Below are 72089 nucleotides of genomic sequence, written 5' to 3'. Positions count from 1 at the left end.
CGGCAAGTGGATGGCCTCCTCCATCATGGAGGAGCACATGAAAGAAATCCGGGAGGCGGTGTATTAAGCCAAGGAAATTTCCCATCGGCTCCCTGACAAAAAGCAGATCATTCCCACACCAGAGCCCAGTGAGAGGGTAGTATTCATTCCCCACTTCCTTCGCGGGCTAGGGTTTCCCTTCCACCCTTTCGTCCATGGACTCATGTACTATTACGGGCTAGATTTCCATGATCTAGCCCCAAATTCATTCCTCAACATCTCAACATTTATCGTCGTGTGCGAGGCATTCCTCCGCATCCCCCCACTTCGGCCTATGGCTCAAGGTGTTCAACGTGAAGCCAAAGGTGGTCGAGGGTCAACACGCGAAGTGCGGCGGCGCCATGGTGATCAAGCTCCCTAACGTCACCTGGGCCAAGGGGAGCTTTATAGAGACCATGAAGGGGTGGAAACAGGAGTAGTTCTATGTTATGGAACCTTGTGATGCCACATGGGCCGCCACTCCTGAGTTCAAAACTGGTCCACCAATGCGGCTGACATCATGGCTCAAGAAGGGCCTAGATTGGGCATCATCCGACGAGGTGATGACGCTGCAAAAGCGCATTAAGAGCATGGTGGAGAAGAACACCAACCTTGCCAGCGTAATCCAAGTGATTTTTTTTCGCCGGATTCTCCCCTGCCAACGCCGGACTCTCCATATGTGGGAGTTTGATCCGGCAAGTCCCCGGACCTTGCAGCGGTTCTTCGGCATGGAGCACGAAGATATATGGAAGCTGCTTTTTAAGACCCAAAAGACGTGGCCGCCAACGACCGAAGACCTCGGCCACGACTACACTCATCCAGCCACTCCAGTAAGTTTTTCAGATTTCTAATCATATCTTTGATTTGTGGATCCGAAGAGTAAGTGTAAAACTTCCCCTTGTCCCCCAGGGATGGACGAAGAAGGCAGAGCGGATCAAGTGTCCGGCTCCCCTGCCCAAAGACCCAGCTATTCCTCTTTTGACGATGATGCTGGTTCCGGCGCCATACCAGGCGCCGGAAAAGAAAGCCAAGAAGAAGAGGAAGGAGGCCCGAAGTGGACTTCGCCGCAAAGGTACTTAGGACATATCATCTGAAGATAGCGGAGCTCTCTCCTCCCACGATGAAGACAAGGATGAAGTGGAGGAGAACAATTCTCCCCTGAAGGGGGGAAAGAAGAAATGTGAGCTTCCACAGATCTAGAGGTGGAAGCGCCCAAGAAGGGTAAACTCTCCCTTTCAGACGATCCGGAATCGGACGCCAAAGCCGTCCCCGAATGGAACCCCAGGCCAAAGCCTTCGGCCGAATCATAAGTATTTAAGGATAATGTATGTATCCGGCTTTATGCCTTGTGATCCTAGCACACAGAATCACGTATTGTAGTATGTCCCGTGATCTCCCCCGGCAATCATCGTCTTTTAGGAATTCGCTGGGCTCACACATGATGGAGAGCGAGTCGCCTCCGCCGGCGTCCCCACCCACTGCTACGGACAACACTGAAGTGTTGTCCCAAGGGACCTTTCCAGGCCATGGATAAGTGCGGGAAGCCATCAAGGTGGCACCAGAGGGTAATACCTCTGCTGTCGAAAACATGCGGGAACCGACCACCATGGAGGCCGGTGACGGGGGCCATGCCCAATTAGGCCCCCAACTGAATATCATTCCGGAGACCGATACGGCTTCGGAATCAGGCGAGCAGCCTCCTTTGAAAGAAGGGGGTGTGTCGACTCCACCGACGACCTCTGTCAATCCGGAGGCGTCGGACACTCTGATGGAAGCACTTCAGAGCACCTCCATTGTTGAGGAACATCGTACCCTTATGGGTACGGTGGTTGAAAAGGTTCGGTCCGCTAAAAGCGGATTGAATGAGGCCTACACTAGCCTTCTGATAGGCTTTGAGGTACGTGATGTAATATTTTTTAACTATAAAAAGAATGCATGTGTATAGTCATTAGCCCCTGAGACTCTATTTGGCGTTCATTTAAGAAATGCCAAATAGAGGATCAAATAGTCTTCGCAGGAGATTAACATACATGTGTATTTGAACAAATAGGCATCAAAGTTAGCGGAAGCCGCCCATGCCGATGAAGTTTCCGAACTAAAGCGGCGGCTGGAGCAGGCTGATGAAGAGCTCATCCGCACCAACAAACTATTGGCGGAGAAGCAAGGTATGCGATTCAAATCTGACATGATATGGCTTATTGTTGTGCTATCTTGCTGAGTTTTGTAATTATGCTCACAGTTGATGCGTCTGAGGTCGAGACCCTCAAGAACGCGCTGGCCAAGGCCAAGAAGGAGGCGGAGGGGGAATGAGCCGCCCGCCAAAAGCATGAATCATGGGTGGAGGAAGTCCAGCAAGAGCTCCGGGATGCCATAGGCAAATGTGAGTCCTTGGAGCGCAAGATTACGGATCAAGATGCCGAATTTGCTAAGGCCCTCCAAAGCACGCAGGAGGCCCGGGTTGAAGCCCAAGGCTCCTGCCGGGAAATTCAAGAGGCCAAGAAGATTGTGGCGGGTAAGGCCTTTATTATGCAGAGCAAATTTGTGAGGAGAAGGTACCTCTTACTGACCCGGGTTTGGAGTTCTCCAGGAGTGTTTGCAGATCTGCCCCGAAGTATTGCTGATGCTGTGGAGTTCTTCCGAGCCGAAGAGGGGAGCTCAATGGAGAAGTTGTTCTGGTCGCAGTACCTTGCGCCAGAGCATCCGGTGCCCCTCAGCGACCAGCTAAAATAGTTGATCGAACTTCATAGGGTGGCCGAGTTAGCCATGAGGGATATTATAATCCGTCTCTGGCCCACCGAGCCCCTACCCGGCAGCTACTTCGGGCTCGTGAAGCGGCTAGTCAGTGCTTGCCCCTGGCTGGATGCCATAAAGCGGTCGGTCTGTATCGAAGGTGCCTGGATGGTCTGTATCAAGGTACAGTGCGCGAAGATGGACGCCGTCAAGCTGGTAACCGAGGGACTGCCCGTAGGCAAGGAGCACCGCACGCCGGAGTGGTATTTTGATGAAGTCTTGGAAGGTTCCCGCATTGTAGAGGGCCAGTGTTCGAAGGCAATTATCTTTGAATGAATGTATCCGAGCTGCTCGAACTTTGTATTATAAAACAAAGCTTATGTATAATATGTTGCTTGTTTTACTTCTAATACTTTTCCTCTTGTGCGGCCATTTACAATATCTAAGAGTTGGGCAGTCGTCGGCTTTAGCCCCCATGTAGGTAGTACGAGGGTGTTCGGAATGGCACCTGGACACACTTGACCCAATGGCTTGGTCCTTGAAGAAGGTGTTAGTGCGGCGAACCAGGCAATCAGACTATGTGGCTTTATCGCTCTCACTTAGCCATAGGAGTTTGACAATGAGATTGTAGGCGCAGCCCCTGGTATTATTCGATTATCCGAACTTGGGTGTTGTAGACGCCTACCCGGGTGGAGACCGGTCCTTCGCATAATGCGGAAAAAATCGTGAGAGATTTATACTTAGTCACCGAATAGCTGACCAGCTCTCGCCGCATTATGACAGTCAATTTTCGGCTTTCTCTACTGAGGTGTTTATCCGGATGTACCTGAAACACAATCGCAGTAGTTCTCCCTTTACTACCATAGCCAAATGAGTGGAACATATGGTAGTAACCACAGGAGCCGGGCAACCCAACTATTAACCAAAGACATGATTCGGAGCTGATGCATATAATGCTATATTCGAGATGTCGAACTGTATTATAGAAGTGTTTGGACTTATTTTATTAATTGTTAAGAAATGTACGTGGCCGAATGGAGCCCCTGGCGATTTAAGTCATACTGAGGTGTACGTGGCGATCGGACGAAAAAAGAGGGAATACGGATTAGGAAATAAGCCAGTACCGAATATGTTGGGCAAAAAATGGTTTTCGTTATAGTCTGATTCATACGTCAAAACATATTTTTACAGACGATGCGATAAGCATCGAGGCTATTTTACATCTCGGGCACCATGGAAAGTTGTGTGCGGGTCCTAAAAAGGAAGAGGTGATCTTTAAAGATCCTTTAGATATTTTGCCACACGTCTGTGTTGTTTTTCCTCCTTGGCGTATTATCCTTCGAAAGGATCAACGAGCGGGTTCTCATGAGGGACCTGGAAAAGAAAAAATAAGAGAGAAGAAACATGAGGGTCCAGATAGGGTCGAGCCGTATTGTGGACTTTGTCTGTACTATGCCCCCGTCTTGGCCCATGGTATCTTTAGTGCGTAATTATGTACGCGTGGCACATATGCCGCAATTCGGTTGGGGCTGAGACAGAGGCCGAATTGCTACTCGAGCTCCGGACGAGCTAGACCGTTGCTCTGCCAAGTGGTCTGGACGCGTTTAACAGTGTCCAGGTGCTTGACTACCGATGTAGTGTTTGGCTTGATAAGGACGTCCTGGACTTCCGCTGCAAGGGCCACAGTGTGCTCCTCAGTACGGAGGGAGCGCTCTGTGTTTCCATTGACTGTTATAACACCGCGTGGTCCGGGCATCTTCAGTTTGAGGTATGCGTAATGCGGGATCGCATTGAAGCGTGCGAATGCGGTTCGTCCGAGCAGTGCATGATAGCCGCTACGGAAGGAGACGACGTCGAAGATCAAGTCCTCACTTCGGAAGTTGTCCGGCAAACCTAAGACGACTCCCAAAGTGATTGAGCCTGTGCAACGGGCCTCTACACCAGGTATTACTCCTTTAAAGGTAGTTTTGGTGGGTTTAATTCTTGACGAATCAATACCCATTTTGCGGATCGTGTCCTGATAGAGCAGGTTAAGGCTGCTGCCGCTGTCCATGAGGACCCGTGTAAGGTGGAATCCATTGATAATTGGGTCGAGTACCAACGCGGCCGAGCCTCCGTGATGGATACTAGTCGGATGGTCTCTGCGATCAAAAGTGATCGGACAGGCTGACCATGGATTGAATTTTGGGGCTACTGGCTCTACCGCATAGACGTCCCTTAGAGCATGCTTGCATTCCTAATACGTCTCCATCATATCTACTTTTCCAAACACTTTTGCCCTTGTTTTGGACTCTAACTTGCATGATATGAATGGAACTAACCCGGACTGACGCTGTTTTCAGCAGAATTGCCATGGTGTTATTTTTGTGTAGAAATAAAAGTTCTTGGAATGACCTGAAAATCAACGGAGATTATTTTTGGAATATACAAAAAAATACTGGCGAAAGAATCAAGGCCAGGGGCCGACACCCTATCCATGAGGGTGGGGGCGCGCCCCCTGCCTCGTGGGCCCCTTGGTGCTCCTCCGACCTCAACTCCAACTCTATATATTTGTGTTCGGGGAGAAAAAAATCAGAGAGAAGGATCCATCGCGTTTTACGATATGGAGCCGCCGTCAAGCCCTAATCTCTCTCGGGAGGGTTGATCTGGAGTCCGTTCGGGGCTCCGAAGAGGGGAATCCATCGCCATCATCATCATCAACCTTCCTCCATCACCAATTGCATGATGCTCACCGTCGTGCATGAGTAATTCCATCGTAGGCTTGCTGGACGGTGATGGGTTGGATGAGATTTATCATGTAATCGAGTTAGTTTTGTTAGGGTTTGATCCCTAGTATCCATTATGTTCTGAGATTGATGTTGCTATGACTTTGCTATGCTTAATGCTTGTCACTAGGGCCCGAGTGCCATGATTTCATATCTGAACCTACTATGTTTTCATGAATATATGTGAGTTCTTGATCCTATCTTGCAAGTCTATAGTCACCTATTATGTGTTATGATCCGTTAACCCCGAAGTGACAATAATCGGGATACTTACCGGTGATGACCGTAGTTTGAGGAGTTCATGTATTCACTAATTGTTAATGCTTTGGTTCGGCACTCTATTAAAAGGAGGCCTTAATTTCCCTTAGTTTCCAATAGGACCCGCTGCCACGGGAGGGTAGGACAGAAGATGCCATGCAAGTTCTTTTCCATAAGCATGTATGACTACATTCGGAATACATGCCTACATTACATTGATGAATTGGAGCTAGTTCTGTGTCACCCTATGTTATAACTATTGCATGAGGAATCGCATCCGACATAATTATCCATCACTGATCCATTGCCTACGAGCTTTCCATATATTGTTCTTCGCTTATTTACTTTTTCGTTGCTGCTGTTACAATCACTATCAGTGTCAAAACCGGCGGATCTCGGGTAGGGGGTCCCGAACTGTGCATCTAGGCAGATGGTAACAGGAGACAAGGGACACGATGTTTTTTACCCAGGTTCGGGCCCTCTCGATGGAGGTAAAACCCTACTCCTGCTTGATTAATATTGATGATATGGGTAGTACAAGAGTAGATCTACCACGAGATCAAGGAGGCTAAACCCTAGAAGCTAGCCTATGGTATGATTGTTGTTCTCCCTACGGACTAAAACCCTCCGGTTTATATAGGCACCGGAGAGGGCTAGGGTTACACAGAGTCGGTTACAATGGTAGGAGATCTACATATCCGTATCGCCAAGCTTGCCTTCCACGCCAAGGAAAGTCCCTTCCGGACACGGGACGAAGTCTTCAATCTTGTACTTCATAGTCTAGGAGTCCGGCCGAAGGTATAGTCCGGCTATCCGGACACCCCCTAATCCAGGACTCCCTCAGCAGCCCCTGAACCAGGCTTCAATGACGACGAGTCCGCGCGCAGATTGTCTTCAGCATTGCAAGGCGGGTTCCTCCTCCAAGTACTTCATAGAAGATTTTGAACACAAAGGTAGTGTCCGGCTCTGCAAAATAAGTTTCCACATATTGCCATAGAGAGAATAATATTTACACAAATCTAATCTGCTGACATATTCCGTAGCGCGACATCACACCACGGCCAAGTCTTTATTCGAATCATTTTACTGTCCCACCTTAGCGCGTTTAGTGAGGCGGTTTCCTTGGCACGTCTTGTCAAAGCAGAGATCATGTCCCCTTATTCCGGGATTCTCATCAATACGGGTGTGGGTAACCCAACCGCGCCATTGATTACAGCGCTCGGGAGATAAGCGAGTTTTACCAGGTTGGTGGGGACGCATAGTCGCGTCCGCCCATATAAGGGGATAAGGATCCACCTTTTCATCCACGCCTTCTTCCTCCTTTGCCTATCCATTTCCGCGCACTCGAGCTCCAGAGCCCAAGTCCGCACACCCCACCTCAACCTTCTCCAGCCATGTCCGGAGTGGGAGGCAAGTGGATGGTCTCCTCCGTCACGGAGGGACACATCAAAAAACTGAGGAACGCCGGATACTTGTCTAACGACATTGCGCACTGGCTTCCCGAAGAGGGGCAGCTCATCCCCACCCCTAGGCCCCATGAGAGGGTGGTGTTCCTCCCCCATTTCCGCTGCAGACTGGGCTTCCCTCTCCACCCATTTGTCCGGGGGCTCATGTTCTACTATGTCCTGGATTTCCACGATCTGGCCCCGAACTTTGTCCTCAACATCTCGGCGTTTATCGTCGTGTGCGAGGCTTTCCTCTGCATCCGCCCCCATTTTGGCCTATGGCTCAAGACTTTCAATGTCAAGCCGAAGGTGGTGCGCGGCACCCAGGCGGGGTGCGGAGGTGCCATGGTGGGAAAGATGCCCAACGTCCTATGGCTCGAGGGCTCCTTCATGGAGACCCTAAAGGGGTGGCAATCAGGGTGGTTTTACATCACCGAGCCGCGCGACCCTGAATGGGTCGTAGCCCCCGAGTCCGATCCGGACCCCCTACGCGGCTCACCTCCTGGAAAGAGACAGGCCTGTCGTGGGGTAAAAAAGGAGAGCTGACTGGACTCCAAAAATGCGTCCAAACCCTGGTGGACAAGAAGCTCAAACTTGTCAACGTAGTCCAGGTTATGCTCATCCGCCGGATCCTCCCATGTCAACAACGGGCTTTCAACTTGTGGGAGTTCGACCCGGCGCAGCACTGAACTCTGAGAAGGCTCTTCGACACGACGTACGAAGATGCCTGGAAGGTGCTTTTCAAGGGCGCCGAGGCCCCCGCATCCGCTACCGAGGATCACGGATTCAGCACGCAACGTCACGCTAGTGTGGTAAGCTGTTTTTACCTTTTACGGGGTATTAGTTTTTCATAGTTTGACTCCATGCGGGATCTAAGCTCCCTTACCTTTGATAGGATTGGCAGGAGACGTCTGGATAGATCAACTGTCCGGCTCCTTTGCCCGAAGGCCCAGCGGACGCTCGCTTGGCGAAGCTGCTGGTTCCGGCACCCTATGTGGTGCCGGAGAAGAAGGCCAAGAAGACGGCCATGGGGACTCGAAATAGTGCCCGGCACCTGGAGGTGTCGGATTCATCATCCGACGACTCCGAGGCGCACTCCTCCCGTGAGGATGAGGAGGAGGAAGAAGAGACCTCTCCCCCTCCCGCGGGGGGAGGGAAGAAAAGGAAGGCCACCCCAACTGGGGAGGCTGAAGGGTCCAAGAAGGGGAAACCCCTTCCTCCGGACTACTCCACCAACGCCGACGACGGAGAAGAGGAGTGGCCGCTCAAGGCCAAGCCCCTGGCGAAATCGTAAGTATCCGGATACCAGAGTGATTCATAGTATTCCTCCATTGCACAGCTTTTCCTTACACCGAACATGTTTATGCAGTCCACCCAAAGGCCGGCTCGACGTGTCGTCGAGCGGTTCCCTGGATTCGTCGAATGTGAATTCGCTTCTGACGGCTACCTCCCCCCACCCTACGGACGACGCCGAGGTGCTGTCCCAACAGGTTCCAAGCCAGGAGGAGGCGGTCATGGAGGCACCGCAAGGCGACCTCCCGGAGTCCAGGCGCAAAGGGGATAAAACCCCCAAGGGCTCCGAGTTCGGCCTTGAGCCGGACACCGCGCCGGAACCTTCAACGGTTCCGGACTCCGGTAGGCAGCCTCCTTCCAAGAGGAGCAAGCCTACTGAGCTGGTGACCTCCGTCCAACCGGAGGCACCAGACAATTTGCTGGAGCTGCTTAACGGCGCCTACATCGACGAGGAGCACCGCACTATTATGAGTGCAGTGATCCAGAAGGTTCAGTCCGCCAAGAGCGGACTGACTGAAGCCTGTGCCAACCTTCTAACAGGCTTTGAGGTAAGTAAAGAATATGTAAAAATATTACGGCATAGACAGTAGCCCCTGATGCTCTGTTCGGCATTCGGAAAGAAAAGCCGAATAGAGGATCTAATAACATTCGCAGGAGTCTAACATAATCAAGTCAATATGCGTATGCAGGCTTCGCCGCTGGCCTCCGCCGCACTGACTGCGCAGGTGGATACGCTGAAGCAAAACCTCGCGCGGTCCGAGAACGAGCTCGGCCATGCCAAGAGGCAACTCGAGGAGAAGGAAGGTAAGTAATACCTTGCGCAAGTATATAGAGAAGATGTGGTTGCAAAAAATGACAGGATCAACGTGCTATTATAGGGGCCACGACCGAGGTGGAAACCCTTAAGAAAGCGCTGTCCGAGGCCGAAAGCAGAGCGGCCACGGAGTGCACAGAGAGAGGGAAGCAGGAGGCGCGGGTGGAGGAGGTGTAGAAAGAGCTCGAGGCTCTCGTGAAAAAACACGAGAGTTTGGAGCTTGACTCAAAGATGCAAGCATCCGAGCTTGCGGCAGCCCTTGAAAGCGCGAAGTCTGCCAAGGCCGAAGCCCAGAAAGCCCTCCAAGAAATTGAAGCGATTAAGAAGATAGCGACGGGTAAGGCATTCATTATGCAAAGCAAGCACATGAAAGTGAATTACTTGTTACTTACCCGAGTCCGAAGCTCTCCAGGAGCATTCGCAGATTTGCCCCGCAGTGCGTCTGATGCCGCCGCCTACTACCGAGCTGAGGAGGGGAGCTCGACGGAGAAGTTGTTCTGGTCTCAGTATGCTGAGGCCGGACACCTGGTGCCTTTGAGCGACCAGCTGAAGCAAATGGTCGAGCTCCACAAGGTGGCCGAACAGGCCATAAAGGGCCTCATAGCTCGGCTTTGGCTTGGAGAGGCTCTGCCTGGGAGCTACTTCAGGCTGGTGAGGCGGCTGGTGGATGCCCGTCCACGGCATGAAGTAATCAAGCGCTCCATCTGCATCGAAGGTGCCCGTAGGGCGCTTGCCCGTGCTAAAGTGCACTGGGGCAAGATGGATGCGGAGAAGCTGGTGAAGGACGGGCCACCGCCGGGCAAGGAGCATCGCGTCCCGGAAGCGTATTATGAGGGCGTCCTGAAGGGTGCCCGCCTTATAGCGGATGAATGCTCCAAAGATGTAATTTTTGAGTAAACTCGCATTTTTGATCCTGTACGCTGAAAACTTGTTCATATGCGCTAAGCAACGCTTTTGAATTTAAAATATTACCTTTTGTGCGGCCGTTTATCAAATTTGAGAGATGGCGAGTCGTCGGCTTCTGCCCCCATGCCACGAGTGCTGGGGTGTTCGGGATAAACATGAGTGCTCTTTTTCCCATTCTTGGGTCCTTCGAGGGAGGCGCTCAACACGACGAACAAGGCAATCGGACTATAATGCTTGAACACTCTCACTTAGCCATAGAATTCTATAATTTTAAATTTCGGCGAAGCCCCTAGTGTTCGGAAGACCGAGTTCGGGGCGCTATCCACGCCTAGGCCGGATAAAGCCGACTCCTCGCTCTAAGCGGCATAAGTCTTTAGGGACTCGAAAACCTCTCGAACAGCGACCAGCTCTCGCCTCATCATGACGGTCAGTTTTAGCTTTCTCTACTGAGGTGCTTAGCCCAGCTCAACTGGGGCACAATCACAGTAGTTCTCCTAGTGCTACCTTAGCCGATATAATGTAACGTAAGGTACCAAAACATAGGAGCCAGGCAAACCCAACTATTGACCCAAGACATGATTCGGAGCCGATGCATATAATGCTATAAGTTCGGGGTGCCGCACTTGTGAAAGTGTTCGGACTTCGCACACCGTATTGTGGGGTACTTAAGCCCCTGGCGTATTGGCCGTACCAAAGTGTATGGGTGCAACATGTCATTAATGAACGTATATTCGTAAAAAAGAGTAATGCAATAATAGACGGAAGCTATGCATTGTTTATTTAAAAAAGTTGTGATCAAAGCAGAACGATACAAATAGTGCAATAAGCAAAAGATGGGACTATTTAACATGTCCTTTCCAGGGGCGAGCTGCGGAATGGTATGTGAAACAGGTATACTACTCGTTATAGAGACCACCTTAGATTTCCATAGTGCGGTGTAGCTTTCTGCTCCCCTGGTTGTTGTATCGTTTGTGCGGCAATTGTACTGCCGGACATGCCTTCCGAAGAGTGGAGTCCTGAAAGTAAGAGAAAATGAAGAAGTCAGCAGCCCCTAGTGCGGTTTAAGCCATGTTTTGGGCATGCCATGATGGTGCCCCTCCCCCTTTACCCATGGTATTTCCAGAGTGTAGTTATGTACGCGCAACACTGGTTTTGCAAGTTCGCGAGGGCTGTGGTTGGGGCCGCATTGCTACGCTTGCTCAGAACGTGCCAGGCGGTCTTGTTGTAGGTTACTCCGGGCGCGCTTGACGGTGTCCAGACGTTTAATGGCCGGACTGGAGAATTGCCTTGGGAGGCTGCTTTGTACTTCCGCTGCGATAGCCGCTGTATGCTCCTCTGTTTGGAGAGAGCGTTCGGTGTTTCCATTGATCGTGATGACTCCTCGAGGGCCTGGCATCTTGAGCTTGAGGTATGCGTAGTGCGGCACTGCATTGAACTTGGCAAATGCGGTTCGCCCGAGCAGTGCGTGATAGCCACTGCGGAAGGGACTATGTCGAAGATTAACTCCTCGCTTCAGAAATTATCCGGAGATCCGAAGACCACTTCAAGTGTAACTGAGCCTGTACAGTTGGCCTCTACACCTGGTATGACGCCTTTAAAGGTCGTTTTAGTGGGTTTAATCCTCGAGGGATCGATGCCCATTTTTTGCAATGTATCCTGGTAAAGCAGGTTCAAGCTACTGCCGCCGTCCATAAGGACTCTAGTGAGGTGAAATCCATGAATAATTGGGTCTAGAACCAATGCGGCGAATCCGCCATGACGGAGCTAGTGGGGTGGTCCCTTCGATCAAAAGTGATCGGGCAGGAAGACCATGGGTTGAACTTTGGGGCGACTGGCTCCATCGTGTATACATCCCTTAGCGCACGTTTCCGCTCCCTCTTGGGGACGTGGGTTGCGTATATCATGTTCATCGTCCGCACTTGTGGGGGAAAACCTTTCTGTCCATTGTTGTTCGGTGGCCGGGGCTCCTCCTCGTCATCGCTATGCAGCCCCTTGTCTCTGCTTTCGGCATTTAACTTGCCTGCCTGCTTGAACACCCAACAATCCCTGTTGGTGTGATTGGCTGGTTTTTCGGGGGTGCCATGTATCTGGCATGAGCGGTCGAGTATTCGGTCCAAACTCGACGGGCCCGGAGTATTTCTTTTGAATGGCTTTTTCCACTGACCGGGTTTAGAGCCTATGAATCCGGCATTAACTGCCGTATCCTCAGTATTGTCGCCGTTAATGTGGCGCTTTTGCTTGTTGCGACGCGACCTGCCACTGCTGTCCTTGGTATCCGAATTACCAGGGCTCTTAGTCATGTTATTGCTGCGAGCTAGCCAGATGTCTTCTCCTGTGCAAAAGCGGGTCATAAGTGTGGTGAGGGCTGCCATTGATTTCGGCTTTTCCTGTCCTAGGTGCCGTGCAAGCCACTCGTCGCGGATGTTATGCTTGAAGGCTGCTAGGGCCTGTGCGTCCGAACAGTCGCCGATTTGATTTTTCTTGGTTAGGAACCGTGTCCAGAATTTTCTGGCCGATTCCTCTAGCTGCTGAATTATGTGGCTTAGGTCATCGGCGTCTGGTGGTCGCACATAAGTTCCCTGGAAATTGTCGAGGAATGCGGCTTCCAGGTCCTCCCAACAACCAATTGATTCTGCTAGCAAGTTGTTAAGCCAATGCCGAGCTGCTCCTTTAAGCTTGAGTGGGAGGTATTTGATGGCGTGTAGGTCATCACCGTGGGCCATGTGGATATGAAGGAGATAGTCCTCGATCCATACCGCAGGATCTGTTGTGCCATCGTATGATTCGATGTTCACGGGTTTGAAACCCTCGGGGATTTGACGATCCATTACTTCATCTGTGAAGCATAGTGGGTGTGCGGCGCCTCTGTATTAGGCTATATCATGACGCAGCTCAAACGAGCTTTGTCTACTGTGTTCGGCCCGGCCGGATTTACTGTATCTGGAGGGACGATTACCGTCTCGTGCCGTGGGGCGCCCATGCAATCCGTAGATCGATCTTGTTTGCCTTGCCTTGTCCTCCAATATAACTCGCAGGTCTGGCGCATTTTCCGGTGCCTTGGTATTTTTTGAGCGGCGCCGGGGTGCGGATTGAGTGGAGGGCCAAGAAGCCTCTCTATCGCGGCCACGGGGTGGCCGGTCGGCCGCATCATGCGCTGGTGATGTAGGTTTAGGTGCTTCCTCCTCTAATCGGGGTAGCAACCTGCGCTTTGGGTAGCTCTTGGAGGGGCGTTCGAGTTCATACTCTTTGGCCGCAAGGACTTCAGTCCATCTGTCGGCTAGCAAATCTTGATCAGCTCTAAGTTGTTGCTGTTTTTTCTTGAGGCTGCTCGCCGTGGCCATAAGCCTGCGTTTGAAACTCTCTTGTTCGACGAGATCCTCTGGCACGACAAATTCGTCGTCATCGAGGCTTGCCTCGTCTTCGGAGGGAGGCATATAATTATCGTCCTCGACCTCTCTGACTGCCGCTCTCTCATGAGGGTTGGCTTCTCCATCCTCCTGTGCTGAATCTTGCTGGAGGTGGTTGTCTTCGGCACTGTCCGGGGTGTTATTATCTCCCGTGCCGGAATCACCATTTTTGCTTTGGCGGGATTTAGAGCGGCGCCGCTGACGCCGGCGCTTAGGCTGCTTCTTGGAGGGGTCATCCTCCACTGTTCCATCGCCATTGCCTTCTTTTGGGGTATCCACCATGTACATATCATACGACGAGGTGGCTTTCCAGTGCCCTATAGGCACTGGTTCTTGATCGTCTCCTGCATCGGCGTCCATACCGTCGATGTCTTCGGAGTCGAAGTCGAGCATGTCGGTTAAATCATCGACATTGGCTATGAAGTGGGTGGTGGGTGGGCTTTGAATTTCTTCATCATCCGCATCCCAACCTTGTTGACCATAGTCCGGCCTGGGCTCTCCTGATAAAGAGAGAGACTTTAGTGAATTCAGAATATCGCCGAAGTGTGAGTGCTGAAAGATGTCCGCGGTGGTGAACTCCATGATCGGCGCCCAATCGGGTTCGATCGGTAGGGGCGCGGAGGGCTCGGAGTCTGGAGAGGAGTCCGGCTCCTTGGAGTCACAGGCTTCGCAGAGAATAGGGCTGGTTTTTGGCTCAATCGCCGTAGAGATTGCAGCCCCCGAGGCGGTGTCCAACCACCCATCCTCGATTGGCGCAGTTGGCTCCGAATTAAGGGTCGGAGCTGATGCGGGTGCGGCCTCCAGGGCACTGTTCGGTGGCAGAGCTAGATCATGCCCATCGTGACAGTGCGGCGCGCTCGGCTGCGGCTCGAATTCGTCGAAGATCAAGTATCCGCGGAGGTCGGCCGTGTAGCTCAAACTTCCAAATCTGACCTGATGGCCAGGGCATAGCTTTTGATCTGCTCCAGATGACCAAGCAAATTGGCCCGCAGTGCAAAGCCGCCGAATACGAAGATTTGTCCGGGGAGAAAGGTCTCACCCTGGATCGCATCGCTGTTGATGATCGGGGAAGCCATCGGGCCTAAAAGTGACGACACAGAGGAACTCTCAATGAAAGAACCAATGTCGGTGTAAAAACCGGCGGATCTCGGGTAGGAGGTCCCGAACTGTGCGTCTAGGCGGATGGTAACAGGAGACAAGGGACACGATGTTTTTACCCAGGTTCGGGCCCTCTCGATGGAGGTAAAACCCTACTCCTGCTTGATTAATATTGATGATATGAGTAGTACAGGAGTAGATCTACCACGAGATCAAGGAGGCTAAACCCTAGAAGCTAGCCTATGGTATGACTGTTGTTCTCCCTACGGACTAAAACCCTCCGGTTTATATAGGCACCGAAGAGGGCTAGGGTTACACAGAGTCGGTTACAATGGTAGGAGATCTACATATCCGTATCACCAAGCTTGCCTTCCACGCCAAGAAAGTCCCTTCCGGACACGGGACGAAGTCTTCAATCTTGTATCTTCATAGTCCAGGAGTCCGGCCGAAGGTATAGTCCGGCTATTTGGACACCCCCTAATCCAGGACTCCCTCAATCACTATAAAACCAAAACTATTACTTTTGCCACCGTTACCACTACTATCATATTACTTTGCTACTAAATACCTTGCTGCAAATATTAAGTTTCTAGGTGTGGTTGAATTGACAACTCAGCTGCTAATACTTGAGAATATTCTTTGGCTCCCCTTGTGTCGAATCAATAAATTTGGGTTGAATAATCTATCCCCGAAAACAGTTGCAATCCCCTATACTTATGGGTTATCAAGACTATTTTCTGGCGCCGTTGCCGGGGAGCATAGCCCTATTCTTCGAGTCACTTGGGATTTATATCTGCTAGTCACTATGAAGAACTTGAAAGATCAAAGAACCAAGATTTTTCCCTCAACTACGAGGGGAGGTAAGGAACTGCCATCTAGCTCTGCACTTGATTCACCTTCTGTTTTAAGCAAACTTGTGACACCTACACATGCTATTGATTCTGATAGGTCGCATGTTATTGATGATGCCACTTCTTCTTTGCATGATACTTATGAAGAAACTACTTCCATTCTTGATAATACTATGCCACTAGGTGAATTTCTTGATGAACAACTTGCTAGGGTTAGAGAGAATGAAATTATCGAAACTGATAATATTCATGAAAGTGATGATGAAGATTCTCCCCCTAGATATGAATTGCCTGTTGTGCCTGAGGGTTATGTTATGGATGAAGAAACTGCTAGAGACTTCTTAGCTTGCAATGATAGATCTGATCTTAAGAAATTATTAGCTAAGCTTAAAGAAAAGTCTTTGAACGCTAGAATGAAATATGACCCTGCTTTTGCTACTTCACCTATCTTTATTACTGATAAGGATTATGATTTATCTGTCGATCCTGAGTTAATTACTTTGGTTGAATCTGATCCTTCCTATGGCTATGAATCTGAAACTATTGTGGCACATCTTAGTAAATTAAATGATATAGCCACCCTGTTTACTCATGATGAGAAAACTCGCTGTTACTTTATCCTTAAGTTATTCCCGTTCTCATTAAAGGGTGATGCTAAAACATGGTTTAATTCTCTTGATCCTGGTTGTGTGCGTAATCCCCAGGATATGATTTATTACATCTCTACTAAATATTTCCCAGCTCATAAGAAACAAGCTGCTTTAAGGGAAATATATAATTTTGTGCAAATTGAAGAAGAGAGTCTCCCACAAGCTTGGGGGAGGCTTCTCCGATTACTTAATGCTTTGCCTGATCATCCTCTCAAGAAAAATGAAATACTTGATATCTTTTATAATGGACTAACTGATGCTTCCAGAGACTACCTGGATTGTTGTGCTGGTTGTGTTTTCAGGGAAAGAACTGTTGATCAAGCTGAATTGCTATTGAATAATATGTTGACTAATGAAAATAATTGGACACTTCCTGAACCAACTCCTAAGCCAACTCCAAAGAAAAAGGGTATTCTATTTCTCAGTCCTAAAGATATGCAAGAGGCAAAGAAATCTATGAAAGAAAAAGGTATTAAAGCTGAAGATGTTAAGAATTTACCACCTATTGAAGAAATACATGGTATTGATAACCCGACACAGGTAGTAAAGGTAAATTCTCTCTATATATTTGATGAAGGTGATATTCCTCGTTATAAGTCTGCTCGCCAATGCTTAGATGAGTTTAATAATTTTATTGTTAAACAAGAAAACTTCAATGCTTATGTTGGTAGACAATTGAAACACAATGCTGATATGCTTGAACACTTGAGTGATTATATGTCTAGATTTAAATGTGAACTTAAACTTATTAGTAAACATGCTTCTATGGTTACCACTCAAGTAGAACAAGTGCTTAAAGCTCAGAATGATTTGCTCAATGAATTAAATAATAAGAAGAATGATAATGTTGTTAGAGTTATGACTAGAGGAGGTAAAATGACTCAGGAACCTTTGTATCCTGAGGGCCACCCTAAGAGAATTGAGCAAGATTCTCAGAGAACTAATGTTGATACACCTAGTCCTTCTAAGAGGAAGAAAAAGAAAAATGATAGGACTTTGCATGCTTCTAGTGAACCTGTTGTTGACACACCTGAGAATCCCAATGATATTTCTATTTCTGATGCTGAAACACAATCCGGTAATGAACATGAACCTAGTGATAATGTTAATGATGATGTCCATGTTGGTGCTCAACCTAGAAATAATAATGATGTAGAGATTGAACCTGCTATTGATCTTGAGAACCCACAATCAAAGAATCAACGTTATGATAAGAGAGACTTTGTTGCTAGGAAGCACAGTAAAGAAAGAGAACCATGGGTTCAGAAACCCATGCCTTTTCCTCCTAAACCATCCAAGAAAAAGGATGATGAGGATTTCGAGCGCTTTGATGAAATGATTAGACCTATCTTTTTGCGTATGCGTTTGACTGATATGCTTAAAATGAACCCTTATGCTAAGTACATGAAAGATATTGTTACAAATAAAAGAAAGATACCAGAGGCTGAAATTTCCACCATGCTTGCTAATTACACTTTTAAGGGTGGAATACCTAAGAAACTAGGAGATCCAGGGGTACCAACTATACCATGCTCCATTAAAAGAAACTATGTTAAAATTGCTTTATGTGATCTTGGAGCCAGTGTTAGTGTTATGCCTCTCTATTTATATCGTAGACTTGGTTTGAATAAGTTGACACCTACTGAAATATCTTTGCAAATGGCCGATAAATCAACTGGTATACCTATCGGTATTTGTGAGGCTGTGCTTGTTGTGGTTGCAAACGTTACTATTTTAACGGACTTTGTTATTCTTGATATTCCCGAGGACGGTAGTATGTGGATTATCCTTGGTAGACCCTTTTTGAATACTGCAGTGGCTGTTATTGAATGCAACAAGGGCAATGTCACTTTTCATGTTAATGGCAATGAGCATACGGTACACTTTCCGAGGAAACAACCTCAAGTCCACATTATCAATTCTATTGGAAAAATTCCAACTATTACTATTGGAGGTTTTGAATTTCCTCTTCCTACTGTCAAGAAGAAATATGATATTCTTATTGTTGGGGACATGCATATCCCCGTTGAGGTAACCTAGTGTTATTCGAAAATTCTCCGGTTTCATGTTATTCGAAAAGAGTTTGTTAACAAGACTTGATCAACCTTGTTAGTGGATTCCTTTTGATGAGCATGAGATGGATGAATTTAGAAAACACAACTCTCTGTACCCTCTTTTTACTTTCTGTTATTTACATTAAATAAAGCAAAAATAGTATTTTCTTTCTGTTTTCTGAATTATCCATGCAATAAAAAATACCCCGAAAATAAAGTTCTCCAAATGCCCTGAAAATTTAATATGATTTTTTCTAGAATAATTGAGAATATCTGGCACTGAGAACACACCAAGGAGACCCACCACGTGCCCATGAGGGTGGAGGGCGCACCCCCTACCTCGTGGACCCCATGTGAGTTCACTCCACTTATCCTTGCACCCAAACACTTCGTCTTGCTTCAGAAAAAATCATCCACCAGCTCAAACCCGAGTTCTTGCTCATCTTGCTGCCATTTTCGATCTCCTTGCTCAAAGCTCCATTCACAAAATTGCTTTGGGGGATTGTTCTTCGGTATGTGACTCCTCCAATGATCCAATTAGTTTTTATTCTAGTGCTTTATTTATTGCAAATTTTTGCTGCTTAGGTGACCCTGTTCTTGAGCTTGCATGTCAAATTTATGTGGTCAAAAGTAGTTTTAATGCTTGATATAGCTTCTAGACACTTGTAGGAGTAGTTGCTATCAATTTTGTTGAGTTTGGTTCACTTTTATTTTGAGTCACAAAAAATTTCAGAAATTTTTCAAAGGAAGAAATATGTTTAGGGAAATGTACCAAGGTGGTTCCTCAAGGAAGCAAGGCCCAAGGGCTGCAATACGCGAGCCGGACAATGAACTACCAAGGGAGGCTCAAGTGCGGCCTTGTGAATGGCCGTTAGAGGATTTCATGATCCAGGCAGGCATCAAGGAAGAATTTGACGCATATGTGCGTAACACTGATCTTGGGAGCTTCGAGTCAAATAAGTGCCGGCAATACCTCTATTTAACTGATTCATTTCTGAGAAGGTTTAAATTTACATCATCACGCAATTCTCACACTGTCCTATTTGATCTCTATGATAAATCTTATACCATGGACCTAGAAGATTTTAATACTGCTTGTAAACTCCCGCAGTGGGGTAGTGCTAGTGAACCTCACAAATCTGAATTTAAAGAATTTCTTGCTAGTATCATTGTGGGGGAATCTAGGGAAATAACACAAGCTACCGTACGGAGCAATCATTTTCCTACCATACATTATTTTGCTCTCTTCGTGAGTAGATGCATTAACAGTAAGGAGGAGGCATATCACATGTGTGTCCCCGATCTTAGTGTTCTCAGGAGTGCTATATTAGGAGATAAACAATACAACTTGGGGGTTTTGGTTGCACGTAGGTTGCATCTTAATGGTTTAACTGGAGATTAGTTTGGTGGAATTTATGCAACTCGTGTAGCTAACTTTCTTGGTATACCCATACGTGGGGATGATATTGAGTTGCCTCCTGCTTGTCTAGATTATAATGCTATGGTTCGTCATCAGTTTGTTGAGAGGAACGATCAGTTCCTCCAGTACCGACTAATCTTTGATAGACGGCACACCGTCCATGTTGCTCTCCCTACTCCTACTTTCTTTGATTTTCAGACAAAAGGGAGATATGTTATAACCAGGGAGGAGGCGAACAAGTACGAGAGGAGGACGGAGGCAGCTCGCCTCCAAGCTGCAACTCATGAGGCAATTGTCGCTGCATCTCAGTAAGACCCTTGCTACAGTTTTGATCCATGGGCATAGACCAACTTAGGCCAAAAGCCTAAGCTTGGGGGAGTACGTATTTCTCACCGACATTACATTCATGTTCACACACTCATGCCACTTGTCGGTGCTCATACTTTTTCATTGTATAATCCATGCTAGTTTATTTTCTTTTTGAGCTTTCTTCTTGTGTGTTTGAAAAACCTTCAGAAAAAACAAAAAAAATAGTTGTAGCTTTTAGCTAGTTTACTTTTCATGCCTATAGTAGTAGTAATTAAAAAGAAAACCCCAAAAGATTTCTTGTTCTTCTTTTGCTTATTGGGAGCTTTCTCGTGTAAACAGTTTTGTTTCTTTTATTTTTTCTTTGGGGGTCGAGAGGAGAAGACCAAAATGAAAATGTTAAGTGGCTCTCATATGCATTATTGTTGATCTAACAGAGAGCCCATATTACCTTGTCTTATCTCTTGAATTGAATGCTTGCAGATTCCAGCTTAGTCCAATGCACGTGCACTATTATTATCCACACTATTCGGTTGTGTAAGTGAAAGGCAATAATGACGATATATGGTGGATTGATTGAGATGAAAAAAAGCTGGTATGAACTCAACCTCTCTTGTTTTTGTAAATATGATTAGTTCATCGTTCCTGATTCAGCCTATTATGAATGAAACATGTTTGCAATGAAAATTAGAGATTATAGTTGCTTATGCCATGCTTAATTTGCTAGGAGTTTATAATGGTTTACCTTGCATGCCAACATGCTATTAAAATGGTTGTGATGTGGTATGATAGGGTGGTATCCTCCTTTGAACGATTCGAGTGGCTTGACTTGGCACATGTTCACGCATGTAGTTGAAACAAAATCAACATAGCCTCCACGATATTTATGTTCATGGTGAATTATATCCTACTCATGCTTGCATTCGATGTTGATTTGTAGCGACCCGACCTCAGACGGTCAAGTCTCTGTGCTTAAGTGTCATCCCTGGATCGGTATGCTGACACACACAGTACTTGAGGATTTATAGCAGAGGTAAATCACATGTATAAAGTAACGTAAATACTATTAACTCAATCCAAATAGCGGAAGTAACAACAAGGTTGTGGATTCCCATCAACACCAATGGCAAAGTTGAGTGCAGAAATCGTAACCCTAACGTATCACTTACTCGTCGTAAGAATCTTGCAACATGAGATGTTGCAGCCACAAAGGGTCAGTACATTGAATGTACTGGCAAATTCACACCATAGGATAATGGTGAATAAAGGCTATCACTACATGCATATTTGGCTAGTGGAAAAGCTCTATGGTTATAATGTTTTTGCGAAAAGCCAATTTTTCCCTACTGCAAAGGAATATATTTTATTTAACTACAAAGTTGGTTTGATAAATATTGAGAAGGCTCCTCCAACTCAATCCCAAAATAATAATCATTAACCCAATCAAATTAATTGAATAAAGTGTTGAGATCAACATGATAATTCAAGAACCAGATACTCAAGATGTCCATAACTGGGGACACGGCTAATCATGATTAGTTTGTAGACTCTGCAGAGGTATGCGCACTTTTCCCCATAAGACTCTATCTCCTCCGTTGGATTTCTCGCACTACAGGGTGTTTGAGAAACGGATGACCGAGACACAATCTTTCAGAGGCATTTACTCTCTACTCCGGGAAGACCGGTACACCTACATTTCCCCTGCATCTGCTAGTCCACCTCTTCAATAGCTCACGCAACTTACTCAACTATGCTAGAGCCCATAGTGGCTTGTGGCTGCACATGGAAGTTTCTAGCATGAATAATCTTATGATCCCTTTGAGCCTAGGTGGCATTCCATAGGGTGATCACACGGGTCCTCCGGGATCCCCTTGGGCAAGCACTGGGTTCTCTAGGTGCCCGGGAAAACCACTGGGTGCTCCAGGGTGCCCCTACCATTCCACCCAGATGTATATTAAAGTAGCCACCTTAAGTTAACCATTAAATAATAATCTCACATCTGTCTTGGATACAGTCAAACCCAAACCACGTCTACGAGCATAGCATGGCAATATAAGTGTAACGTAGAAGTAACTCCCAGGGGTTTGATAATAAAATAGATAATAGGTTCTACCTCATCATCTACTTCCCAATACCCACATGTTAAACACTTCCTAATCATGCAATGTTTGAGGATGGGAACTAATGCATAAAAACTGGGCAATGAAAAGTATGATCAATTCATGAAGATGATTCGCGCTCATAACTCCTGATACTTCTACTCGTCACAATCCGGTCAATCTATTGTAAGCAAGCAATAGTAACCACACATAAGCAATCACTCAAAAGATCAGAAAGAACGAAGAAGACAATTCAGAAAACATCAAAACCAAGCAAATAACTCTTGCAACATAAAACAATTTCTAAAAATACCAAAATTATGTGAATTTGGCCTTATCATAAAGTTTAGGTCAAGAGTTTCGATTTGCAAAAAGAATCAATTAAATCGGAGCTATAAAACTCAAGTTATGATCAAAAGAGGTTTGAATATGAATCTGAACAAATTTTGAAAGTTGAAAATTTCAAAAAGTTGATGTGACAGGTTCACTAGATAGGTGAAAACAAGACAAAACTATAGGCGCTGGTTTCATCTAATTTGGATGAACAAGTAAAAAGTTATGGCTATTTGAAAAATTAGCCAAGCTGTTTTACGGAAGAAAAAATAGTTACGGCTAAAAGAATTCTATGTCTAACGTATAAATACATAGACTAATTGATAATCTAATTATTCTACCGTACTAGTCTAGAAATAATAAACTATGGAAGTATAAAAAGAAAAAAACAAAGAAAGATACCTTTATAAGGTAGAGAAAAGACGACTTCGGAGAGAAAAGACAATTTCCAGAAGTCGCACCGGAGAGGAGAAAAATATTTTTCATAAATGAATCTAGTCAAACCAAAATATTGATTTAACCCGAATCGGAGGATTTTTGGAGGCTCTATGGGTCTATATTTATAGGTGGAAAGAGGTTTAAGGGTCGAAGGATAGACAATGTGGGACTAAACGTAGATGAACAAATAAAATAAATGGGGAATCGCATGGGCTAAAAAAAATCACCATGGACCGGCCAGGCTCGCGTACACAGTGTTGCAGTTTTTTTTTCATTTTGGCTAAAGAAGAAAAGAAAGAAAAGACTGGAAATGATTATGGCTGGCTGGGCCTGACCCATTTAGGAGAAAGCAAAAAAATAAGATGAGGCGCCCGCTGCCACTATGCTACGTGTGTGGGCGACAAATAATTATGGGTCGTACATTCAGTTTTCTTTTAAATAGAAATAGAAGGAAAACCAAATAACAAAAATAAACTGAAATTTTATATAGGCATATTATATATCAAAATTTTCAGAAAAGATTTTTTACGACATGAACATTTTACTAACGTCAAATAAAATCAACAAAATTTCAAATAAAGCAAAGAGTGCTACTGATGTAATAAAATCCAATAAAAATCATTTTAAAAATACCAAAATGATTTCAAATTTATTTCTCTCCAATTTTTTGATGTAGGGAATCATCTAACCCTAATTTCCATATATTTTAGTTTTGGAGAGAAATAATTTGAATAAAATCCAAATAACTCCAAATTGAAAATAATTTCAAAAGGACTTTGAATTTAATTCTCTTAAAACTTCCAACTCATATTTCATATGTTTTGAAGAAGTCATTTTATCTTCTCTCATGAAAATCATTGAGTTGCTTAAAGTTTCTAAATTTGAAAATAGTTCCAAATGAAATTCAAATATTTTCAAATGCCCTTTTCATTTAATTAAATAGAAGAAGTCATATCATCTTCACTCAAGGGTTTTGTATTTGAAAAGAATTCGAATTCATGGAGAACATAAATGAAAAATGAAAGTTTGGGAAAGTCCTTTTATTCCCTCTCATTTAACTTTCAAAAGTTTCAAATTTCACTCAACTTCACACAATCAATCTTAACTATCTATTTATTATAACATTCCAAAATTTAGAATTTTGGGATGTTACAAACCTACCACCCTTAAAATGAATCTTGTCCTCGAGATTCGGAGAGGCTAGAAAGAAATAGGTTAGGTTTGGGGGTCTTCTCAAAATCCATCGATCATCATAGGGGTTCTGGGGTGCTACCACCCTTAGAAACATGGTTACGGTTCCATCAAAACTTATATACTCCATCCTTTTTGTTGACAGGGACGGTCTTCTCAGATTCTCAGGAAAATTCCTTCTCTGTGCTCTTCCGGTAGTGGCATAACCTTTACCGCAATCCTTCTGTCATTTCATCTTGATAAGGTTCTTCTGTGACTGGGTCTTCTTAGCTGACAGGTCTGGCGCCATTACTAATTAACTATCGATATCTCATGGTGGTCATCAATTTATGGTTTCTCCTGCAGGGAATGGGTCTAGGTTGAACCTCACCCTATAACCTACGGTTGGCAACAGTGTCGTGTACAAGGGCAAAACTTGCTATACCATTCTACGGTTTAAACAAGGTTTTGATCGTCGTCTCTCTACTATAGGCAAGTCACTCAGATTTACCATCCCATATAGCAAGGCGAATAATAAGAGTAAGTCGGTATGGTGATCAGTCCATCCCGCACCCACATCATTACCTGGTATACGGTTTAGCGAATCTCGCATTCTAACACTCGGCCATCCTCACAAGCATTGCAGAATTCCTCTTGTCGATGAACCAAGTTCGGAAAAATCGATTGATTCTGCAAGCCAAACAAACATCTATCGTTCCTTCACAACTCTCAGGTTTTGTGTTACTCCTATAAGATCGTCGGTGGGTAAGGTCGTAATATCTTCTAGGATTTTTCCTTCAGCAAGAGTGTGCTTGCTTCTTGGCAGGTCCCAGGGCCTGTGGGTTATGGTCCATCTCATCAATTGCAAACCTTGAACTCATCATCGGGGCAACTAGTCATTATTCCAACATCCAGCTTCTTGGCATACTTAAAATCCATCCAATTGTATTGTCTTTCTTCCTTCTATTGGTACCAAACTAAGACATGATTACTCAGACTCATCACGGGTTTACTATTGCTCCATATTACCAACATTCAACCTCCTGTATATCCAATAGTACTTCACCCCTTCATACTCGTGGGGTATCCCACATATCGAGACAAAACTCATACTTATTTTGTCTGAAATCCACTCTATGGTATATCATTATCTTTTTCCAGGGTTCAAGGGTCCTCCCAGTTACTACCACCCTTGAAATGCACAAACTCATCCATAGACCATATTTCTCATATCCCTAAAAATGGTCGAAATCTTTCTTCATAGAGTAACACTCATAAATTCCAAATCAGTACCCACGATACTAACTTTATTGATTCTCAAATTATTACCATCTCCTGCATTTCCATTACATGCCTTAACTCAACACCTCAATAATAAAAGTTGTTCCCACTTCTACTACTATATTTCTTCTGTTGCAAACTCAACTAATTATCACAAGTCTCCTTCTCCTTGGGGCATTCTCTGGCATAGTTCCCTATTCCATTACAACGAAAACATATTACTTCTGACAAGTCTCGAGGTTTCCTTTTTGGGCAACCATTGAATTAGTGCCCTGACTCCTTGCACCTGAAACAGGTGATATGACGCAGGTCCTTCCTGGAATCCAATCTATTTCTCTTCCTGGATTTTTCCATTCCAATCAGGGCTTCTATTTCATGTGGGTCATACTCTACTTCCTCTGTCGGGAATTCTACTAGATCCCCATCCAGACAATTCTGGGAGATGTGTCCTTCTTCTCCACATGAATAGCATGACTTAGTGCATGGTTTAATTGGGTCTTCTTTGGGTGTGTCCTTCACCTCTTCCTTCATCACTGGTTCTTCTAAAATTTCCATGAGGGATCCTATCATTACTTCTTTCTTCTGTTGGCTGGTTCCTTGAACCACGGGGTAAATGTGACACTGAGCAGGGTAGTGGGTAGTCCCTTCACATAAGAAACAAGTAGTCTGCCTAGTTGGGCATTCTTCAGTTGGGTGACTTTCTTCACAATTAGGGCATTCATCTTTGTGTTCTTTATGGTTGTGCCCTATTTCTCCACAGAGCTTGCATGCACAAGCTTTCTTCATATCATTTCCATAAGGCTTCACTTCTAGGACACAAGCCGAGACTTTGGTGAAGTCAACTTAAATTCTTTCCAAGTGGTTACTCCTTGCCATCCATTGTTGGTTTGATACATCTTCCACCAGGTAGCAGCACCTCTTTTAAAGCACTGAAGAGCATGCTGGGCCATATCCTTTCCGGCTATAGTGTTATTTTTCATATGATCTTCCATGTTCTGAATCCATCGGTCTGTCTCCAATTGAGTCATCGGTCCAGAAAATATGAGTTCATCTCCATTCATCCTCTATTGGGTCCATGTGGGTTTGGGGTGAGATAAGAGAGATAGAGAGGGATGCACACAATACAAACAATAGTTTTGAAAAGACATATTTTTATTTGTGGCTGTTAGAAAAACATCAAACAAATGACAGCTCACAAACGTCGCATCTAACATCGGTATAAAACAGGGGTTTGGTCTTCTAAAGGTCAATAAATCTTTAACGTCGCCAAACTCTCCAAGTCTTGCTCATGTCTCCGATGACTTCTTCTGATCATGCTTGTCCTTCTCAAGTTCTTTTGCCAGATCATCTCTGTTGAATCGAAGTTTATCGTGACGTCCTTTAATATTCCTGGAGTTGCATTCCAAACTTCTAGGTTTCAACATCCTTGGCATTAACCATGGTCCTACTGTCCTCCAGTTCCTAACGAATCTCCGGTATCTCGAGGTTTTGCTCCTCCAGCTTGGCTACTTTCAGCTTCTGGGTCCCGAGTTTTTCACGAAACACTTCTTTGTCAAAATACAGCTTCCTGAAGGTCCATAAAAAAATTCTTCATGTAATACTCCAGATCCTGGCGATACACCAGCTAAGGTTAAAACTGCATCCTTTGCTGACAGATGCCCCATCAGCCTTCTTGTCATCCAATCCATCTAAAGAAATGCATGATTAACTCAGCACGGTGGCAATAGCATAAGGGGGCGATAACATCATGGATAGCCGTGTTTCTGCCCTAGTCATTGACATGAACTATCATTCCATAGTTGATATCTCCTTCCTTAGGATTTTCTTGCCAAAACTTTGAATTTTTAACTCTCCATGTTCTGGTCTTTCTCCAATACACCTTGATCTCGGGTATCGACAAATTCCATAGTCTGCCAAGTTCCATAAGGGTAACTTTCCTAGGTCATACCAATCTAGGAATTCTTCATAGACTTCAAATTCTCCTAGTCTTCGGATTCTTCAATCGTTGCAGTTTCCATTATTATAATGCATGGTAAAGTCATCTTCATTCCGAACTGGTCTTGGTTGTCTGATATCTTGTCCTTGGAGTGGTCTCATCAGTCGAATCTTCATGGTCAAATGGGGAAAGGGGTATAGTCTCACTAAAAAGGGAATTTTTTGAATAAGCTCAGAAGAGAAGAGAGGAAAAAGATCCTTTTGAAAATGAAGTTGTAGATAAAAATCTTTCCTATGGGCTTGCCATTTTCTAGGGGTCACGTCCTATAGTCAACATGTGCTCCGATACCATCTTGTAGCGACCCGACCTCAGACGGTCAAGTCTCTGTGCTTAAGTGTCATCCCTGGATCGGTATGCTGACACACACAGTACTCAAGGATTTATAGCAGAGGTCAATCACATGTATAAAGTAACGTAAATACTATTACCTCAATCCAAATAGCGGAAGTAACAACAAGGTTGTGGATTCCCATCAACACCAACGCTAAAGTTGAGTGTAGAAATCGTAACCCTAACGTATCACTTACTCGTCGTAAGAATCCTGCAACATGAGACGTTGCAGCCACAAAGGGTCAGTACATTGAATGTACTGGCAAATTCACACCATAGGATAATGATGAATAAAGGCTATCACTACATGCATATTTGGCTAGTGGAAAAGCTCTATGGTTATAATGTTTTTTGCGAAAAGCCAATTTTTTCCTATTGTAAAGGAATATATTTTATTTAACTACAAAGTTGGTTTGATAAATATTGATAAGGTTCCTCCAACTCAATCCAAAAATAATAATCATTAACCCAATCAAATTAATTAAAGAAAGTGTTGAGATCAACATGATAATTCAAGAACCAGATACTCAAGATGTCCATAACCGGGGACACGGCTAATCATGATTAGTTTGTACACTCTGTAGAGGTTTGCGCACTTTTCCCCACAAGACTCGATCTCCTCCGTTAGATTTCTCGCACTACAGGGTGTTTGAGAAACGGATGACCGAGACACAATCTTTCAGAGGCATTTACTCTCTACTCCGGGTAGACCGGTACACCTACATTTCCCCTACACCTGCTAGTCCACCTCTTCAAGAGATCACGCAACTTACTCAACTATGCCAGAGCCCATAATGGCTTCTGGCTGCACATGGAAGTTTCTAGCATGAATAATCTTATGATCCCTTTGAGCCTGGGTGGCATTCCATAGGGTGATCACACGGGTCCTCCGGGGTCCCCTTGGGCAAGCACTGGGTTCTCCAGGTGCCCGGGCAAACCACTGGGTGCTCCAGGGTGCCCCTACCATTCCACCCAGATGTGTATTAAAGTAGCCACCTTAAGTTAACCATTAAATAATAATCTCACATCTGTCATGGATACACTCAAACCCAAACCACGTCTATGAGCATAGCATGGCAATATAAGCGTAATGTAGAAGTAACTCCCAGGGGTTTGATAATAAAACAGGTAATAGGTTCTACCTCATCATCGAATTCACGATACCTTAAACACTTCCTAATAATGCAATGTTTGAGGATGGGAACTAATGCATAAAAACTGGGTAATGAAAAGTATGATCAAAGTGTGAACTTGCCTTGTAAGGTTGATGAATATGATTCGCGCTCATAACTCATGATATTTCTACTCGCCACACTCCGGTCAATCTATCGTAAGCAAGCAATAGTAACCACACATAAGCAATCACTCAAAAGATCAGAAAGAACGAATAAGACAATTCAGAAAACATCAAAACCAAGAAAATAACTCTTGCAACATAAAACAATTTCTAACAGTACCAAAATTATGTGAATTTGGCCTTATCAGAAAGTTTAGGTCAAGAGTTTCGATATGCAAAAAGAATCAATTAAATCGGAGTTATAAAACTCAAGTTATGATCAAAAGAAGTTTGAATATGAATCTGAACAAATTTCGAAATTTGAAATTTTCAAAAATTTGATGTGACAGGTTCACTATATAGGTGAAAACAAGACAAAACTATAGGCACTGGTTTTATCTAATTTGGATGAACGAGTAAAAAGTTATGGCTATTTGAAAAATTAGGGCCAAGCAGTTTTACGGAAGAAAAAATAGCTACGGCTAAAAGAATTCTAAGTCTAATGTATAAATACATAGACTAATTGATAATCTAATTATTCTATCGTACTAGTCTAGAAATAATAAAGTACGGAAGTATAAAAAGAAAAAAAATGAAGAAAGATACCTTTATAAGGTAGAGAAAAGATGACTTCGGAGAGAAAAGACAATTTCCAAAAGTCGCGCCGGAGAGGAGAAAAATATTTTTCTTAAATGAATCTAGTCAAACCAAAATATTGATTTAACCCGAATCGGATGATTTTTGGAGGCTCTATGGGTCTATATTTATAGGTGGAAAAGAGATTTAAGGGTCAAAGGCTAGGCAATGTGGGACTAAACATAGACGAACAAATAAAATAAACGGGGAACCACATGGGCTAAAAAAATCACCACTGGTCCGCGCGTACACGGCGCTGCAGTTTTTTTAAAAAAATTTGGCTAAAGAATAAAAGAAAGAAAAGATTGGAAAGGATTATGGCTGGCTGGGCCTGGCCCATTTGGGAGAAAGAAAAAAAATAAGATGAGGCACCCGCTGCCACTATGCTACGCGTGTGAGCGACAAATAATTATGGGTCGTGCATTCAGTTTTCTTTTAAATAGAAACAGAAGGAAAACCAAAAAACAAAAATAAATGAAAATTTTATATAGGAATATTATATATATCATAATTTTCAGAAAAAGATTTTCTACGACATGAACATTTTACTAACATCAAATAAAATCTACAAAATTTCAAATAAAGCAAAGAGTGTTACTGATGCAATAAAATCCAATAAAAATCATTTTAAAAATACCAAAATGATTTCAAATTTATTTCTCTCCAATTTTTTTGATGTAGGGAATCATTTTATCCTAATTTCCATATATTTTATTTTTGGAGGAAAATAATTTGAATAAAACCCAAATAACTCCAAATTGAAAATAATTTCAAAAGGACTTTGAATTTAATTATCTTAAAACTTCCAACTCATACTTCATATGTTTTGAAGAAGTCATTTTATCTTCTCTAATGAAAATCATTGGGTTGCTTAAAGTTTCTGAATTTGAAAATAGTTCCAAATAAAATTCAAATATTTTCAAATACCCTTTTCATTTAATTAAATGGAAGAAGTCATATCATCTTCACTCAAGGGTTTTGTATTTGAAAAGAATTCGAATTCACGGAGAACATAAATGAAAAATGAAAGTTTGGGAAAGTTCTTTTATTCCCTCTCATTTAACTTTCAAAAGTTTCAAATTTCAGTCAACTTCACACAATCAATCAAACAATTAATCATAACTATCTATTTATTATAACATTCCAAAATTTAGAATTTTGGGATGTTACATGATTAATTTTAATGCATGTTCATGACTGCTGTCGCTCTCTAGCTGGTCGCTTCCCAGTCTCTTTGTAGCCTTCACTTGTACTATGCGGGAATACTACTTATGCATCCAACTCCATAAACCCCAAAAGTTATTCCATATGAGTCCACCATACCTTCCTATATACGGTATCTACCTGCCGTTCCAAGTAAATTTGTATGTGCCAAACTCTAAACCTTCAAATAAACATCCTATTTTGTATGCTCAAATAGCTCATGTATCAACTAGGGATGTCTGTATCTTCCATGCTAGGCGGGTTATTCTCAAGAGGAGTGGACTCCGCTCCTCACTCACGAGAAAATGGTTGGTCACCGGGATGCCCAGTCCCATGCTCAAATCAAATCAAAATAATTGCAAAGAAACTCCCCTAGGATTGTTGTTAGTTGGAGGCACCCATTGTTTCGAGCAAGCCATGGATTGATGCTTGTTGGTGGTGGGGGAGTATAAACTTTACCATTCTACTTGGTAAACGCCTATAATGTTTGTAGCATGGAACATATAGATATCTCTCGGTTGTTATGCTGACAATGAAAGTTTATCACTCAAAATATTATTCATCTCTATTTCAAAACCGAGCTCTGGCACCTCTACAAATCCCTGCTTCCCTCAGCAAAGGGCCTATCTATTTACTTTTACGTTGAGTCATCATCCTCTTATTAAAAATCACCAGTTGGAGAGCACTACTATCATTTGCATGTATTATTGTTAGTTTACATTGAGTATGACTTGACTGGATCTCTTTTACCATGAATTACAATGTTTAGTCAGTCCTTGATCTTTAAAGGTGCTCTGCATTTATCTTGTGCGGTCTCAGAAAGGGCTAGCTAGATACCATCTTGTTATATCATATTATGATTGTTTTGAGAAAGTGTTGTCATCCAAGATTTATTATTATTGCTCACTAGTTGATTATGCCATTGATATGACTAAACATGAGACCTAAATGTTATTGTGAATATGGTTAGTTCATAATCTTTGCTGAAAACTTGAATGTTGGCTTTACATATTTACAATAGTTTGTAGAAGTTTTTCTTTGTCACTTTCAGTTTATCAACTGAATTGCTTGAGGTCAATCAAAGGTTTAAGCTTGGGGGAGTTGATACGTCTCCGTCGTATCTACTTTTCCAAACACTTTTGCCCTTGTTTTGACTCTAACTTGCATGATTTGAATGGAACTAACCCGGATTGATGCTGTTTTTAGCAGAATTGCCATGGTGTTATTTTTTGCAGAAATAAAAGTTCTTGGAATGACCTGAAAATCAACGGAGATTAATTTTAAAATATATAAAAAATACTGGTGAAAGAATCAAGGCCAGGGGCCCACACCCTGTCCACGAGGGTGGGGGGGGCACCCCTACCTCGTGGGCTCCCTGGTGCTCCTCCGACCTCAACTCCAACTCTATACATTTGTGTTCGGGGATAAAAAAAACAAAGAGAATGATTCATCACGTTTTATGATACGGAGCCTCCGCCAAGCCCTAATCTCTCTTGGGTGGGCTGATCTGGAGTCCGTTCGGGGCTCCGAAGAGGGGAATCCGTCGCCATCGTCATCATCAACCTTCCTCCATCACCAATTGCATGATGCTCACCGTCATGCGTGAGTAATTCCATCATAGGCTTGCTAGACGGTGATGGGTTGGACGAGATTTATCATGTAATCGACTTAGTTTTGTTAGGGTTTGATCCCTAGTATCCATTATGTTCTGAGATTGATGTTGCTATGACTTTCCTATGCTTAATGCTTGTCACTAGGCCTGAGTGCCATGATTTCAGATCTGAACCTATTATGTTTTCATGAATATATGTGAGTTCTTGATCCTATCTTGCAAGTCTATAGTCACCTATTATGTTTATGATCCGTTAACCCCGAAGTGACAATAATCGGGATACTTACCGGTGATGACCGTAGTTTGAGGAGTTCATGTATTCACTATGTGTTAATGCTTTGGTCCGATACTCTATTAAAAGGATGCCTTAATTTCCTTAGTTTCCAATAGGACCCCGCTGCCACGGGAGGGTAGGACAAAAGATGTCATGCAAGTTCTTTTCCATAAGCACGTATGACTATATTCGGAATACATGCCTACATTACATTGATGAACTGGAGCTAGTTCTGTGTCATCCTATGTTATAACTATTGCATGAGGAATCGCATCCGACATAATTATCCATCACTGATCCATTGCCTACGAGCTTTTCATATATTGTTCTTCGCTTATTTACTTTTCCGTTGCTACTTTTACAATCGCTATGAAACCAAAACTATTACTTTTTCCACCGTTACCACTACTATCATATTACTTTGCTACTAAATACCTTGCTCCAGATATTAAGTTTGCAGGTGTAGTTGAATTGACAACTCAGCTGCTAATACTTGAGAATATTCTTTGGCTCCCCTTGTGTCGAATCAATAAATTTGGGTTGAATACTCTACCCTCAAAAACTGTTGCGATCCCCTATACTTGTGGGTTATCAGCTCCCGCTTGGGGATGTGAGTAGCGTATATCATATTCACCGTTTTGACCTCGGGGGGAAATTTCTTCTGTCCCCCGATGTTCGATGGGTGAGGCTCATCGTCGTCATCCTCACTGGGCGACGCCTTCTCCTTATGTCTGGTGTTTAGCTTACCGGCTTGTTTAAAGACACAACAGCTTCTATTGGTATGGTTGACAGGCTTGTCGGGGGTGCCGTGAATTTGGCAAGGTCGATCAAGTATTCGGTCCAGGCTAGATGAACCGTCTTTATTTATTTTAAAAGGCTTCTTTCGTTGACCGAATTTGGAGCCACTGAATCCGGCATTGACCGTCGTGTCTTCGGTATTATCATTATTACTTCGATGCTTGTGTTTGTTGCGTTGGGGCCTGTCACTGCCGTTTCTGGTTTCAGAAGTACCAGGGTCGCTGGTACCGTTGTTGCTACGGGCTAACCAGCTATCCTCTCCCGCGCAAAAGCGGGTCATGAGTGTTGTAAGAGCTGCCATGGACTTTGGCTTCTCTTGGCCGAGGTGTCGGGTGAGCCATTCGCCACGGATGTTCTGTTTAAAGGCTGCTAGGGCTTTGGCGTCCAGATAGTCGATGATTTGGTTCTTTTTAATTAAGAACCTTGTCCAGAGTTTTTGGGCTGACTCTCCGGGTTGCTGGACTATGTGACTAAGGTCATCAGCATCCGGGGGCCGTACATAGGTACCTTGGAAGTTGTCTCTAAAGGCATCTTACAAATCTTCCCAACTGCCAATAGAATTCTCTGGGAGGCTATTTAGCCAATGTCGAGCTGGTCCCTTAAGCTTTAGGGGGAGGTATTTAATGGCATGTAGATCGTCACCGCGGGCCATGTGAATGTGGAGAAGAAAATCTTCAATCCATACTGCGGGATCTGTTGTACCGTCATATGATTCGATGTTCACGGGTTTAAACCCTATGGGAACTGGTGTTCCATTACCTCATCGGTGAAGCATAGGGGGTGTGCGGGGCCTCTGTGTCGGGCCGCGTCGCGACGTAGTTCGGATGAAGTCCGAATGCAGTTTTCGGCCCGGGTAAGGTTGTGCTTGTCGCGCCAAGCCTGATGGCCGTTTTCCCGTGCTGGAGCACGGCCCCGTGATCCGTAGATTGATCTGGTCTGACTGGCTCTATTGTCCAGGTCCTATTGTAGGTCGTAGGTGTATCCCGGAGCCACTGTTCCCCTGCCTTTATGGTGAGGTGGTACGGGCTGGTGTTCGACTTGCATTGTCGCTCTGTCTCGGCCACGTGGTGGTAGGTCAGGTATGTTAGTAGCACCATGCGTTGGCGGTATGGGCTCCAGGGCCTCATCGTCGAATTGGGGTAACAACTTACGTTTTGGGTAGCTCTTTGTTGGGCATACGAGGCCGTATTCCTCGGCTGCCAGGACGTTAGTCCATCTGTCATTGAGCAAATCCTGTCAGCTTGAAGCTGTTGCTGCTTCCTTTTTAGGCTTCTTGCAGTGGCGATTAGCCGGTGCTTAAAGCGCTCTTGTTCGAGGGGTTCCTCTGGCACGATAAAATCTTTGTTGCTGAGGATCGTATCCTCTTCGGAGTTCGGTATGTAGTTACTGTCCTCCGAGTCATCGTTCCCGACAGGATCGTCGAGGTTTACTTGCACATCCTCCCAATCATCCTATTCGGATGTTGGCTCTACAGGGGCTTCAGGGTCTTCGATGTTCTCCGAAGTGTTATTCTCTTCGGTGCCGGTATTGTTGTCTTTTTGGAGACACGGTTTTGAGTGGCGCCGCTAACATCAATGTTTTGGAGGTCCTTCGGCAGGCTTGTCCTCAACTGGATTCTCCTTGCCGTCGTCGCCATCCTCTTTGGGTGTGTCCACCATGTACACATCATATGTGGAGGTGGCTGTCCATCGTCCGGTAAACGGAGGGTTTTGGCCGTGTTCGTCTTCGGCATCGTCGTCCATACTGTCGATGTCTTCGGAGGCATAGTCCAGCATGTCAGTTAGATTCTCAACAGTGGCTATGAAGTGGGTGGTGGGTGGGATGTAAAATTCCCCGCTCTCAACCCCTAGTCTGGGTTGGGCATAATTCAGAAGCGATCCTTCCATAATGGTGAGTGATCGCATTAAGTCCAGAGCCTCGTTTAAAGGAGAAGGTTGTACGGAGAAATGAGAGTCCGTGGCGCCCGCTTGACACAGACCTCGAGAGTTCAGACCTAGAGTCCAGCGGAGTATCCGGCGCTTCTCCGGCAACAAGCTCTGTAAGTGTAGAGAGTCCGGCGGGCTCTAGACTCCCGTCTTCGGACCTGTCGGCCTGCTCTGGATCTGTGGCCAGAGCGGTAATCGGGGCCATGAATCCTTCAAAGATAAAATCTCCTCGGATATCAGCGACATAGTTTACGTTCCCGAAACTGATCCGATGACCAGGGGCGTAGCTGTCGATCTGCTCGAGGTGGCCAATTGAATTGGCACGCAACACGAAGCCGCCAAATACAAAAATTTGGTTGGGGAGGGGGGATCTCCCCCGAAACAACATCATTGTGGATGATTGAACGAGCCATCGAATCCTTTGTCGACAGCACAGAGGAACTCTCAATGAAGGCACCAATGTCGGTGTGAAAACTGGCAGATCTCGGGTAGGGTCCCGTACTGTGAGTCTAAGCATCGAAGGTAACAAGAGGCAGGGGACACGATGTTTACCCAGGTTCGGACCCTCTTGATGGAGGTAAAACCCTACGTCCTGCTTGATTGACTTTGATGAGTATAGGGGTTACAAGAGTTAATCTACCCCGAGGTTGTAATGGCTAAACCCTAGAAGTCTAACCTATATGATTATGACTGCCTCTACGGATTAAACCCTCTAGTTTATATAGATACCAGAGGGAGCTAGGGTTTGTACAGAGTCGGTTTACAGAGAAATGAATCTTCATATCTGATACGTCTCCATCGTATCTACTTTTCCAAACACTTTTGACCTTGTTTTGGACTCTAACTTGCATGATTTGAATGGGACTAACCTGGACTGATGCTGTTTTCAGTAGAATTGCCATGCTGTTATTTTTGTGCAAAAATAGAAGTTCTCGAAATGACCTGAAACTTCACGAAGAATATTTTTGGAATTTATAAAAACTACTGGCAAAATAATCAACACCAGGGGGCCCACACCCTGTCCACGAGGGTGGGGGCGCGCCCACCCCCCTGGGGTGTGCCCCTGTCTCGTGGGCCCCCTGAGGCTCCACCGACCTTAACTCCAACTCTATATATTCACGTTGGGGAGAAAAAAATCAGGGAGAAAGGATTCATCGCGTTTTACGATACAAAGCCGCCACCAAGCCCTAATCTCTCTCGGGGGGCTGATCTGGAGTCCGTTCGGGGCTCCGAAGAGGGGAATTCGTCGCCATCGTCATCATCAACCTTCCTCCATCACCAATTTCGGTATGCTCACCGCCGTGCGTGAGTAATTCCATCATAGGCTTGCTGGACGGTGATGGATTGGATGAGATTTATCATGTAATCGAGTTAGTTTTGTTAGGGTTTGATCCCTAGTATCCATTATGTTGTGAGATTGATGTTGCTATGACTTGGATATGCTTAATGCTTGTCACTTGGGCCCGAGTGCCATGATTTCAGATCTGAACCTATTATGGTTTCATGAATATATATGAGTTCTTGATCCTATTTTGCAAGTCAATAGTGACCTACTATGTGTTATGATCCTGTAACCCCGAAGTGACAATAATCAAGACCACTCCCGGTGATGACCGTAGTTTGAGGAGTTCATGTATTCACTAAGTGTTAATGATTTGTTCTGGTACTCTATTAAAAGGAGGCCTTAATATCCCTTAGTTTCCAATAGGAACCCGCTGCCACGGGAGGGTAGCACAAAAGATGTCATGCAAGTTCTTTTCCGTAAGCACATATGACAATATTCAGAATACATGCCTACATTACATTGATGAACTGGAGCTAGTTCTGTGTCACCCTATGTTATAACTGTTGCATGAGGAATCGCATCCAACATAATTATCCATCACTGATCCATTACCTACGAGCTTTTCACATATTGATCTTTGCTTAGTTACTTTTCCATTGCCACTGTCACAATCACTACAAAACCAATATTGTTACTTTTGCCACCGTTACCGTTACTTCCTTATTACTTTGCTACTAAATACTTTGCTGCAGATATTAATTCTTGTAGGTGCGGTTGAATTGACAACTCAACTGTTAATACTTGAGAATATTCTTTGGCTCCCCATGTGCCAAATCAATAAATTTGGGTTGAATACTCTACCCTCGAAAACTATTGCGATCCCCTATACTTGTGGGTTATCAAGACTATTTTCTCGCGCCGTTGCTGGGGAGCATAGCTCTATTCTTTGAGTCACTTGGGATGTATATCTATTGATCACTATGAAGAACTTGAAAGATGAAAGAACCAAGATTTTCCCCTCAACTACGAGGGGAGGTAAGGAACTGCCATCTAGATCTGTACTTGATTCACCTTCTATTATGAGTAAACTTGCGACACCTACTCCTGCTATTCATTCTGATATGTCGCATGTTATTGATGATGCCACTTCTGCTATGCATGATGCTTATGATGAAACTACTTCTATGCTTGATAATATTGTGCCATTAGGTGAATTTCTTGATGAACAACTTGCTAGGGTTAGAGAGAATGAAATTATTGAAACTGATAATATTGATAAAAGTGATGATGAAGATTCTCCCCCTAGATATGAATTGCCTGTTGTGCCTGAGGGTTATGTTATGGATGAAGAAACTGCTAGAGATTTTTTAGCTTGCAATGATAGATACGATCTTAAGAAACTTTTAGCTAAGCTAAAAGAAAAGTCTTTGAATGCTAAAATGAAATATGACCCTGGTTTTGCTACTTCCCCTATCTGTATTTCTAATAAGGATTATGATTTCTCTGTCGATACTGAGTTAATTATTTAGGTTGAATCTGATCCTTTTTAAGGCTATGAATCTGAAACTGTTGTGGCACATCTTACTAAATTAAATGATATAGCCACCCTGTTCACTAATGAGGAAAAAATTCATTACTACTATATCCTTAAGTTATTTCCGTTCTCATTAAAGGGTGATGCTAAAACATGGTTTAATTCTCTTGATCCTGGCTATGTGCGTAGTCCCCAGAATATGATTTATTATTTCTCTGATAAATACTTCCCCGCTCATAACAAACAAGCTGCCTTAAGGGAAATATATAATTTTGTGTAAATTGAAGAAGAGAGTCTCCCACAAGATTGGGGGAGGCTTGTCTGATTACTTAATGCTTTGCCTGATCATCCTCTCAATAAAAATGTAATACTTCATATCTTTTATAATGGACTAACCGATGCTTCCAGAGACCACCTGGATAGTTTTGCTGGTTGTGTATTCAAGGAAAGAACTGTTGATCAAGCTGAATTGCTATTGAATAATATGTTGAGTAATGAAAATGATTGGACACTTCCTGAACCAACTCCTAAGCCAAAGCTGAAGAAAAGGGGTATTCTATTTCTCAGCCCTGAAGATATACAAGAGGCAAAGAAATCTATGAAAGAAAAGGGTATTAAAGCTGAAGATGTTAAGAATTTACCACCTATTGAAGAAATACATGGTCTTGATAACCCGACACAGGTAGTAAAGGTAAATTCTCTCTATAGATTTGATGAAGGTGATATTCCTCGTAATAAGTCTGCTAGCCAATGCTTGGATGAGTTTCATAATTTTATTGTTAAGCAAGAAAACTTCAATGCTTATGTTGGTAGACAATTGAAATGTAATGCTTATATGATTGAACACTTGAGTGATTATATGTCTAGAGTTAAAGGTGAGCTTAAACTTATTAGTAAACATGCTTCTATGGTTACCACTCAAGTAGAACAAGTACTTAAAGCTCAGAATGATTTGCTCAATGAATTAAATAATAAGAAAAATGAAAATGTTGTTAGAGTTGTGACTAGAGGGGGTAAAATGACTCAGGAACCTTTGTATCCTGAGGGCCACCCTAAGAGAATTGAGCAAGCTTCTCAGAGAACTAATGTTGATGCACCTAGTTCTTCTAAGAAGAAGAAAAAGAAAAATGATAGGACTTTGCATGCTTCTAGTGAACCCGTCGTTGATACACCTGAGAATCCCAATGATATTTCTATTTCTGATGCTGAGACACAATCTGGTAATGAACATGAACCTAGTGATAATATTAATGATGATGTTCATGATGATGCTCAACCTAGCAATAACAATGATAGAGAGGTTGAACCTGTTGTTGATCTTGATAACCCACAATCAAAGAATCAACGTTATGATAAGAGAGACTTCGTTGCTAGGAAGCACGGAAAAGAAAGAGAACCATGGGTTCAGAAACCCATGCCTTTTCCTCCTAAACCATCCAAGAAAAAGGATGATGAGGATTTTAAGCGCTTTGCTGAAATGATTAGACCTATCTTTCTGTGTATGCGTTTGACTGATATGCTTAAAATGAATCCTTATGCTAAGTACATGAAATATATTGTTACAAATAAAAGAAAGATACCGGAAGCTGAAATTTTCACCATGCTTGCTAATTATACTTTTAAACTTGGAGATCCAGGAGTACCAACTATACCATGCTCCATTGAAAGAAACCGGAGGGGGCTAGGGTTTGTACAGAGTCGGTTTACAGAGAAAGGAATCTTCATATCTAATACGTCTCCATCGGATCTACTTTTCCAAACACTTTTGACCTTGTTTTGGACTCTAACTTGCATGATTTGAATGGGACTAACCTGGACTGACGATGTTTTCAGCAGAATTGCCATGGTGTTATTTTTGTGCAGAAATAAAAGTTTTCAGAAAGACCTGAAACTTCACGGAGAATATTTTTGGAATTTATAAAAAATACTGGTGAAAGAATCAACACCAGGGGGTCACCCCCTGTCCACGAGGGTGGTGTCGTGGTTCTAAGTCTGATAGTAATGTAGGGGGGGTAAGTATGGAGAGGCAAGATCTTAGCTATGGAGAAGTTGTAAGCACACGAGGTTTACGTGTTCAGGCCCTTCTCGGAGGAAGTAATAGCCCTACATCTCGGAGCCCGGAGGCGGTCAACTGGATTATGCGTGTATGGTTTACAGGGGTGCGAACCCTTTACACTGAGGAGGGGGTGGCTTATATAGAGTTCGCCGGACCCCTCCGGCCCGCAGTTATGCAGGGTTTTAAATACATTAAGGTCGGGCGTTACTGGTAATGCCCTTAATAAAGTGCTATGATGATCATAAAAGCTACTTAATAACCAACCGTTAGTGTGCAGAGTGCCTTTAGGTCTCCTGGCCGTCGAGTGGTTTGGTCTTGGTCGAGTGATCGCTTCTTGGTCGAGTGTCTCCGAGTCTGTCGAGTGGAACACTTCCAAGTCGATTGAAAGGTGATTTCTTCTAGAGATGTCCTTGGGTAGGGCAGTTTGGACAGGTCCATGACCCTACCCTAGGTACATAGCTTCATCATTAGCCCCCGAATGGATCGAGGTTTGAGTGGGGAAGGAGTTGAGAATTTCCCCGACTCATTTTTCATGCCATGAGCATATCTGGTTTCGGATCAATGAACCTGAGTGATGACAGCAACTTCCTTTTCAGTCGCCTTGATCCATTCTTAGTTTTTTGTCGAGTGAGTTCCTTTACTTGAAAGGCTCCGAGTGACGGTGCGGAGGAGATCTTCGGTCTGACAAGTTGTTCTGCTGCCCACAGATTTCGCGGGATCCGAATTTTGGGAAGCGCGCGGGACGGGGGAGGCCGCAGTAATCGGATGTGATAGAGCGGAGCCGCCTCGATTCCCGCGCCACCTTTTTCTCCATGTATCGCGCGCGCGATTGTTACGGGATTTGACAGGGCCGCCCGGGCCTACCAGTCAGCCACTCGGAAGCGGCCTCATATAAGGCGTCGGACCGGGGTCTCTCGAACAGTGCGTCCCCATTATCTCTTCTCCTCTTCACGCTCCCTCGCCGCGCTCGCTCTCGCCCTAGCGCCACCGCTCCGTACACGTCTCGCCGGCGATGATGGGGAAGGAGAAGACGGCGGCTCTGGAGCGGGCAAAGAAGGCGACGGCGAGGTCGAAGGGGAAGGCGACCAGTCGGGGCGGATCCTCCTCGCGAACCGACCTGCCGAAGGGCTGGATCCAGGGCGACTGGATCCGCTCAACGATCACCCAAGAAGACCTCGACGACCTAGCCGAAGGAGGGCTGATCCCCTATGAATCAGCGCGGCTTCCGGGGAAGGAATCCGAGCCGCAACCTCGGGAGGGTGAGCGCATTCTCCTTGCCACCCACGTCGACCGTGGATTTTCCTTGCCTCCTCACCCTTTCTTTCGGGGATTTCTGAACTTCTTTGGGGCACAACTCCACCACTTCACTCCCAACACAATCGTTTATCTCGCCACTTTCGTTTCTTTGTGTGAGAATTTCCTGGGTTGTCGGCCTCACTGGGGCCTTTTCAAGCACATTTTCACTTGTCGCTCCCAGACGGTGAAAAAGGCCAATCCGAGTGACGAGAGGACTCAAGTGATTCAGATGTGTGGGGGTCTTGGTGTTCAGATGAGAGGGAAAAGTTCCTTTCCGGCCATGATTCTTCCCGACTCAGTTCGCGGATGGCAGTCGACCTGGTTTTACCGCAAAGACCAGTCGACGCCAGGGCAGTCGACTGGCCTCCCTCCTTTCACCATGGACCGAGTGAGGAAACCCTCCCCTTTGAAGGTGCTCCCAGAGGAGAAGGCGCGGGTGAGGGTGCTGGTAGAGCGAGTGGTCCAGCTTATCCGTGACGGGGTCACCGGTATGGATCTCTTGGAGGTCTTCCTTCAGCGGCGCATCCAGCCTCTTCAAGCCCGAGACCATCTGATGTGGATGTATTCGGGTCTTGAAGACTCCACTCGGATTCACCCGGAGGAGGTCGATGACGACACACTGGAGAAGTGGCTGTCGGGCATGACCGGAAACAAGGACAACCCCAGGGGAGCCAGGAGAGTTCCTCCATTCGACCACTCTCATGTACCAGAGAAGGTCCGATTCTGAGCCTTTGTTTGTATTCCGAATTCACTTGCGCAGCTGCCTATACTAAGTCGACTGACTTTTTTCTCCCTGCTTTCTTTCAGGCCATTATTGAAATGTATTCAATGCCCAACGGGGAGCAAGAGCAGGACCCGGAAGGAGAGGCGAGCGGCGGCGACAGTGGCGAATGGGATTCTAACGGTGGAGGGGACGAAGAAAGCGACGATCCAAGTGACGAAGAATAAGTCGAGTCGCCTCCTCGCAGGGAGAGGCGGTCCAAACTTGACCAAGAACGACCGAGCGCCCGTGAAAAGGCGATTGCTCAAGCTGGTCAGTCTTCAAAGCGTCCTCGGACCTCTTCGCCAACTCCGACTGGAAAAGCGTCAAAGCACCCCAAAGTCGTAGAGCCGAAGCTTCGGAAGGCGTTGCCGAAGATTAAGATTGACATCCCCGTCGCTTCTGTGTGAGTGTCTCCTTTTATCTTCACTCGACGCCCTGTGCTGTTTGTTTTTCTTGTTTTAACCGGACAAACTTTGGAGCTGGCAGCGCTGCTACTTCCGGGACCTCAGCTTACAGGGACAATGATGAGGTGATGGAGGATGCGGTCACTTCTAATCTGGGTATGATTTCTGCCATTCTGTCTTTATTTTGGTTGATTCAACTGCAATGTGTACCATTGGGTGATGCGATTTTGTCGATTGAACTTTGAACAGCTCCTAACATTATTGACCTCCCTGATGATGATGATGAAGAGCCCGAGAGGCCTTTGACGAGGAAAAATAGGCAAGCTCCTGCGAGCGAGGTGCCACAATCGACGCCGAGGGCGGAGCCAGTCGTTCAGGACGCTGGCGATGCCAATCGGGGTTCTGTTACCTTCGTCGTGCCATTGTCGAGTGCCTTGCCTTCCTCGTCGACTGCTCAGGCCCCTGTCGACCCGCCTTCAGTTTTTGCGACCCATCATGTCCCAGAGGACGAAGTGAATGCTGCCAAGGAAGCCATACGCCAGGCGGGCATTATGATGGAGAAGATGAAGACGGTGCGAGACGCCAGCCAGGGCGCCTATGATGCCAGCTCGGCTCTCCAGAGCAACGTTCAGGTTAGTTGGTCACCGCTTGTTCTGTTAGGATATGCTATTTGAAGACTCTTTCCGAAAATCTTTGCATCTGTACACCCACTAGGTGCGTCGATTGAATTTTTGAACTAGTGGGGGCACGCTGAGTGCACCCACTAGGTGTAGTCCCCGAGACTACGGTTGACTGCTGGCAGTCGACTGTAGTCTTTGTATTTTGTCGAGTGTAAACCGAATTGGTAGTTTGTCTCTTCCACTCGATCTGGTCGAGTGGGATCAGAACCGGTGGGGGCACGCCAAGTGCACCCACTGGGTGTAGTCCCCGAGACTATGGTGGACTGCGGGCAATTGACCGTAGTCTTAGTACTTATTGTCTTTGTCGTTTTTCGTTGTAAAATAACTTCTCCTCTTTAATTTCAGAAATCTTGTGATCTTGGAGCTCGCTTTGCTGATTTGGAGAGACAGCAGATCCAACTGAACCTTGACTTGGAGCTGGCCAAGACAGAGCTGCAAAAGGTCAAGGACGGCGCCACTGGTAAGACGAGTTTGTCGACTGGTCCATCTTAGGCTTGAGTACCCTTCCGCTCTTTCTGAATCAAGCATCGTTTCTTTGCAGAAAAACTAAGAGAAGCTCTGATGAAGAAGGATCGGGATTTGGCTGCTGCTCGAAAGGAAGCTGACGACAGAACCATTCTGGCTGAACAGAAACTGGCTTCGGTCGGCCAGTTGGAAGAAGAGAATACCAAGCTGAAATCTGCTCTGAACGAAGCCAACAAGGAGTGCTCGCGCTGGAAGAAGGAGAACCTCAACCTATGCGAGAAGATGGAAGGCATCGCTCGCAGGAGGGACGATCTGGAGAGCTATCTGAGGAGCCTTGCCAAGAAGTTGTTCATCAAGCTTGAAGGTGCACATTTTGTTCCGACTGATTTTTTTGTGTTGACTCAGCGTATGAAAATTGACTTACCCTTAGATCGTGAATGCAGAGTTTTGCCAGAACTTCGAGGAGGAGACTGGGCAAATCGAACCAGGTTTGGATCCAATCAATTCTCCCGTGAAAGATGAAACTGCCATGAATCTGCTCCGACTGGAATCCCGCATCGACGGTGTCGTGGACTACTTGGCTCGACTGAAGATCGCCATGTCACAGATCAACCCGGCACTTTGGCCAGAGGCCACGCTCCAAAATGATCTTGAGTCCCTGATGACTCGACTTAACGAAATCCCTGACCGAGTGCAGGAGTGGAAGAAGTCTTCTGCCCGGTGTGGCACTGATGTGGCTCTGTCTTTGGTTCGCGTCCATTGCTAGGAGGTGCGACAAGATAAGCTGGCAGCAATCAAGGTTGCCAACACCCAGAAGCATGACTTCTGATCTTTTATGGAGACTTTCATCGCTGTAGCCACCCGGATCGCCGACGGCGTTGACTTGGACGAGTTCATCGAGCCTGCCAGCCCTCCTCCTGCGGAGTGAACAAACTTTTATGCCTCACCTTAAATTTGCCTCGGAATGCCGAGTGGTTTTTGTAACCATTAAACTCTTTCGGGCTGAATGCCCGAGCACTTCGATCTGTGGTCCGGAACCTTTAGGATTTATCTGAACTTCGTTTATCGTTGAATATCTTCATGAATCCCCCGTCGAGTGGAAATCGTTCTTCATTCGAGACAACTTTTGTATTTGTGGCACAGCTCCGAAGGAGAAGGTAGCAGTCGACCTGCACCTCGTCGTCCTTGCGGGTCGGCGATGGAGCGCTCGTTGTATTTGTGGCGAAGCTCCCCAAGGAGGAGGTGGTAGTCGACCTTTGTTACTGCAGAGCGGGATGGAGCGCACGTTGTATTTGTGGTGAAGCTCCCGAGGAGAAGGTGACAGTCGACCTGCACCTCGTTACTGCAGAGCAGGATGGAGTGCATGTTGTATATGTGGCAAAGCTCCCAAGGAGAAGGTGGCAGTCGACCTGCACCTTGTTACTGCAGAGCGGGATGGAGCGCACGTTGTATTTGTGGCGAAGCTCCCAAGGAGAAGGTGACAGTCGACCTGCACCTCGTCACTGCAGAGTGGGATGTGTCTTGTACTTAGGCGAGTACTTGGACTGCAGCTAAGCCCCCGAGTAGGAGGGTCGTTCACCACTCGGTAGGATTTTCAGATACTTAGGCGAGTACTGGACTGCAGCTAAGCCCCCGAGTGGGAGGATTGCTCTCCACTCGGTAGGATTTTTCAAACTTAGGCGAGTGCCGGACTGCAGCTAAGTCTCCGAGTGAGAAAACTTAGGTGAGTACTGGACTGCAGCTAAGCCCCCGAGTGGGAGGATTGCTCTCCACTCGGTAGGATTTTTCAAACTTAGGCGAGTGTCGGACTGCAGCTAAGTCTCCGAGTGAGAGAACTTAGGTGAGTACTGGACTGCAGCTAAGCCCCCGACTGGGAGGATTGCTCTCCACTCGGTAGGGTTTTTCAAACTTAGGCGAGTGCTGGACTGCAGCTAAGTCTCCGAGTGAGAAAACTTAGGCGAGTACTGGACTGCAGCTAAGCCCCCGCGCGGGAGGATTTCTCTCCACTCGGTAGGATTTTTTCAAACTTAGGCGAGTGCCGGACTGCAGCTAAGTCTCCGAGTGAGAAAACTTAGGCGAGTACTGGACTGCAGCTAAGCCCCTGAGTGGGAGGATTGCTCTCCACTCGGTAGGATTTTTTCAAACTTAGGCGAGTGCCGGACTACAGCTAAGTCTCCGAGTGAGAAAACTTAGGCGAGTACTTGACTGCAGCTAAGCCCCCAAGCGGGAGGATTGCTCTCCACTCGGTAGGATTTTTTCAAACTTAGGCGAGTGCCGGACTGCAGCTAAGTCTCCGAGTGAGAAAACTTAGGCGAGTACTGGACTGCAGCTAAGCCCCCGAGTGGGAGGATTGCTCTCCACTCGGTAGGATTTTTAAATACTTAGGCGAAATGGGTTCGCAGCTAAGCCCCCGAGTGGGAGGCTGGCTCACCACTCGGTAGGAAATTGTTTTTACAAACTTAGGCGAAGCGGATTCGCAGCTAAGCCACCCACCGGGGGATTTCTTACACAAACAAAAACAATAACAATCACTGGGAAAATTATAATGCTCTTTTCTTTGATAAATAAACCACAGGAGTTTTTTTCTTATTACATCTCATCTGAGTGAGAATTCAAGTATAAAAGGGGCGGAGTAGCTCCGCATTCCAGGCTCGTGGCTCATCAATCTGGCGATCGACATTATAGAGGTGATACGCTCCATTGTGGAGGACTCTAGTGACTATGAAGGGGCCTTCCCAAGTAGGAGCGAGTTTGTGTGGTTTCTGCTGATCCACTCGGAGGACTAAGTCTCCTTCTTGGAAGGCTCGACTCTTCACATTTTTGGCATGGAATCGACGCAAGTCTTGCTGATAGATGGTCGATCGGATCATGGCCATTTCTCTTTCTTCTTCCAGGAGGTTGACTGCGTCCTGCCGGGCTTGTTCTACTTCTTCTTCAGAGTAGAGCTCGACTCGAGGGGCGTTGTGAAGCATGTCACTTGGCAAGACTGCTTCGGCTCCATAGACCAGAAAGAATGGGGTTCTTCCGGTCGATCGGTTCGGGGTCGTCCTCAATCCCCAACGAACTGATGGAAGCTCGTCGACCCATGCACCTGCTGCGTGCTTGAGATCGCGCATCAATCGAGGTTTCATTCCTTTGATAATTAGGCCGTTTGCTCTTTCCGCCTGTCCATTCGACTGAGGGTGGGCGACCGAAGCATAGTCGACTCGTGTGCCCTGAGAGGCGCAAAAGGCCCTGAATTTGTCGGAATCGAAGTTTGACCCATTGTCAGTGATGATGTCGTGCGGAACTTCATATCTGAATATCAACTCTCTGATGAAACTGATAGCAGTGGAAGCATCAAGATTCTTGATAGGCTTAGCTTCAATCCATTTGGTGAACTTGCCGACTGCTACTAGCACATGAGTGAAGCCGCTCCTGCCCGTTTTCAGTGGTCCAACCATGTCCAGCCCCCAAACAGCGCAGGGCCAGACGAGTGGAATGGTTTTCAGAGCTGACGCGGGCTTGTGCGACATATTGGAGTAATACTGACATCCTTCACATTTGTCGACTATCTCTTTTGCCATTTCATTGGCCCTTGGCCAGTAAAATCCTGCTCGGTATGCTTTAGCCACAATGGTCCAAGAGGACGCATGATGACCACAGGTCCCCGAGTGGATATCGTCAAGGATCATCTGACCTTCTTCTGGTGTTATACACTTCTGACTGACTCCAGTCGCGCTTTCCTATACAACTGTCCCTTTATGACTGTAAAGGCCTTGGATCGACGGACGATCTGTCGAGCCTCTTCTTTGTCCTCTGGGAGTTCTTTCCTTAGGATGTACGCGATGTACGGTACTGTCCAGTCGGGAGTGATGACCAAGACTTCCATGATCAGGTCGACCACAGCTGGAACTTCAACTTCAGTCGGATCAGTGGCACTTTTTGGCTGCGGGACCTCTTCAGTGAAGGGATCCTCCTGAACTGATGGTGTGTGGATGTGTTCCAAAAACACATTGTTGGGAATGGCTTCTCTTTTGGAACCTATTTTTGCCAAATCATCAGCTGCTTGATTTTTCAGTCGGGGGATGTGATGAAGCTCTAACCCCTCGAATTTCTTCTCCAGCTTTCTCACTGCATTGCAATAACCAGTCATGGCTGGACTTCTGACGTCCCATTCCTTCATCACCTGATTAACCACCAAATCTGAGTCGCCATAGACCATGAGGCGACGGACGCCGAGTGAAATGGCCATGCGCAACCCATATAATGCTTCATATTCTGCCTCGTTATTGGAGGAATCAAAGTGGATTTGAAGAACATATCTGAGCTTATCTCCTCGGGGGGAGACCAACACCACCCCGGCACCAGAACCATTCAGCATTTTGGAACCATCGAAGAACATAGTTCAATGCTCCGAGTGAACCTGAGTCGGTAGTTGCTGTTCAATCCACTCGGCGACGAAATCTGCTATTGCCTGGGACTTGATAGCTTTCTTTGCCTCGAACTTGATATCTAGAGGAAGGAGTTCAATCGCCCATTTTGCCACTCGACCAGTTGCATCTCTGTTATGCAGGATCTCTGACAATGGAGCGTCGCTGACGACTATAATGGAATGATCAGAGAAGTAGTGAGCAACTTTCTTTGTGGTCATATAAATCCCATATACAAGCTTCTGATAATGAGGATATCTTTGCTTCGACGGGGTCAAAACTTCAGAAATATAATATACTGGGTGCTGAACTTTGAAGGCTTTTCCTTCTTCTTCCCGCTCGACCGTAAGTACCGTACTGACGACTTGTCCCGTGGCTGCAATGTAAAGCAGCAAAGGCTCCGTGCTGATTGGGGCAGCAAGCACTGGCTGGGTGGAGAGCAGAGCTTTGAGCTCTGCAAACGCTGCATCAGCTTCGGGAGTCCACTCGAACTTGTCGGACTTCTTCATCAATCGGTAAAGAGTCAATGCCTTTTCACCAAGACGAGATATGAATCGACTTAAAGCGGCCAAGCAACCAGTAAGCTTCTGGACGTCGTGCACTCGCACAGGACTTTTCATTCGGAGTATAGTACCGACTTTTTCTGGATTGGTGTCGATTCCCCGTTCGGAAACGAGAAAACCAAGTAATTTCCGCCAGGAACTCCGAATGTGCACTTTGATGGATTAAGCTTTATATCATACCTCCTGAGGTTGGCAAAGGTTTCAGCAAGGTCAGCCAGCAGGTCGGAACCCTTCCGTGACTTGACCACAATGTCATCCATGTATGCTTCCACATTCCGACTGATTTGAGTGAGCAAACACTTCTGAATCATCCTCATGAATGTGGCTCCGGCATTCTTGAGGCTGAATAGCATGGTAACATAACAGAAGAACCCGAATGGAGTGATAAAAGCTGTTTTGATCTCGTCAGGTCCATACAGACGGATCTGATGGTACCCGGAATAGGCGTCTAAAAAAGACAGTTGCTCACATCCCGCAGTTGAGTCGACTATCTGATCGATGCGGGGGAGAGGAAAATGATCTTTCGGGCAGGCTCGATTGATATGTTTAAAGTTAATGCACATGCGAAGTGACTTGTCCTTCTTGGGGACCATGACAACGTCGGCGAGCCACTCGGAGTGGCAGATTTCTTGGATGAACTCCGCTGCTAAGAGCCGAGCCACCTCTTCGCCAATAGCCTTTCTATTCTGGACGGCGGACTGTCGGAGATGTTCCTTGACAGGTTTTACTTTTGAGTCGACTCTTAGGCGGTGCTCAGCCAGCTCCCTGGGAACACCCGGCATGTCAGAAGGCTTCCATGCGAAAATGTCCCAGTTCTCACGAAGGAACTGGATGAGCGCTTCTTCCTATTTGGAGTCGAGTGTTGTTGAGATATGAGTTGGAGCGGCGCTGGGATCGGTCGGGTGGATGTGAGCTGTCTTCGTTTCGCCAGACGACTGAAAAGCTGATTCTATAGCGGGCTTCTTGGCTCGCAACAAATCACTCGGGTCTGCAGTCTTCTGGTATTCCTGCAGCTCCACCACTGCCATCTGAGCATCAGCGATCTTTGAACCTTTCTGAAAACATTCTTCCGCTTTCTTCCGATAGCCCGTAATAGTGATCACACCTTTGGGGCCAGGCATCTTCAGTTTGAGATACACATAACATGGTCGAGCCATGAAGCGTGCATAAGCCGGCCTGTCCAAAATAGCGTTATAGGCACTCTGGAAGTCTACAACTTCAAACGTCAACTTTTCTTTGCGATAATTCTTGGAATCACCGAAAACCACATCAAGAGCAATCTGGCCGAGTGATTCAGCCTTCTTCCCAGGAATGACTCCATGGAAACTCATGTTGCTGGTACTGAGTCTGGACATCGGAATGCCCATCCCTTTCAATGTCTCAGCATATAATATGTTCAAACCACTGCCACCATCCATCAAGACTTTGGTCAGTCGAGTGCCTTCAACAACTGGGTCGACCACCAAAGCTTGCCTCCCAGGGGTGGTGATGTGCGTTGGGTGATCGGACCGGTCGAATGTTATGGCAGTCTGAGACCACTTCAGATAACTGGGTGTCGCCGGAGCAACCATATTCACCTCTCGGTTGATAACTTTCAGTCGACTTTTTCTTTCAACATCAGCAAAAATCATCAGGGTGGAATTGACCTGGGGGTATCCATCGTCACTATATTCCTTGTCCTCAACTTTGTCCGACTCCTTTTCCTTATCTTTGGGCTGCTTGCCCTGGAACTGCTGGATCAAGAGTTGACACTGTCGAGTGGTATGTTTCGGGTAAATGAAATTACCCTCTTCATCTTTCTTGGTGTGGACGAGATATGGAAAATCCAACACATCATTTCCGTCCTGGTCTTTAACTTTCTTGGGGTTCCAAGGTCCTTTGGGTTTCCCTTTAAACTTTCCTTGGGTTACAGCCAAGGCTTCCCCATGAGCAGCTGGCTCAGCTTTCCGCTTCTGTTTCCGATTGGAATTTCCTCCAGTTTCTTGAGCGACTGACTTGAGCTTGCCACTCCTGAGTCGACCTTCATCTTCACCATTAGCGTACTTGGTGGCAATCTCCATCATACGATTCAGAGACATATCTCCGGTCCGACCGAATTTCAGATTCAGTTCTCTATACTTGACGCCTTCTTTGAAGGCACAGACTGCTTGGTGGTTAGGCACATTCTGTACCGTGTGATGTAACGTGATCCATCTCTGGATGTAATCCCTCAAAGTTTCATTCAGCTTCTGCACGCAAGACCGCAGTTCAGTCAGCCCTGTCGGTCGCTTGCATGTTCCTTCAAATGTGGTGACAAACACTCGGGCGAGATCTTCCCAAGTGTAAATGCTGCTGGGGGCTAACTGGTTCAGCCACGCTCTGGCCGAGCCCTCCAACATGAGAGGCAGGTGCTTCATGGCCACTCCATCATTGCCGCCGCCAATCTGGACGGCCACTCGGTAGTCTTCAAGCCAAGTATCGGGCTTGGACTCACCAGTGAACTTACTGACTCCAGTCACCAACCTGAAGTTGGGAGGAATCACAGTGGCCCTGATGGCTCTACTAAAGCACTCTGGCCTTGAAACATGTGCTCTGCTGCTGGTAGGTGCATCTCTGTCGTGACCTTCTCGGTGAGCTCTGTTCCTGTCGACCAAACCTTGAACGAGAATGGATCTCGCATCAAAGCCTGGCTCCCTGGAGTCGACTGGAATCCTTCGCCCAACACTACAAGGGCGCCTGTCATCCTGCTGTCGAGGCGCATAGGACCCGCTCCTCGGGGGACGGGTGGGCACTCGACGTCGATCGTCACGATCGAATCGGTGATCATATTGCTCACGGTTCCCATACTGATTACGCCGGTCCCCACATCCCTCACGCCTCGGGGGCGATCTTGGGCTATGAGCCGACTGGATTGTGTCTGCAGCAACGGATCTGCTATGAATCCTGTTCCGCGACTGAGAGACAGCGGAATTCTGGTCTCCTGCTGCCCGGAGTAACGCTGTGATCTGCAGCAAGCCTCTGCTAGCCTCCGACTGGGAAGGCTGAATCGATTCTGCTATACGGGCTGCGGCTGCTAAATTCTGAATCGGAGTTCGATATACCTGCGGGGGCGGAAAGAGCTGACGTCGACTGGATTCTGGAACCCGTTGTCGCGCACGCTCGTCGAGTGCTCGCTGGAGGTTCTCCAGTCGAGTGCGCTCGGCCAAGTTTGCTAGGCGCGCGTCCTCCAAGGCACGAGCCTCGGGGGTTTCTCCAACGATAGGAGTGTGCAGTGCATCCATGTTCCGGCGATGAAGTTCTTCTCTCTGCAGCGACGTGAGAGGCTCGGGGAGATATTCCTCATGGGGACGCGACGGGTCGCCTCCACCTGCACCTCAGTCGGTGCGGGGAAAACCGGGAGGACAGGGCGGTCCATCGACCATCAGAACCTCCGCCGCCAGATCGCTATTGTCGCACTCGGATGCGGTCTCTGCGGAGCCAGTCGACAGATCGAACAGGCTGTAGAGGGATTCATCGGGCTCGATCGCCGCGACTTGAGGGGCGGCCGACTGGCGTGCCACAACGTGTCTCACCCACCGCTGAAGTCTTGACCGACCGGAGCGCTTGCACCGGCAGGAAACAGGGAGGGAGGACAACACAGGAGCCGACCGGTAGGGGGTCGACGGTTGCCGCAAAAGGATGCCGCGGACGCACGTGCGAAAGTGCGTCGCCCCGTGGACAAGGAGCGCGTCCGCGTCGAGCGGAGCCTCCTGAAGCCAAGCGGAGTCATCGGCGATGAACGTGAGCGCGCCGAGATGGATCTCGCGGCCCTCCACCAAAACTTCGCCAGAAACCATGATGATTCGGATCGGAAAAGATCGCAACTCCTCCAACAAATCGCTAAAACACCTGCCCCACGGTGGGCGCCAACGGTCGTGGTTCTAAGTCTGACAGTAATGTAGGGGGGTAAGTATGGAGAGGCAAGATCTTAGCTATGGAGAAGTTGTAAGCACACGAGGTTTACGAGTTCAAGCTCTTCTCGGAGGAAGTAATAGCCCTACGTCTCGGAGCCCGGAGGCGGTCGACTGGATTATGCGTGTATGGTTTACAGGGGTGCGAACCCTTTACACTGAGGAGGGGGTGGCTTATATATAGTTCGCCAGACCCCTCCGGCCCTCAGTTATGCAGGGTTTTAAATACATTAAGGTCGGGCATTACTGGTAACGCCCTTAATAAAGTGTTGTGATGATCATAAAAGCTACTTAATAACCGACCGTTAGCGTGCGGAGTGCCTTTAGGTCTCCTGGCCGTCGAGTGGTTTGGTCTTGGTCGAGTGTCTCCGAGTCTGTCGAGTGACACACTTCCAAGTCGATTGAAAGGTGATTTCTTCTAGAGATGTCCTTCGGTAGGGCAGTTTGGACAGGTCCATGACCCTACCCTAGGTACATAGCTTCATCAGGTGGGGGCGCGCCCACCCCCCTGGGGCGTGCCCCCTGTCTTGTGGGCCCCCTGAGGCTCCACCGACCTCAACTCCAACTCTATATATTCACATTCGAGGAGAAAAAACAGTGAGATGGATTCATGGCGTTTTATGATACGAAGCCACCGCCAACCCTAATCTCTCTCGGGGGGCTGATCTAGAGTCCGTTCGGGGCTCCGGAGAGGGGAATCCGTCACCATCATCATCATCAACCTTCCTCCATCACCAATTTCAGTATGCTCACCGCCATGTGTGAGTAATTCCATCGTAGGCTTGCTGGACGGTGATGGGTTGGATGAGATTATCATGTAATCGAGTTAGTTTTGTTAGGGTTTGATCCCTAGTATCCATTATGTTCTGAGATTGATGTTGCTATGACTTTGCTATGCTTAATGCTTGTCACTAGGGCCCGAGTGCCATGATTTCAGATCTGAACCTATTATGTTTTCATGAATATATGTGAGTTCTTGATCCTATTTTGCAAGTCAATAGTCACCTACTATGTGTTATGATCAGGTAACCCCGAAGTGACAATAATCGGGACCACTCCCGGTGATGACCGTAGTTTGAGGAGTTCATGTATTCACTAAGTGTTAATGCTTTGGTCCGGTACGCTATTAAAAGGAGGCCTTAATATCCCTTAGTTTCCAATAGTACCTGTCGGCGTTCTGGGAACGGGGGTCCCCAGACTTGCCTGCCTGCGGCCTGTGGCATGGCTCAAAGGGGGGCCCAGCGCGGCCCATCTTCACCAACACTAACCCAAGACCCTCGCGAGGGGCCAAGCCTCGCGGGGCAGACGATGCGGAGCTTCCTCAGGCACGGCCTCATCAGGCTGGCTCACGAGGAGGCGGAGAGATCAAGGCAGGGTACCTCACGAGGTGCCCGTGACGCAAGCCATGACGACCGGGGGCGCCAGGCGGGTGCCAGCCCGCGCAGTGTCCCCCCTTCCTCTTTGGTGCAAAGGGGGCAAGCGCAGCCGCGGAGTACCGAGGCACCAGGCAAAGGTTGCCATTTCGGTGCAACGAGACCAAGACCAGGAGGACTACGAGACGGAGGTCACCATGGAGCCCAAGATGGCGTCATCACCAGAGCTTTGCGCAGGCGAAGACTACTTTTGTCAGGATAGTTGATACTAGCTGTCCCCCTTCAAATTAGGCCGCCATTGTTGGCTCCCTTCCCGCTTGATATTTGGGAAGAGGACCAGGGCCTCTATAAATAGGACCAGCCACCCACAGAGCAAAGGAGGCTGGGTAAAAAAGAGCTGGGCCGGAGGGTTGGAAGGATAGAGAAGATCGGAGGGAGAGAGAGAAAGGTGACTGAGCTCCTCCCAGCAGTTCATCACCCCTACCAAGAACAGACCCTCGCGAGGCTGTTCTTCCTTGTATTGTCCATCATCATCAGCCCAAGAGGCAATCCACCACACCACACACTGGAGTAGGGTATTACACCACAACGGTGGCCCGAACCAGTATAAACCCTACGTCTCTTGTGTTGTTCTTTCCTTAGTTTAGATCTTGGCGAGGCGGAGGGGTGCAGGTAGGTAGGAGGCGAAATCTCCGCGCGCACCCCAGTGTTCGAACCTCAAGGGTCTGCCGGAACCCAAAATCCGACATTTGGCGCGCCAGGTAGGGGTGCGCCGGGATTCGTCTTCCACCACCCCGTTCTCCTCCGACCATCACGCCCATGTCTGACGCTCGTCGGGCCCGCACCGAGCGCCGGGCCGCGCTCGCTTCCCGCGTCGCCCAGACTGCCCCTGTCGGCGGGCGTCCTTGCCGTTCCCCGTCACCTGCCGTCAACGCCGCCACTGGCCCAGCGGGAACGAGCAGCGAGCATCGTCCTAGCATCCGTCCGTGCGGCAAGACGGCCGCACCGCAACTCCCTCGCTCACCCCAGCTGGCTCTTCGTCCCGCGCGCTCCGCGCGTCCATGGAGCCCCGCAACCTCTCCCCCGCCCATCGCGCTGCACCAACACCCCCGGTCGTCGGGGCCCTCTTGGGCGGCTCGCAGGCGCCGCCTACAAGTCACCACGTCAAGCCATTCATCCGCCGGGTCAGCGTCGCTTCCACGCGGCAGGGGGCTCCCCTGGACCGGGCGGCGCCCGAGACCGGCCTGACCTTCAGCTCGGAGGACCACCCCTCCAACTCGGCCTGCTCGGGTGCGCTCCCCATGCTGTGCACCCCCACCATATGCCAGGTGGCCGTCACCAGAACCCTCATTGATGGCGGCGCGGGCCTCAGCATGCTCTCGGTCGAGGCCTTCAACCTCCTCTGCATACCCCTGGAACGGCTGCAACCCAGCCGGCCCTTCTCAGGCGTTGGGGGCAAGTCGTCCAGCTCCTTGGGACAGATCCGGCTCCCAGTAACCTTCGGCACCTACGACAACTTCCGCACGGAGCTGGTTGACTTCGACATCGCCCCCATCGGCCTCCCTTACAACGCCATCCTCGGCTACCCAGCGTTGGCCCAGTTCATGGCCGTGACGCACCCGGCGTACAACCTCATGAAGATGCCCGGGAGTAGCGGTGTCCTCACTGTGCACGGGGACACCGGGGACGCGCTGCGGGTGCTCAAGCTCGCCTTCAAGACAGCGGCGTCGGCACAGCCCGCCAACATGGAGACCCCCGGGCCCAAGGGGGCTGCACCCGCCAAGAAGAAACAGTTGTTCACCCAAGACAAGGCAGAAACCAAGCAGATACCCGTCGATGAGGACGGATCCACCAACGCCACTTTCACCATAGGCGCCCACCTTAAACCCGAGCAGGAGAAGGCCCTGGTCGAATTCCTGCGCGCACACAAGAAGGTATTCGCTTGGGAGGCTGACCAGTTGGCAGGGATCCCTAGGAGTGTAATCGAGCATCACCTCAACGTGTGTCCCAACGTGCGCCCTGTGAAGCAGAAGGCAAGGCGGCAGTCCACAGAAAAGAAGGCCTTCATCGTCCAAGAGACCCGCAAATTAGAAGCCGCTGGGGTCATTCGCGAGGTCCGATACCCGGATTGGTTGGCCAACCCTGTCGTTGTGCCAAAGAAGGGAGGGAAGGAGCGCATGTGTGTCGACTCCACCAACCTCAAAAAAGCATGCCCGCAAGATCCGTTCCCGCTCCCCCGCGTCGACCAGATCGTCGATTCCACTGCGGAATGTGACCTGTTATGCTTCTTGGATGCCTTCTCTGGGTATCACCAGATCAAGATGGCGGTAGAAGACGTCGAGAAGACAGCCTTCCTAAACCCGTGTGGGGTGTACTGCTACACATGCATGCCATTCGGACTGCGTAACGCAGGGGCGACCTTCCAGCGGCTGATGCACATCACCTTGGGCCCGCAGCTCGGGAAGAATGTTGAAGCTTACGTCGATGACATTGTGGTAAAGTCTCGGGAGGCCAGGACCTTGATACAAGACTTGGAGGAAACCTTCGCGAGCCTCAACGCCGTGAACCTACGACTCAACCCAGAGAAGTGTGTGTTCGGAGTCCCCTCGGGCAAGCTCTTGGGTTTCCTCATGTCCCACCGAGGCATCGAGGCTAACCCGGAGAAGGTCAAGGCGGTGGAAGACATGAGCCCGCCAAAGACCCTCAGAGAAATGTAGAAGCTCACGGGGCGCGTGACCACGCTAGGGCGCTTCATCTCCAAGTTGGGGGGACGAGCACTGCCCTTCTTCCAGCTAATGAAGAAAAAGGGGCCCTTCGAGTGGACTGAAGAGGCCGACAAGGCGTTCCAGGATCTCAAGAGATACCTGACCAGCCCACCGGTCATGGTGGCTCCGCGCCCTCAAGAGCCCCTGGTGCTCTACCTCGCCGCCACTCCCTACTCCGCCAGCGCAGCCTTGGTGGCAGTCAGAGAGGAGCGCCGAATCAAAACCGCGGCAGCAGCCCAGGACAAGGCAGAACAGGGACAAGGAAGGCCTACAGAAACCGCCGCCGCGGCTGAGGAGGATCAGCCGCCGCAGAGGGGCGCGCCAGAGGCGGAAGAGGACCCTCTTCCAGATGGCCAGTCTCAGTCTCAGGAGGCCTCATTGCCTCAAGAGGCGCCACAGTCTCCGAAGGGAGCCACCAGCACTGACGCACTCCACCTCGTTGAGCACCCAGTGTACTTCGTCAGCACAGTGTTGCGGGATGCAAGGGCACGGTACCCCATGCCTCAAAAACTCCTCCTCGCGCTACTGGTGGCCTCACGCAAGCTGCGGCACTATTTTCAGGGTCACCCCATCAAGGTCGTCTTGTCATACCCCCTGGAGAGAGTGCTCAGGAGCCCTAATTCAGCTGGAAGGGTCGCTGAGTGGAACATAGAACTGCAAGCGTTTCAGCTCGAATTCAGCACAACCAGAGTCATTAAGGGAGCAGCGTTGGCGGATTTTGTGGCAGAATGGACGGAAGCGCCAGGCCTCAAGGCCGACGAGGATCGGTCCCTATCCCTGGGAAGCGAGGCGCCAGAAGGCTGGGTCATGTACTTCGATGGGGCGTTCTCCAGGCATGGCGCTGGGGCTGGGGCGGTGCTTATATCGCCCACTCGGGACAAGCTCTATTATGCCGTGCAGCTCTGTTTCCAGCAAGGTGAAAAGGTCTCCAACAACATAGCGGAGTATGAAGGTTTAATAGCGGGCTTGAAGGCCGCGGCTGCCCTGGGGGTGAAACGCCTCACCATCAAGGGCAATTCGCAGCTCCTTGTCAATTTCTCCAACAAGGTGTACAAGCCGAAGGATGAGCACATGGAAGCATACCTAGCAGAGGTCCGCAAGATGGAGAAGCAGTTCTGGGGGTTGGAGTTGCAGCATGTGCCCCGTGGCACCAATCAGGAGGCTGACGACATCGCCAAACAGGCGTCCAGGCGGTTACCTCAGGAGCCTGGCGTTTTCGAGGAGCGACTCTTCAAGCCATCAGCCCTGCCGTCATTGTCGAACACGGCTCAACCCCGGGAGGAGCTCCCCCAGCCACCTGCCTCAGGGGCTCCGGCCTGTGGCCCGGCCTCAGGAGCACGTCTGCTCCTGACGATGGAACCTCAGGAGGGATGTTGGATCGCGGAGCTCTGGAGTTACCTAACGCAAGGGACACTGCCGGAGAAGGAGGAGGAAGCAGAGCGAGTGGCACGCCAGTCCATGGCATACTGCATCAAGGATGGAGAGCTCTACCGGAAGCGGCCAAACGATGTATCCTGCGCTGCATCTCCAGGGAGCAAGGGAAGGAACTACTGGAAGATATACACGGTGAAGATTGTGGACATCATTCATCATCACGGACCCTCGTCGGCAAGGCGTTCCGCAGTGGGTTTTATTGGCCCACCGCGCTCAATGACGCCGTCGAACTAGTGAAAGCTTGTGAGGCCTGCCAGTTCCACGCCAAGCAGATCCATCAGCCAGCAGGAGGCTTGCAGACTATACCCCTTTCGTGGCCATTCGCAGTCTGGGGGCTGGATATCTTGGGCCCGTTTCCTCGGGTGCTTGGGGGCTACCGCTACCTCTACATCGCCGTGGACAAGTTCACCAAGTGGGCTGAAGTAGAGGCTGTCCGCACCATTCCCACGGGTTCCGCGGTCAAGTTCATCAAGGGCATCGTGAGCCGGTTCGGGGTGCCGAATCGCATCATCACGGACAACGGTTCGCAGTTCACCAGTAACCTCTTCAAAACATATTGTGCTAACCTTAGAACGCAGATGTGCTACGCTTTGGTGGCGCACCCCCGAAGCAACGGCCAGGCCGAGCGAGCCAACGCGGAGGTCCTGAGGGGCCTCAAGACCAGGACGTTCAAGAAGAAGCTGGAGGCCTGCGGCAGAGGTTGGTATGACGAGCTTTAGTCTGTGTTGTGGTCCATCCGCACAACCGCGACCAAGCCGACTGGAGAGACCCCGTTCTTCCTGGTCTACGGAGCCGAAGCGGTCCTCCCTCACGAGGTCAAACGTCGCTCCGCGCGGGTCCTGGCATTTGACGAGGTGCAACAGGACGCCATGCGGGGGATGGACCTCGTGCTGGGGGAGGAACGTCGCCGAGAAACCGCGCTACGAGCGGCGAGGTACCAACAAGCACTGCGGCGATATCACTGTCGCAACATCCGCCCCAGAACTCTCGAGGTAGGAGACCTCGTGCTCAGGCGGGTTCTCTCCAGGGAGGGGCTACACAAGCTCTCTCCCATGTGGGAGGGCCCGTTCAAAGTTGTTCATGTTTCTAGGCCCGGCTCCGCGCGCTTGGAGACTCAGGAGGGGGTGCCAGTCCAGAATGCATGGAACATCCAGCACCTCCGGAGGTTCTACCCCTGAAAAGGCCCAGAGCCTGTGAAGAAGGCAAATGCCTGTGAAGCTATCACGTTTTGGAAAAGGCCCAGAGCCTGTGAAGAAGGCGAATGCCTGTGAAGCTATCGCGTTTTGGAAAAGGCCCAGAGCCTGTGAAGAAGGCGAATGCCTATGAAGCTATCGCGTTTTGGAAAAGGCCTAGAGCCTGTGAAGAAGGCGAATGCCTGTGAAGCTATCGCGTTTTGGAAAAGGCCCAGAGCCTGTGAAGAAGGCGAATGCCTGTGAAGCTATCGCGTTTTGGAAAAGGCCCAGAGCCTATGAAGAAGGCGAATGCCTGTGAAGCTATCGCGTTTTGTAGAAGGCCCAAAGCCTGTGAAGAAGGTGAATGCCTGTGAAGCTATCGCATTTTGGAAAAGGCCCGGAGCCTGTGAAGAAGGCCAACGCCTGTGAAGCTCGCCGCCCGTGACACTCTCACGTAATAATGAGTTGGGGCTGTACACGCCCCGGAGTCTCAGGAGCGCCGGCCTCAGGCCCTGGGGCTCCCTCCCACGTCCAGTGGCAGCACTTAGCTCTGCGCTGGTGAGAAGACGTCGAAGACTAGATTAGGTGCCGGACGCGGCTTTTCATTTGCTTTCCGCAGTTGGCTTGTTCCTTCTCATTCAAAGTTTTATTGAAGTTGTTGTCGTCTTTGGCTTGAGGTTCTTCGACTTTTTGCTCTCCTGCCTCGATTTCTCTTGCGCAAGGCCTCGCGAGGGGGGCAGCTAAGCGCCCTCGCGAGTGTTCCTATCCTAGTCATTCAAAGAGTTCGCGACCTGGGCCCCTTACAGGAGCACCCCTCCAGTCCGTGCCCCACGGGCACCGCGACACAAACAAAGGGCCTGGGTCGGTCGCCCCCCACGGCCGGGGCCGGGAACTATCCATGCTCGGGCACGTAGCCGGAAGGTACGGTAACGAAAGCAAAACGATGATTAACAGCAATAACCCAAACACGCCCCTGCGGGGCTCCACACTATTGTCTTTGTTACGCAGGAAAAAGGAAAAGAAAGAACAAATCCGGTGCGGCTCGCCTCACACTGGCCCACAGGGAAGGCCCGAGATGCCTCTGGAGCTCAGGCGGACTCCCTCTCGCGCTTCACCAGGGCGCGACGGCGGGCGGACACGTTGCCACCTCCCAAGCAGATATGACAGCGTGGAGGCTGACCGCGGCCACCGCTAGAAGAGTCGCCGCCTGAAGAAGAACCGGAGAAGCTTGAGGAACCCTGAGCGCCGCTGGCCGCATGAGCGCTGCCCTCTCCATCATCGCCGGAGCTGGGTTCCCAGCCGCGGTCGTCACCCTCGGGGCAACACCCTGCGCGGCGACCATCTTCCCCAAACACCCTCACGTAGAGGGTGGCATCGCCGTCGAACTTGAAGTGTAGGGTGCACCAACAGCTCAGGCCACGCGCGCGAGCAAACGTCTGCCAACCACGGGCCAGGAACAGGCTCCCGGCCACGGAGACCTCCAGTGAGACCCATGAGGCCCGGCTGCAGCAGCCGTCAGCCTGGAGCCAGAGGCCGCCCGGGGCGCCGGCCGGGAGCTCGCCAAGGAGGAAGCGAGGAAGTGGAAGCCGGGTGCTGGTCGGCCACGCCGACCACACGATGAACTCCGGCAGCACTTCAGCAGCGCGAAAGCGCGGCCTAGGGGGACGCGCAGCCGGAGCACGCCCCCCGGCCGTAGCAATCCGCCTGTCGCTGTGCTGAAGATCGCCTCCACGGCCGCCGGAAGCCACCGTGGTGGCCACAGGATGTTTACAAGGGCGCCCTCTGCCGCGCTTGGGTGGGGTAGAGGCGGGCTCAACCTGGTGAGCCTTCCCCTTCTCTACGACCGAGAACCTCCTTGACGGGGCCATGAAGAAAAGGAGAAGCAAGGAGGGATGAACTGGAAGGGCGCGTGCCGGTCCATACTTATAACTGGCGATGGCCAACCAACGGCCCCCACGATCGCAGGTAAATTATGACCCGCTTTGCATGCAGGGACTTGTCCAATCCGTGCAGTTGCCGAGGCGCCATGGGGAAGTGGAGACACCCACGTTCAATCAACCGCCACGCGGCGCCCAAGGCCGCAGGCTGTTAGGGCCCGCGGCGCTTCGCTCTTGCCCTTCCGCCTCCCTGCACGGCCAAGTCCGGGCGTGCCTTGGGCCCGGGGGCTAATGTCGGCGTTCTGGGAACGGGGGTCCCCAGACTTGCCTGCCTGCGGCCTGCGGCGTGGCTCAAAGGGGGGCCCAGCGCGGCCCATCTTCACCAACACTAACCCAAGACCCTCGCGAGGGGCCAAGCCTCGTGGGGCGGACGACGCGGAGCTTCCTCAGGCACGGCCTCGTAGGGCTGGCTCATGAGGAGGTGGAGAGATCAAGGCAGGGTACCTCACGAGGTGCCCGTGACGCAAGCCATGACGACCGGGGGCGCCAGGCGGGTGCCAGCCCGCGCAGTGTCCTCCCTTCCTCTTTGGTGCAAAGGGGGCAACCACAGCCGCGGAGTACCGAGGCACCAGGCAAAGGTTGCCATTTCGGTGCAACGAGACCAAGACCAGGAGGACTACGAGACGGAGGTCACCGTGGAGCCCAAGATGGCGTCATCACCAGAGCTTTGCGCAGGCGAAGACTACTTTTGTTAGGATAGTTGATACTAGCTGTCCCCCTTCAAATTAGGCCGCCATTGTTGGCTCCCTTCCCGCTCGATATTTGGGAAGAGGACTAGGCCCTCTATAAATAGGACCAGCCACCCACAGAGCAAAGGAGGCTGGGTAAAAAAGAGCTGGGCCGGAGGGTTGGAAGGATAGAGAAGATCGGAGGGAGAGAGAGAAAGGTGACTGAGCTCCTCCCAGTAGTTCATCACCCCGACCAAGAACAGACCCTCGCGAGGCTGTTCTTCCTTGTATTGTCCATCATCATCAGCCCAAGAGGCAATCCACCACACCACACACTGGAGTAGGGTATTACACCACAACGGTGGCCCAAACCAGTATAAACCCTGCGTCTCTTGTGTTGTTCTTTCCTTAGTTTAGATCTTGGCGAGGCGGAGGGGTGCAAGTAGGTAGGAGGCGAAATCTCTGTGCGCACCCCAGTGTTCGAACCTCAAGGGTCTGCCGGAACCCGAAATCCGACAGTACCCCGCTGCCACGGGAGGGTAGGACAAAAGATGTCATGCAAGTTCTTTTCCATAAGCACGTATGACTATATTCAGAATACATGCCTATATTACATTGATGAACTGGAGCTAGTTCTGTGTCACCCTATGTTATAACTGTTGCATGAGGAATCGCATCACACATAATTATCCATCACTAATCCATTGCCTATGAGCTTTTCACATACTGATCTTTGCTTAGTTACATTTCTGTTGCCACTATCACAATCACTACAAAACCAATAATATTACTTTTGCCACCGTTACCGTTACTTCCACATTACTTTGCTACTAAATACTTTGCTGCAGATATTAAGTCTGTCAGGTGCGGTTGAATTGACAACTCAACTGTTAATACATGAAAATATTCTTTGGCTCCCCTTGTGTCGAATCAATAAATTTGGGTTGAATACTCTACCCTTGAAAACTGTTGCGATCCCCTATACTTGTGGGTTATCAATATCCGAACGCCAAGCTTGCCTTCGACGCCAAGGAGAGTCCATCCGGACATGGGGCGAAGCCTTCTATCTTATGTCTTCACGGCCCACAAGTCCGGCCCACGTCAAATAGCTCGGACGCCCGGGATCCCCTAATCCAGGACTCCCTCGGGCACCTACGCACAAATAACAAATACTCGCAACCCGACATATTAAAGGGGTTGTCAACCCCTTTCGGGTAACGGCGCTAGAAATTGGCAAACGGACGTGAATAAATTGTAGTAGATTGATAGATCGAGCTCCAAATAAAATAAATAAGAATAAATTGCAGCAAGGTATTTCTGGTTTCATAGATCTGAAAATAAAGGCAAAGGAAAATAGATCGCAAAGGCAAATAATATGAGAAAGAGACCCGGGGGCCATAGGTTTCACCGGTGGCTTCTCTCGAGAAAAATAGCAAACGGTGGGTGAACAAATTAATGTTGGGAAATTGATAGAACTTTAGATACTCATGACGATATACAGGCAATGATCATTATATAGGCATCACGTACAAGATTAGTAGACTGAGTCCTGCCTGCATCTACTACTATTACTCCACACATCGACCGCTATCAAGCATGCATCTAGTGTATTCAGTTCACGGAGAAATGGAGTAATGCAATAAGAACGATGACATGATGTAGACGAGATCTATTTATGTAGAAATAGACCCCATCGTTTTATCCTTAGTAGCAACGATACATACGTGTTGGTTCCCCTTCTGTCACCGGGATCAAGCACCGTAGGATCAACCCAACTACAAAGCACCTCTTCCCATTGCAAGATTAATAGATCAAGTTGGACAAACAAAACCCAAATATCGGAGAAGAAATACGAGGCTATAAGAAATCATGCATATAAGAGATCAAAGAAACTCAAATAACTTTCATGGATAAAAAGATAGATCTGATCATAAACTCAAAGTTCATCCGATCCCAACAAACACACCGCAAAAGAGTTACATCATATGGATCTCCAAGAGGCCATTGTATTGAGAATTAAACGAGAGAGAGGAAGCAATCTAGCTACTAACTATGGACCCAAAGGTCTACAAAGAACTACTCATGCATCATCGGAGAGGCGCCAATGGAAGTGGTGAACCCCTCCGTGATGGTGTCTAGATTGGATCTGGTGGTTCTGGACTCTGTGGCGGCTGGAATTGATTTCCGTCGACTCTCCTAGGGTTTTTGGAATATTGGGGTATTTATAGAGTAAAGAGGCGGTCCGGGGGGCACCCGAGGTGGGCACAACCCACCAGGGCGTGCCTGCATGTCCAGGAGCAGCCCCTCGGAGCAGCCCCCAAGTGCTTCTTCGGCCCATTGGTTGTCTTCTGGTCCAAAAAATGCACAAAAAGTGTTGCTGCATTTGGACTCCGTTTGGTATTGATTTCCTGCAGTGTAAAAAACATGCAAAAACAAAAACTGGCACTTGGCACTAGGTCAATAGGTTAGTACCAAAGACTGATATAAAATGACTAACAAATTATTATAAACATCCAAGATTGATAATGTAACAGCATGGAACAATCAAAAATTATAGATACCTTGGAGATGTATCAGCATACCCAAGCTTAATTCTTGCTCGTCCATGAGTAGGTAAATGATAATAACAGAATTTTTGATGTGGAATGCTGCCTAACTTGTCATCTCATATTATTTTCTTTATAGCATGGACATTTGGACTTTTATATTGTTCAAAGTAATAGTCTAGTTTTAACATGATAAATTAAATACTCAAGCATATCAACAAGCAACCATGTATTTCAAAATATCAACGCTAAAATAAGCTATCCCTAGCCCATCATGCTCAATCATTGATCCATTCATGATACACACTCGCATATTAACTACACCCAATGCTCAAGTACGATCATAGTGCCCCCTAGTTGGTGCTTTATAAGAGAAGATGGAGACTCAAATTCGAAAAATAAAAATTGCATAAAGTAAATGAAGGGCCCTTCGCAAAGGGAAGTAGGGATTTGTAGAGGTGCTAGAGCACAAAGCGAAAATTGAGAGATAAAAACATTTTGAGAGGCATACTTTTCCCACCAACGAAAATGAATTAGAGTTCCCAACACTTTCCATGCTAGATATATGATAGGCGGTTCCCAAACAGAAACTTAAGTTTATTTCTTTTTCCACCATACTTTCACTTCCCATGGCTAACCGTATCCACGGGTGCCTTCCATACCAACACTTTCCAAGGAACTTATTATTTGACAACATAAAATAAATTCATTTTTCATTTCAGGACTGAGCATCCCTAATACCTTTGCCTTACTCTCGTGCAATGACAAGTGAATAAACACTCATCTTGGGAATAAGACATCTAGCATGGAAAATATTACCCACCCCTCAGCGCCTCTGTAGCGACCCGACCTCAAACTGTCAAGTCTCTGTGCTTCAGTGCCATCCCTGGATCGGTAATGCCGACACACACAGTACTCGAGGATTTATAACAGAGTAGCAATCACACACTTATTACATCGAATGTATCAAAAGAGAACTTATTACAATAAATATGGCTTAAGGCCATCTGATATGATAATAGCGGAAGGCTTGGAAGATAAAGTGAGTCCATCAACTCCAACGGCATAGCTGAGCTACACGGCAACGACCTAACGAACCTTACTCCTTGTCTGAAAAGTCTACAACATAATATGTTGTAGCCCGAAAATGGGTCAGCACATGGAATATGCTGGCAATATAACACAATAGAGCAAGAACAGAATAATGCTATCACTACATGCATATTTGGCTGGTGGAAAGCTCTATGGTTATAGTTTTTGTGAAAAGCCATTTTTTCTCTACAACAAAGGAATATATTTCATTTAACTATCATGGCAGTTGAAATATCATCAAGAAGGTTCCTCCAACTCAATCCCAATTAAAAGTAATTATCAACCCAACAATATTAATTTAGAGTGATGAGATACATATGATAATCCAAATACTAGATACTCAAGATTTGTCCATAACCGGGGACACGGCTAACCATGATTAGTTTATACAGTCTGCAGAGGTTTGTGCACTTTTCCCCACAAGACCCGATCTCCTTCGTTGGATTTCTTGCACTGCCGAGTGTTTGAGAAACGGATGACCGAGACACAGTCTTTCAGAAGCATTAACTCCTTACTCCGGGCAGACCATACCAACCTACATCCCTCCACCTGCTGATCCACCTCTTCAAGAGCTTCATGCAACTTACTCAACTATGCTAGATCCCATAATAGTTTGTGGATGCACATGGAAGTTTCTAGCATGAAATATCTCAGTTCCCTTTGAGCCTGGGTGGCGGACCATAGGATTATCACACGGGTACTCCGGGATATCCGAGGACAACACTGGATTCTCCAAGTGCCCAACAAACAATCCACCCGGATGTGTATTTAAGTTGCCACCTTAAGTTGAGCCATTAATTAATAATATCACATATGTCATGGATTTCACTCGCCCAAACCACGTCTACGAGCATAGCATAGCAATATAAGCATTACGTAGAAGTAACTCCCAAGGGTTTGATAATAATAGGGCAATAGGTTCTACCTCATCAACTACCTCCCATCCTACATGTTAGACACATCCTAATCATGCAATGTTTGAGGATTGGAGCTAATGCATAAAAACTGGGTATGAAAAGAGTATGATCAATGTGTTACTTGCCTTGCTGATGATCCGCAAAACCTAGAGACTCGTAGTAGCACGCTTCGCACTCTGGGTGTTCTATTGCAAATAAACAATAGCACACTTAAGCAATCAAGCAAGAATCACGGGTAAAACTCAAATAAGAAGATCTAACCAGAAAATCAACTTAAGAACTCCGGTTTGCAAAAAGAATCAAATCAAACGGAGCAACGAAACTCAAACTGCGAAAGAAACAAGATCCGATTACTAATATGGACCTAAGTCAAATTTTACAGTACCAAAATCTTGTTCAAGTTGGTTAAACAGAAAGAGGGTTTCGATACGAAGATCTAGGCGCTTGAATCGCCTGATTCCGATAAACGAGCGAAAAGATAAACTAAAACGAAAATCGGATCAAAGATCGCGATCGAAAATAATCGCGGAAAAATCCGAGAAAAAGAAAACTGACAAACAGGCTAACGAACGAACGTTCACTGTCTGCAGCTAACGAGTGAACACCGTTCGTTAAAACGAACGTACGGACGAACGTCCGCTAATTAAACTAAACCGGGAAAAAAATAAACCGATCTATTATAAAAAACGAACCTAGGGTTTTTCTAGAAAAACTAGATCGGTCTTTTCTAAAAAAAACGGCGGCGTCAACGACGGCTTTACCTCCGGTGAGGCGGGGCGGCGGCTCCGGCGAGGTGGGGCTGCGGCGCGGCGGCGGCAACGGCGAGCTGCGGCGCGGTGCGGCTAGGCGGCGGCGTGCGGCGCTGTGGGGCGGGGCGAGGCAGGCGGCGGGGTTGGTGGTAGTGGGGGCTCCGGGGGCGGGTTGTAAAAGGAGGGGGAGTGCTTGCTTGGGGAGGGGGCAAGGGGGGCGGCAGAGTCCTGGCCGGACTCGGCGTCGCGGGCGGCGACGGCCTTCCGATCTCCTGGAAGGAGACGGCGGCGCGGGGCTAGCGGGCCGGCTCGGCTGGGCTTCGGCCCAGTCAGGCACTGAGACTTTTTTTAAAATAATTTCGCCGAAACTTAAATAAATCCTAGAAAATATAATAAAAATCTAAAAATGTCAAAACAAATTTTCACCGTCTAAATAAAATATTTAGAACAAGATGAACATTTTCTTGGCCCTAAAATGCAATTTTGAAAAACGTGCAATTTTTCTAATTCAAATAAAATAGCAATAAATTCTAGAAAAAACAAATATTTGATTTTAATATTTGCCTCCAATATTTCATTTACTTTGGAGAAGTCATATTATCTCCTCTCATATATTTTAATATGAAATATTTTTTGGAGAGAAAAATAATTAAAGCCAAAAATCCTCGTTTCAATATTTGATAAAACTCAAATATGAAAACTGAGAAGTCCCCAACTCTCTCCGAGGGTCCTTGAGTTGCTTAGGATTTCGAGGATCGCGAGACGAAATGCAGTAAAATATGATGTGCATGAATGATCTATGTATAACATTCCAAATTGAAAATTTGGAATGTTACAAACCTACCCCCTTAAGATGAATCTCGCCCTCGATATTCGGGTTGGCTAGAAAATAGGTGTGGGTGGTCTTTGCGAAGATCATCCTCTCGTTCCCAGGTGGCTTCATCCTCGGTATGGTGGCTCCTCTGAACTTTGCAAAACTTGATAGCCTTGCTGCGGGTGACTCGGCTGGCAAATTCAAGAATCCTGACTGGTTTCTACTCATAGGTTAGATCACTGTCCAACTGAATCGCCTTCAAGGGCACTGTATCTCTTAGCGGTATATCGGCCATCTCCGCATGACACTTTTTCAACTGGAAAACATGAAACACATCATGAACTCCTGACAGTCCTTCGGGTAACTCCAACTTGTAGGCAACTTCTCCCATAGCTCCAAAATTCGGTATGGTCCTACAAATCTCGGGGCTAACTTTTCCTTAACTCCAAAATGTTTCACTCCTCGCAGGGGTGACACTTGCAGATATGCTCTATCTCCAATTTCATAGGTTATTTCTTTGCGTTTCGAATCTGCATAACTCTTCTGCCTGGACTGAGCTACCTTCAGTCTATCTCGAATCAACTTAACCTTTTCTTCAGACTCCTTGATCAAATCTGGTCCAAACAACGGACGGTCTCCAACTTCATCCCATAACAAGGGTGTTCTGCACCTTCGTCCATACAGGGCTTCGAACGGTGCCATCTTTAAACTGGCTTGATAGCTATTGTTGTATGAGAATTCTGCGTAGGGCAAATTGTCATCCCAACTAGATCCATAATCTAGTGCACAAGCTCTCAACATATCCTCCAGAATCTGGTTGACTCTCTCGTTCTGTCCATCCGTCTGCGGGTGGAATGCTGTACTGAACTCCAATCTCGTTCCCAAAGTCTGATGCAGCTGATGCCAAAACTTTGAGGTAAATTGTGTTCCTCTCACTACTATAAGTCCATGTTTTACCTAGAGCCATATACCCTAGGTGAAATGAGAAAAACCCTAGGGAAAGACTTTACCTACAACTTGCCCTAGGTAAAGAACCCTAGGTGTAGTATAGTCGGGAAAGACCTCTTTCCCTAGGGTGCATGTGGCAAGCTCTAGGGAAAATTTCTTTACCTAGGGGCACAAGCCCTAGGGAAAGATTGTAGGGTCCATCCAAATTTTGCCACCCCACAAATTCCCCTACCATTCTTTCCCTACCAGATGTTTGAGTAATACCCTAGGGATAATCATATTCATATTTTTCATGTACAAATATTCAATTCAAATTAAAATTCATATCCAATATAATTCAAATAATTAAATTCGAAGTCATAATTCAAATTTATAAATTGCAACCAAAATTCCTCTTACACATCAGATTATCAATGAACACATACATCACACTCGGGGTCAAAATATACATCGTACATAGGGCAAGCATTTTGTACAAAACAACATCTTACAGGTATTGCAACTTAGAAGTTGTTCACATTCTACTGAACTATGCCAACTGTCCTTGATAAGCAAAGCTAGCTTGTTGTCCATGTGCATGTCATCACTGCTCTCTACAATTTTCGAGCTCTTGTCGTCAAGCTCATCATCATCTTCAATAACTCAACAGAAACCTCATCTTTATCGATTTTTTGTTTTTCAGATAAAGTACGACACTGTTGGCATCCAAGACACCATTATCTAACTACAGAGGTAACTCACATCATCCATTTGATGATTAGGCCAACCCAAAGTTTCCCTACATTGAATGCAAAATTAGAGCACTCAAGAGAAGCAGAACCAATCAATCTGATATGAAAAAGACTGATCTCGCACCAAATACTAACATGAGAAGTTACCTTACACCACCTCGTGTCTTTTTTCCATATAATGGCACACAAGTTTTATCGCCTTTGCATCATCTTCTTCTCTTACCTATACATAAGGTATTTCAGTAATATATAAAGTAACAAAGAACATGGCGTACAACATATCAGTTTACTAATTAGCACACTGCATTACAAAAATCACAAATAGGTTTAATAATTGAAATGGATGCACACTGCATTACAAAAATGTGAACTGATCAAACCCAAAATCAAGTTTTATCAGAGTAATAAGCTATCGGTTGGCAACAAGTAACTTCCATTCATAGATTTCGATGAAACTCAAATTCTTAGACCACTATAGCGACCATGCAATATCAACAGTGGAAAATATATATTCGAACAAAAACATATTGAAGCTTTACTAAGACAAAAGTTATGCATCAGTTGATTATTCTTCATATCCTCCATCACTTGGTCATCTCACAATAATCCTAGTCAGTACCCATAAAGAATGTCAAAACACATGGATTAAATTTGGAGATACGGCCAAAATCTGTTCACAGTTCTAATGCAGAGAGAAAATCTCAGATATTTGACTAGGTAGCAATTTGCTCCTAGGAGTTCCATAAGACATAATATAGTTATACAACAGTGTGTAAATGGCGTGTTGCAACATAAGTGGCGACTTTTCTTATACTCCCTCCGTCCCAAAATAAGTGTCTCAACTTTGTACTAACCTTAGTATAAAGTTGTACTAAAATTGAGACACTTATTTTGGGACGGAGGGAGTATATCATTTCTGGCATAAGAAACTGCATAAGAAGATGCAAAATAGACTACATAATTGCTGGAAGCACGTGTGATTGATGGCCATGCCATGAATATTGAAAATCTATCACTAGACAGAACTTTTATGTGGAAGTACCTTAGATAATAATTGCACATGGTATCTTGTTCCTCTACGGTGTACCATGAAAACATCAAACAAGCATCTGAGTGAACACCCGGAAGCTCCTGCCATAGTTTGCCAACTGCAATTGATTGCGAGAAGGGTCCTACCATCATATCGTTGTGAAACATCTTTTCTCTAGCTCTCTCCTCTTTCTCAAGCCTTCTCAATTCTTTGATGCTGCCAATGGCAAGGGAAAAATTAAGTGAAACATGATATTATCAACATAAGTATAGTAAAATAAACTAAAATAAAGGATCAAACCGTTTCCATCTTAGTAATTCCAAAGAGAAAGAAGGGAAGTTACAATACATCACCATGTATAATTTCAGTGCAGTTAGAATAATAAACCACCCAATTTCTAACATGTTATCTACCAAAAATATCATTTTGACACATGAATGTATATTGCCGAACAAACGGAGTCTATGAGGGCGGGTTCGTCTCCTCTACAGTTTATTGTATGGGTGCAGTAGCCTATAATATCAACCGTCCATGCTAATCCAATGGATCTCCTTAGTTCCACTCGATTCTCTCATTAAATCACAAAAACACCACCATGGATTAGAGACGCGTGACGGCGGTCGTAAGCTCCCCACGCAGACCGGTTTGGTTGTCCATGTAGCCTGCAGGTGAAATCAGCACGCAGGGCGCCAGCATCGTCGTATGTCCAGATCTTGCAAACCTAGAAACAAGGCTTTACGCGGCTACTGAAACAGGACACCATCACCAGACTACAACATTTGTTAGATCAATGCTAAGTAACTCATGCATTGGCCAAGTAATTCATGCATCGAGACATGGTAACTCCAGATAACAATCATAGGGCTACAAGAACTCACAATTTCTCAAAAAATGATGGTCTCCTTGAGGAACTTATGCTCCGGTCATGCAGGCCATTTACAAGGCAGGCCATTTATAAGGCGGGCAAGCTCCCGGCCTCCGGCTGTGGCGCCGCCGTGCGTTTCAGTTTCACACGCACGCTGACAGCTAAGCTGGCCGGTGCCGTGCGTTTCAGTTTCACAAGCACGCTGACAGCTAAGCTGGCCGGCCCAAGCAGCCGGAGGACCGCCATTCTTCCGGCATCATTACAGTTTTTGTTTT

General features: G+C 47.2%; 1 long non-coding RNA gene and 1 pseudogene across 3 annotated transcripts in view; one reads left to right on the top strand and one right to left on the bottom strand.

Annotated features, from left to right (window-relative positions):
* The first annotated feature begins 37651 nt into the window (after positions 1-37651).
* On the top strand, positions 37652-44288 carry LOC147959810 (uncharacterized; annotated as a pseudogene).
* A 25245-nt stretch (positions 44289-69533) lies between these two features.
* The window catches only part of LOC125522024 (uncharacterized), a 3513-nt gene continuing 957 nt past the window's right edge, over positions 69534-72089 (bottom strand). For 2 of the 3 annotated variants that reach the window (XR_007289602.2, XR_007289601.2), the window contains exons 2-4: positions 70962-71165; positions 70067-70142; positions 69534-69966 (exon numbers count right to left, since the gene is read on the bottom strand). This is a non-coding gene — a long non-coding RNA (uncharacterized LOC125522024). Of the gene's footprint in view, positions 69967-70066; positions 70143-70961 lie in introns of all 3 variants that reach the window. The other variant, XR_007289600.2, reaches the window with a different exon arrangement.

Source organism: Triticum urartu, chromosome 7A (assembly GCF_056163025.1).
Source record: "Triticum urartu cultivar PI428250 chromosome 7A, HENAU_Tu73, whole genome shotgun sequence".
In the NCBI taxonomy this organism is placed as follows: Eukaryota; Viridiplantae; Streptophyta; class Magnoliopsida; order Poales; family Poaceae; genus Triticum; species Triticum urartu.
The sequence above is the reverse complement of the archived record's forward strand: the minus strand, read 5'-3'. Positions and strand labels throughout refer to the sequence as shown.